Consider the following 72,089-nt stretch of genomic DNA (forward strand, 5'->3'; position numbering starts at 1 on the left):
GTAACTACTATTTATTTTAGTGCTTCTTGTTCTCAACTTTCATGAAAATACAATTAATAATAATTAAAATCAACACTAGAAAAATAATAGAAAGGAAAACACGAATCTGAGCCTTATGTTCAACAATATAATTATCATGCTCTGTATTTACAATTCACTCTATATTAAGTTCACTTGTTTAAATGAACATGTTAGTAATAAAAATAATTCTAAAGCAAACACTCATGGTAAATAACGCAATAGTGCACCAACAAAGTTGATAAAAAGAAACAACTGTTTGATAAATAAACAAATATGAAGTTACGCCTTTGAAGAAAAGAAGAGTTTTTGGCCAATATTGTCCTTTATTTTTTAGGGTATGTCTATTTTGATCCCTCAAATATATCCTTGAGTATATTTAGTCCCTTAAGTTTGTTAAAGTAGAGCACCTTTAGTCTCACAGACACAATGTGTTCAAAAACTGACGGTGTTACCCAACTCTGATTCATGAAGCAAATCTTCTGCTCTGAAGCAAAATATTTCCTCTCCTTTTATTGGATAACGCAAAATATCACTTTAATGACCAAAAAAAGCAAAAAATCGAGCCAAAAGAGAGCATCAAACACCAGCAAATTATAGCCGCAATCACCCCCAACCTCCAAAAGTAGCTGAAAAACAACCACAAACCCACCAAAAATCAGCGCAAAGTACGCTACCAAAACACCCAAAATCCAGCTGAAAACCAATTCGAAATGGCTTCATTCTCCACCTAAAATACAGCCATAAAATAGCCATCAAACTACTTTAAAAGTTGTTGATTTTACCCAATAAAACATGCACAAGGTTCCTAAAATTGGAGGAGATCGAGTGAAGGCACTGGCGAGTTTCAGTCGAGGTTCAAGGTTCGCTGGGGATTTTTTCTCTCTATTTTCATTCCTCTGTACCGAAAGAGGTTAGATTCTTCAATATAAAATGTTCAATTCTTTTCTTGAGTTTTTGACCAATATTGTTCCTTATCTTTGAAAGTAGGTCTATTTTGGACCCTCATATATAACCCTGAGCATATTTAATCCCTTAAGTATGCTAAAGTGGAGCACCTTTAGTCTCACTGACATAATATGTTCAAAAACTAACGGTGTTACCTAACTCTGATTCATGAAGCAAATCTTCTGCTCTGAAACAAAACGTTTCCTCTCCTTTTATTAGATAACGCAAATTATCACTTTAATTCCTCATTTTTAGATAATGTCTTCTAAAATTTTGACCTTGAAAATATCCCTTTATGTGCAAGTTTTCAATGAGAAAATGATACTGTATAGCCGCTGTAAAACTAATAGGCTAAAAATGTATAAAATTTGTATATTTTATTTGTATATATATACATTTAAAAATTTCGGTTGATTTTTCCAAAAAGCAAAGTTAAATAGTTTCTGGCACGGGCTAAAAGTGATAATACAATCTGATTATTCGTTTGCTTCAATAATATGCTTAGAAGTGATCCTGACAATATATATAATTTGTACAAAATAATGTGTTTTTATTATAATTTAAATTCATATTTTTAATAACTTAATTGTACAAATTATATATATATATATATATATATATATATATATATATATATATATATATATATATATATATATATATATATATTTAGATATGCTTATTTTTGCAGCGGCTATACAATGTCATTTTCTCATTGAAAACTGGCACATAAGGGGATTTTTTCAAGGTCAAAATTTTAGAAGACATTATTTAAAAATGAGGAATTAAAGTGATAATTTGCGTTATCTAATAAAAGGAGAGAAAACGTTTTGTTTCAGAGCAGAAGATTTGCTTCATGAATTATAGTTGGATAACAACTTTAGTTTTTGAACATATTGTGTCACTGAGACTAAAGGTACTCCACTTTAGTATACTTAAAGGACTAAATATGCTCAGGGTTATATTTGAGGGACTAAAATAGACCTACTCTCAAAGATAAGGGACAATATTGGTAAAAAACTCAAGAAAAGAATTGGACATTTTATATTGAAGAATCTAACCTCTTTCGGTACGGAGGAATGAAAATAGCGAGAAAAAGTCCCCAGCGAACCTTGAACCTCGACTGAAACTCGTCGGTGCCTTCACTCGATCTCCTCCAATTTTAGGAACCTTGTGTATGTTTTATTGGGTGAAATCAATAACTTTTAAAGTAGTTTGATGGGTATTTTATGGCTATATTTTAGGTGGAGAATGAAGCCATTTCGGACTGGTTTTCAGTTGGATTTTGGGTGTTTTGGTAGCGTTCTTGGCGCTGATTTTTGGTGGGTTTGTGGCTGTTTTCAGCTACTTTTGGAGCTGTTTTTGGGGGTGATTGCAGCTGTAATTTGCTGGTGTTTGATGCTCTCTTTTGGCTCGATTTTTTGCTATTTTTTGGGGTGTTCAAGCAACTCTTCTAAAAGCTTGTGTCTATTTATATAAGTAAGAGAGTGGGAGTGTGAGTTGTTAAAGAGGAAAAGTGGGAGTGTGAGTTGTTAAAGAGGAAAAGTGGGGAGGTGTGAAGTGAGGTGTGTGTTGTGAGGGAATAATTCTGTTAGTGGTAAGGTGTGTGCAGATAACATTAAAAATAAAATAAGATTCTAAAAGAGATAAGATGACAAGAAAAATACCAAAATGCATATGACCATGACAAAATTCCTACGGATAGTAATTTAAAGAATTTAAAATGTAGACCTCTTTTTGCTTTCTTTCTTTTAAAACTAAACCAGTACTAACAATGTGAATCTTTTTTTTAAGTAAAAACCTATAAAAAGGTGAAACGAAAACTAAAATATCAAAATTAAAGTTAAAAAAATAAAATAAAAATATTTACATACTAAAGATAGATTAAAAATTAATCGAATATGGTCAAAAATTAGGTGCTTACAGCATGTCCCACTTTGCTTGTAAACATGAAGAGTTTTCAGGCAAAGACAATGTGAGTCATATGACTAATGTTTGAACATTTCTTTATTCAAAGGGGAAGCAATAAGGAGAAGAGAAAAGAGTGCAACCGGATGCTGGTTTTGGACAACCTAAATATCTCGGGTTTAGGGGAATCACGTCATATGTAGTTCAAGGAGGAAGAATAGAATGGTGGAATGATGAGTTGGAGAGTCGAGTGAGGTTCCGTCGAGGCTCCGGTCTGTGGTCCTATTATTACATCAAAATCAAAAGAAACTAAACAAGCCTATCAGCTATCAGTTATAAGATTCCTATCTATAAGTCTTCTAAAACTTGATCTTGAGTCTTGCCTGGTTCTTCACATAGACTCTGATCTGAACCTTGATGCTATCTAACTGCAGGTGCTAGTTCATTCTTCTACGGCTTTTTCTGATCAAAACGGGAAATGTAAAGCTCGTAACTTCAGTCGTCTTGAGCAGTCCATATCCTTTCCATCTGCTTCTGCATTTGGATTCACTTCTCTTTTTTTTTTTGGATTGAAACTTCTATTGTTCTTCTCGAACCCTGTGCTTCTAGGTAAAACCTGCTCAGACACCAAAATAAAATAAACGAACGGAATTTTTCTGCCACAGTTTTGTAACGACCCGTCCGGTCGTTTTGAATATTATAATCCTATTTCCCCATTTACTGCTCAATTTATGCCTTGATATTGATTTATGACTTATCGGGTTAGTTGGTTCGGGTCCGGAAGGAATTCAGAGTGAAATGAGACACTTAGTCTCATAATTAAAAACAATTAAGTTAGAAAAGTGGACCGGATATGGAGCTATGTGTAAACGGCCTCATATTTGAATTCTGATAATTGCAATAGCTCCGTATGATAATTTTGGACTTGGGAGTGTGTCCGGAAAAAACTTTGGAGGTCCGTAGAGGAATTAGACTCGAAATGCCGAAAGTTGAATTTTTGGAAAGTTTGACCGAGGGGTTGACTTTTTGATATCGGGGTCGAAATACGATTCTGAAAGTTTTAATAGGTATGTTATGTCATTTATGACTTGTATGCAAAATTTGAGGTCAATCGGACGTGATTTGATAGGTTTCAGCGTTATTTGTAGAAATTAGAAATTTCAAAATTCAATAGGCTTGAATTGGGGTGTAATTCATGGTTTTAGCGTTGTTTGAGGTGATTTGAGGATTCGACTAAGTTTGTATGATATTTTAGGACTTGTTGGTATATTTGGTTGAGGTCCCGAGGGCCTTGGGTGAGTTTCGGATGGTTAACGAATCAAAATTTGAACTACAACAACTGCTGCAATTTCTTTATGTTGGAAATTTCTTCTGCCAGATTGGAGGCCATGAAATCTCTTAGAATCGAGCACGGATGTGAGCCCAGATAGAGCACAGGGTCGAGGGCCACGATCGAAGCCATGATCGAGCCCAGGGTCGAGGGCCATGATCGAGCATCAGGATCGAAGCCATGATCGAGGCCTAGGATCGAGGACCAGCATCGATGCCCAGGATTGAGGCCTAGGATCGAGGCCTAGGATTGAGGACCTCGATCGAAGGCCAAGATCGAGGCAGAACCGAGTTTATCTGGGCAGAATTATAAAAATAGGGACTTCGTCCCATTCGCCATGTTTGACAAATTGGAGCTTGAAGAGAGGTGAGTTTTGATATATTTTCAAGAAAAACTTGAGGTAAGTCCATTGTGATCATTTCTACACCATAATATTGAATTATCATCAATAATCCGACTAGATTACATGATTTTGAGATGTAAATCGGAGATTGAAACTTAGAAATTTGGAAATAAGATTTGTAGATTTGAGGGTTGTGTTGAGGTCGGATTTTGGTAAAATTGGTATGGGTAGTCTCGTTGTTGAATGGGCTTTCGAATTTTATAATTTTTGTCGGGTTCCGAGATGTGGGCCCCACAGGCGAGTTTTGAGCTAAAATTCGGATTTTATGGAAAATTAGCATTTTCTTATGGAATTAATTCCAATAAATTTTATTGACTGAAACGAATTATTTGTGACTAGATTCGAGGCATTCAGAGGCCGATTTGCGAGGCAAAGGCATAGCAGAGTAAAGAATTTCACGCTCTGAGGTAAGTAACAATTTTAAATCTGGTCTTGAGGGTATTAAATCCCGAATTTTGGTATCATGTGATTATTTTGGAGGTGACGCACATGCTAGGTGACGGGCGTGTGGGCGTGCACCGAGGGTATTATGACTTGGTCCATCCCGGGAAACTGTAAAGTTGAATAATTTGTCGTTAGCTATATGCTCTCTATGTGTTGATAAAATTTGACTGTAAATCATGTTAGAAATCATGCTTAGGCTATGTGATAGTACTATTGGGGCCCACAGAGGTCGCGTACTTGTTGAATTGCATGTTAAATGTTATATATACTTAGTCTCAGTTTTTACTTGCACATTTTATCTTAGTCTCTGTTATTATTATTGATACATCATATCATTGTTGTTTGGGCTGATTTCATGATTAATGAGAGCCCGAGAGTCTGGAGAGATTTATGACTGTGAGAGGCCGAGGGCCTGATTGTGAGATATTGATATCATAGCACGTGAGTTATCCGTGTAGTATGTGAGTTGGCCGTGCAGATCCTTATATTATACTATAGCACGTGAGTTGGCCGTGCGGATCCTTATATTATACTATAGCACGTGAGTTCGTCATGCGGATCCAGATATTTATATTATGGCACGTGACTTATCCGTGTAGATTATAGCGCTTGGGCTGTAAGAGCGCCTCCGGAGTCTGTACACCCCCAGTGAGCGCGGGTACCCATTGAGAGTGAGTGATGAGGGTTGGGAGCCTAGGGAGTGATGAGGGTTGGGAGCCCAGTGAGTGATTGTTGTCCTAAGAGATTGTACTTGATATCTATGTGTTGTTGCACTTAGTTGCCATCTGTCATTGTTATGAAATCTCTAAAATATTTTGATATACGGATTATATGAACAAGAACTGTATAAAAAAATTGATTTGACATTAAACTGCCAAATTTGATAGCTTGTCTATTCTTTGCTGGAATTACTGGAAATGAACCATAACTGTGTAGCTCGTTACTATCTTCAGTTCCTTATTTATTATTGTTACTTGCTAAGTTGGTTGTACTTATACTACACCCTGCACTTTGTGTTCAAATCCAGGTATTCCCGAACATAGCGGGTGTTGATCCTTTCGCGCGGTTGATTTTCAGGAGATTTTGAGGTAGCTGCCGTATTCCGCAGACCTTGTCTCTCCTTCTCTATCTCTTTGTTTACTGTATTTGGTCTCAGACTATTATAGACTATTTTCCAGACTTGTATTCATATTAGATGCTCATGTACTTAGTGACACCAGGTTTTGGGGAGTATTTGTATTGTATTTAAATATTATATTTTCAACCTTAAAGAGAAGTTTTGGTTTATTGATATTTTCGGCTTGCCTAGTATCGAGATAGGCGCCATCACGACAGATTGGGATTTTGGGTCGTGACAAGTTGGTATCAGAGCCTAGGTTACATAGGTCTCACGAGTCATGAGCAAGTTTAGTAGAGTCTTGCGGATCGGTACAGAGACGTCTGTACTTATCTTCGAGAGGCTTCAGAACCCTTAGGAAAATTTCACTTTCTTGTATTCTATCGTGCGAATTTGTTGATTCTGGAAACTAAATTTCTGCTATTCTATTCTCTCACAGATGGTGAGGACACGTACTACCGGATCGGACGATCAGCCACTAGTGCCACCAGTTAGGGCCGCCAGAGGCCGGGGCCATGGTAGAGGTCAAGGATGAGGTAGAGGTCGAGGTGTAGCTCGTACCACAGTTGGAATAGCACTTGTAGTACCACCAGTTGTTCCAGCTTAGGAGTAGATTCCAGATATAGTTGAGGTGACAGGATCAGCTCTGGCACCAGCTGCCGCCTTTGAGATTGCAGGCATTCATGAGACTTTGGCCCAGATATTAGCAGCCTACACTGGTCTTGCTCAGGTGGTTTCGGCTCAAGCCGCACCTGCCACTTCTCAGGCTGCGTGAGGTACTCATACCCCCGTTGTCCGTACTCCAGACCAGGTAGTACATGGACTTCAGATACCGGGGGCACTACCAGCCCAGCCGGTTGTAACTGCTCAGGCCCCGGTAGTTCCTGTTATGGCAGACGATTAGCAGAAGAGACTTGAGAGATTTGAGAGGCTTCGACCTCCACCATTTAGCGGTACTGAGTCAGAGGATGCTCAGGATCTTTGGATAGCTGTTAGAGGATACTTCGTACTGCTGGTATTTTGGAGACTTGTGGGGTCTCATTCACTTCCTTTCAATTTTTTGGGGCTTCACTCAGATGGTGGGAGGCTTACGAGAGGCGTAGGCCTGTTGGCGCAGCACCCCTTACTTGGCATCATTTCTCCGTGGTACTTTTGGAGAAGTTCGTACCTCAGTCCCGCAGAGAAGAGCTGCACAGTCAGTTTGAGCAGTTTTGCCAGGGTGATATGTCCGTGACGCGGTACGTGATGAGATTTTCTGAGTTGGCTCGTCACTCAATCTGGTTAGTTCCCACTGATAGGGAGAGGATTAGGAGATTCATTGATGGCCTCACATATCAGCTGCGGTTACTTATGACTAGGGAGAGAGTATCTGGTGCTACGTTTGATGAGGTAGTGGATATTGCTCGGCAGATAGAGATGGTTCATAGCCAGGAACGTGGAGAGGGAGAGAGAGGCTAAGAGGCCTCGTGGTCCGGGTGATTACAGCGGTGTTCCTTCAGGGGGTCAGTTTCACCGAGGTAGGGGTCATTCTTACAGACACGCTCAGACGGGTCGTCCAGCTCATCGTGGTACATCATCTAGCCATGGTTCTTACAGTACTCACTCAGGCCAGTCTTCATTTAGTGCACTACTAGAGTAGAGTTCTCATCATGCCTCGCCCGCACAGGCTTCTACATGTCATTCCTTAGGTTATTAGGAGCAACAGTTTCATCAGAGGAGGGGTTGTTTCGAGTGCAAAGAATTTGGTCATTTCAAGAGAGAGTGTCCGAGGCTGTTGAGTGGGGCTTCACAACAGAGTTTTCGACCGACGGCACCAGCACCAGCAGTTACACCACTCGCCCTGCCATCTCGAGGTGGGGGTCAGGAAGCTAGGGGTCGCCCAAGAGGGGAAGGCCGATTAGGTGGCGGGCATGCTCAATTCTATGCTTTTCCTGCCAGGCTAGATGCTGTTGCCTCAGACGCAGTGATCACAGGTATAGTTTCAGTGTGCCACATGGAGGCTTCTATATTATTTGACCCTGGTTTCACTTATTCATATGTATCATCATATTTTGCTCACTATCTGGATATGCGCTGTGAGTCCTTAGTTTTGCATGTTTGCGTATCTACACCGGTGGGCGATATTATTATTGTGGATCGTGTGTATCGGTCGTGTGTGATAACTATTGGGGAACTGGAGACTAGAGTTGATCTCTTATTACTCGGTATGGTTGATTTCGATGTAATCCTGGGTATGGATTGGTTATCTCCATGTCATGCTATTCTGGACTGTTAAGCAAAAATTGTGACGTTGACAATGCCGGGGTTGCCAAAGGTTGAATGGAGGGGTTCTCTAGATTTTTTTTTCCTAGCAGGATAATTTCTTATTTGAAGGCCCAACGTATAGTTGGAAAAGGATGCTTGTCATATTTGGCCTTTGTGAGAGATGTTGATACAGATACTCCTATTATTGATTCAGTACCGGTCGTGCGAGACTTTCTGGATATATTTCCTGCAGACCTGCTGGGTATGCCACCCGACATAGATATTAATTTCGGTATTGACTTGGTACATGGCCCTCAACCCATTAAATTGAAAGAGCAACTTCAGGAACTCCTTGAAAAAGGGTTTATTAGGCATAATGTGTCACCTTTGTGTGCACCGGTTCTGTTTATGAAAAAGAAAGATGGTACTATGCGGATGTGCATTGATTATAGGCAATTGAACAAAGTTACAATCAATAATAAATATCCATTGCCGTGTATTGATGATTTATTTGACCAGCTTCAGGGAGCGAGAGTATTCTCCAAAATTAATTTGAGGTCTGGGTATCACCAATTAAAAATTCGGGATTCAGATATTCTAAAGACGGTATTCAAGATTTGTTATGGCCAGTATGAATTTCTTGTGATGTCTTTTGGGCTAACCAATGCCTCAGCAACATTTATGCATTTGATGAATAGTGTATTTCAGCCTTATCTTGATTTATTTGTCGTGGTATTCATTGATGATATTCTGGTGTACTCACGTAGCCAGGAGGAGCATACACAACACTTGGGTATTGTATTACAGAGGGTGAGAGAGGAGAAACTTTATGCCAAATTCTCTAAGTGTGAGTTCTAGCTTAGTTCGATGGCATTCTTGGGACATATAATATCTAGTGAAGGTATTAAGGTGGATCCGAAGAAAATAGAGGCAGTTCAAAATTGGCCCAGACCATCCTCAGTTACTGAGATTCAGAGTTTTCTTTGCTTGGCCGGTTATTATCGTCGTTTCGTGGAGGGTTTGTCGTCTATTATATCGCCTATGACTAAATTGACCTAGAAAGGTGCTATGTTCAGGTGGTCGAATGAATGTGAAGAGAGCTTTCAGAAGCTCAAGATAGCTTTGACTACAACTCCAATATTGGTGCTGCCTACAAGTTCAGAGTCTTATACTGTGTATTGTGATGCTTCGCGGATTGGTCTTGGCAGTACTTATGCAAGACGGTAGGGTGATTGCCTATGCATCCAGACAGTTAAAGGTACATGAGAAGAATTATCCAGTCCACGATCTTGAGTTAGCAGCTATTGTTCATGCCTTGAAAATTTGGCGGCATTACTTGTACGGTATCCAGTATGAGGTATATACCGATCATCGGAGTCTACAACATTTGTTTAAATAGAAGGATTTTAACTTACGGCAGCGAAGGTGGTTGGAGTTGCTTAAGGATTATGATATCACCATTCTCTATCATCCCGGAAAGGCCAATGTGGTGGCCGATGCCTTCAGTCGTAAGACAGAGAGTTTGGGCAGATTAGCATACTTACCGGTAGAAGAGAGGCCTTTAGCCTTGGAGGTTCAGGCCTTGGCTAATCAGTTTGTTAGATTGGATGTTTTCGAGCCGAATCGAGTTTTGGCCTGTGTGGTTTCTCGGTCTTCTTTATATGATCGCATCAGAGAGCGCCAGTATGATGATCCACATCTGCTTGTCCTTAAGGACACGATTCAGCACGGTGATGCCAAGGAAGTCACTATTGGAGATGACAGTGTATTACGGATGTAGGGCAGACTATGTGTACCTAATGTAGATGGTTTGTATGAGCTGATTCTCCAGGAAGCTCATAGTTCGCGATACTCTATTCATCCAGGCGCCGCGAAGATGTATAAGGATTTGAGACAGTACTATTGGTGGAGGTAGATGAAGAAAGATATAGTTGGGTTTGTATCTCGGTGTTTAAATTGTCAACATGTAAAGTACAAGCATTAGAGACCGGGCGGGTTGCTACAGAGACTTGAAATTCTGGAGTGGAAGTGGGAGCATATTACCATGGACTTCGTAGTTGGACTCCCACGAACTTTGAGAAAGTTTGATGCTGTCTGGGTGATAGTAGATCGGTTGACCAAATCTGCGCATTTTACTCCAGTCGGTACTAATTATTCTTCGGAGCGGTTGGCTGGGATTTATATTCGCGAGATTGTTCGCCTACACGGTGTGCCGGTGTCCATTATTTCAGATCGGGGTACACAGTTTACCTCATAGTTTTGGAGGGCAGTGCAATGAGAATTGGGCACACAGTTTCAATTGAGTACAACATTTCACCCTCAGACGGACGGACAGTCCGAGCGCACTATTCAAATATTGGAGGATATGCTACGCGCTTGTGTCATTGATTTTTGGGGGTTCTTGGGATCAATTTCTGCCACTTGCAGAGTTTGCTTACAATAATAGCTACCAGTCAAGCATTTAGATAGCTCCGTATGAAGCTTTATATGGGAGACGGTGTCGGTCTCCGGTGGGTTGGTTTGAGCTGGGTGAGGTTAGATTATTGGGTAGTGACTTAGTTCAGGATGCTTTAGAGAAGGTCAAAGTAATTCAGGAATGGCTTCGCACGACACAGTCTAGATAGAAGAGTTATACCGACATGAAGGTTCATGATATTGTTCAAATGGTTGGGGAGAAGGTTCTGCTCAAGATTTCACCCATGAAGGGTGTGTTGAGGTTCGGGAAAAAGGGCAAGTTGAGCCCTCAGTATATTGAGCCTTTTGAGATATTTAAGAAAATTTGGGAGGTGGCTTATGAACTTGCTTTGCCACCTAGTCTATCAGGTGTTCATCCAGTGTTTCATATATCTATGCTCCAAAAGTATGTCGGGGATCCGTCTCACATTCTGGATTTCAGTACAGTACAACTGGACGATAATTTGATTTATGATGTGGAGCCAGTGGCTATTTTAGACCGGCAGGTTCAAAAGTTGAGGTCAAAGAATATAGCATCAATGAAGGTGCAGTGGAGAGGCCATCCAGTCGGAGAAGCTACTTGGGAGATGGAGCAGGGGATGCAGAACAAATATCCACACTTATTTGAGACTCCAGGTATTATTCTAAACCCGTTCGAGGACGAACGTTTGTTTAAGAGGGGGAGAATGTAATGACCCGGTCGGTCATTTTGAATATTATAACCCTATTTCCCCATTTACTACTCAATTTATGCCTTGCTATTGATTTATGACTTATCGGGTTAGTTGGTTCGGGTCCGGAAGAAATTCAGAGTGAAATGAGACACTTAGTCTCATAATTAAAAACAATTAAGTTAGAAAAGTGGACTGGATATGGAGCTATGTGTAAACGACCTCATATTCGAATTTTGATAATTCCAATAGCTCCATATACAGGTTGGACTTGAACACCATAAATGGAGCACCATAACATGCTCCCTTGGGAGCAATAAACCTGTTGGATTTTGTTAACTTGAGAGATTTGGCTTTGCCTTATAGTCAGCTCAAGAACCCCCTAACGAGATCTATTTCAGTATTATAAACACTATCGAAACAGAAAGAACTTATGCTACAGAATTAATTATTTACAATTCCATAACAAGTTATTCGTGTTAGGATATACTATTAACCATGCAGTTTAGACATAATATTGTGTTTTATTCTTTATGGAACAATTATTTATTTGATTTATTCAATTCAATAAAGTACTATTTTAAATAGATCATTTGTTACATGTGTCTCCTTTAGTTATGTAGTAGACAATTTAGTGTATGGAGTCTTAGCTCATGTACAAAAGATTAAATTATCGGTTCTCATAATTAATAAACTATGTTCACAATCAAAGATATTATTGGGCAAAATATCTTGATGATTGTAGCACAAGATTAAAGTATAAATTGTCTTGATTATGGGAGTGGTTTTACTTCGACTTCTTGTGCTAGTATACTTAGTGTATATTGAACGGACCTAGTAGAGAAAAGATGTTTTTGTACTGAATATATATAAAATATTTTCTCTAATTCATTAAATGAGCTTATACTCCTAATTTTGATATAATTATTATGGTCAATGTGATTTGTTTATTGTTTTGATTTATCAAAATGTACAACTCTATTTAGAATAAGTATATGCCTAATAGATTGGACAATAACAAATAGTATTTGTGAAATAATAATTAGTTGATAGAATCCATGACTCGGTTTTGAGTTTGATGATACCCCTTTATGTAAGCTTATAAATTTTCATGTGAAAACCCGACCGGTGAATTTTGTATCCGTCACATGAAATAGTTTAAGCGGAATTATAAAGGATTTAGTTAGTTGATTAAATTAAATTGTCAGTAATTTAATTTAATTAACTGGTATTTGTGATCTTAACATGAGAGTTAAAATAAGTGTTAGTGAATTTTCGAAATTTATATTGAGGAGTTCAATTGCAGTTTTTTAGTGGAATAAACTACAATTAGTTATAGTAGGAATTAATTCATCCAAATTTTCGAATTAATGCTATAATTGGTAGCCTTTTATTGTTTATGTGGTTCCTGCTATACCTAGTAAAAGCCTAGACTGACTTGGGTAAAAAGTGACTTGGGAAAAAAGTCATCCTTGAGAGTTAGAGTAGGATTCTACTTGCACAAGCAGAATCCTACACGTTTTTGGAGCCCTCTTTTGGATGAAAAACGGGTCTACATAAGGAAGACGTTTTTCACCCAATATTTTACTTTAAGAGTTGTATTGTTTTTGCCCACTCAAAATAATTTCATCCAAGGTCTTACTAGGAGCATAGCAGAAGACTGCGGCCCTGGATTCTTGCTTTGTGGAGGACCTGTGCAACATTTTCAAGAGGTTAGTGCTTCTAATCCCGTAATTATATCATTGTCTAGTTTACATGTATGCGATACCTGAGATGTATGCTTGCTTCCGTTGCGCATGTTCTAACAATTGGTATCAGAGCCGTCTTACATCTAACTAGATAATGTAATACAACATGAATAGGGTAATATTAAAAAGTGTTGTTAAATGATACATGTTTGGTATGATTATTCTATAAAACAGTAGATTAACATACATAATACAATGTTGTTTGGTATGGTTATTCTATGTCAAAAATGTGACTGTTTTAATTAGTATTTTAATTCTAAAATTATGGATTAATATACATATGTATATACAATGGAGTTATATTTCATGACAATCTATTTTTATCATATTTTTGTTGCATTTTACCCATGATAACAGTGTTGATTTAATAAAAACTTGACTGTTTTGAATACTATTTCAGTTCTGAAATTATGGATTAATATACATAAGTATGAACAGTGATGTTCGAACGGGTTAAAATAGTGCTTTTTCCCCATATTTGTTCGAAAATAGTTTTTATATATATAAAAATGACTCTGTAATAATTATAATAATATTATTTTGAGTTCTGAAATCATGGATTAACATACATAAGTATATTATGTGATATGAACGAATCAAAATAATCAAAACCCTAAAAACGCCAAAAAACAGAATTTGCAAATAGGTCATGAATTTGAAATTCTGAAATTCTGTCGAATTCCGATTGACCTCAAATTTGGTAGGTTCATTGGAAACGACCCAGTGAGCAATACTGATAAGACATACGTCGTTATTTGGGCATCCGAGGTTATTTAGATGGGTTTTTGGCCATTTTTTTTATTTTCTGGAAATATTTTTTAAAGAAAACAATGATGGTAGGGTTCAATTTCCATGATTTCCAATCATGTTTTACAGTAATATAATGAATTTATATGTTGACACATGTCTTCTTCCATATTGAATAAGTTCCTTATAGATCATTACTGTAGCTTTTGCCTCTAGTTATTTGATTACTTGTATTAACTCTCCAACTGAGTTACATGTTGATTCAATGAAACTAGAGTTTTTAAAAGTGATATCTACCTATCTTAAATTAACAGTTTACTCTCCATCTGAGTTGGTCCTGTTTTAATTTATGGGGTAAATAGTTTACATAACTCATATATTTTGTATGAATAGTTAAGTTTCCCTAACAAATCTAATTGTTCAATGAGTATGGTTATATGTGTAATGTGCTGTTTAGAATTTAATTATTCTAATTACATAACGAATGATATATTTAATGTGAATATCTCTCAGATTAACCATGTCTTCATTCAACCCACTTATCTCAAACTTGAACCAAAACAAGTTAGAAGGGCCGATTATGTTGACTCGAAAAGGAACCTTGATATTGTCCTAACTGCTGAAGGTTACAAATTTGTAATCACTGAGGAGTGCCCAGAAAAACCTGATGAAGATGCTACTGGTGATCAGGTTAAGGACTATGACAAATGGGTCAAGGCTGATGAGATGGCGCAATGTTACATTCTTGCCTCTATGGCGAATGTTTTGCAACATCAGCATCAGTCTATGGGGTCTGCTTATGACATGTGTCTCAAAGAGATGTTCGGTGAAGAAAATCGTACGGCTAAGAAGATAGCCATGAAATCCCTTTTGAACACTAAGATGGCTGAAGGATCACCGGTTAGGGACCATGTTCTAAAGATGATGGGCCTTCTTAATGAACTGGAGGTCCTTGGAGCTGTAATTGATAAGGAATCTCAAGTTGAGATGGTCCTGCAGACTCTGCCTGACAACTTTTAACAATTTTGCTTGAACTATAATATGAACAAAATGGATTTGTCACTGAAAAAATTGTTGAATGAGCTGCAAGTGGCAGAATCTATTATCAAACAGCAAGCTCCAGTTGTGGACTGAACGTTGAGAAAGCTTCGGTTTCTAAGTCGAAAGGCGGTAAGAAAAAGAAGAAGGCTCAAAAGGTTTTGGCTCCTGGAGGTGCGGCTGGTGTGAAAAAGCCCAAAGGAAAGTGCTATCATTGCAAACAACCTGGGCATCACAAAAAGCAATGCCCTGTCTATCTGGCAAAGTTGAACAAGCAAGGTAATTCAAATTTAAATATTGTTGAAACTATTTTAGCGGCTGTCTCTACCATGTTTTAGTGTGTAGATTCAGGAGCCACTAATCATATCTGCACTACTTTGCAGGGGTTTCAGGAAACGCATCGGCTAAGTGGGAATAAAGTTTGCGTTTTTCAAGCTAATGGAGAGCCAGCACCAGCTTTAGCATTAGGAGATATTAGAGTTTCGTTTAGTAGTGATAGAGTTTTAGTTTTGAAAGATGTTCTCTATGTACCTTCTATTAGAAGGAATTTGATTTTGGTTTCGAAAATAATGGATGCTGGTTATAATGTTTATTTTGCTAATAACTTCGTTGCTATTAAATTTAATAAACGTTTTATCTATAATGCTGCTAGAGTACATGACCTTTTTATTTTTGATATATCTCCTAATGTGCTACAACCACAAAAATAATAACAACAACAACAACCCATTAAAATTTCACTAATAGGGTCTGGGGAGAGTAGTGTATACGCAGACCTTACCCCTACCCTAAAGGAGTAGAGGGGTTATTTCCGAAAGACCCTTGGCTCAAAAAACAAAAAAGACAAAAAGACAAAAAGGAAGACAATATTAGTATCACAACAACAATCATAGGATAAATAGGAACACCATGAAATCCAGAAGAAAGATGCAAAGCAAAGGGAGACAATATTAGTAAATATTAGTATCACCACAACAGTCATAAGAAAAATAGGAATACCATGAAATCTAGAAGAAAGATGCAAAGCAAAAGCGATAGCTAGTAAATAGGACATGCACTGAAAAGCGAAATAATAAGCCACAATATTCCCACTAGCTATCTTAGACAAAAATCCTACATGGCTAGTCCCACCATGGTACGAAGTAAGGCACGACTCAACTACCTCCTAACCTACAACCCTAATACTCGACCTCCACATCTTCCTATCAAGTGTCATGTCCTCGAAAATTTGGAGCCTCGCCATATCTTGCCTGATAACCTCTCCCCAATACTTCTTAGGCCGCCCTCTACCTCTTCTCGTGCCCTCCGCAACCAGCTGCTCACACCTCCATACCGGAGCATCTGGGGTTCTCCTCTGAACATATCCGAACCATCTAAGCCTCGCTTCCCGCATCTTGTCATCAATGGGAGCCACATGCACCTTCTCCCGAATATCATCATTCCTAATCTTATCTATCCTAGTGTGCCCGCACATCCACCGCAACATCCTCATTTCTGCTACTTTCATCTTCTGGATATGTGAGTTCTTAACGGGCCAACACTCAGCCCCATACATCATGGCTGGTCTAACCACCGCTTTATAAAACTTACCTTTGAGCATCGGTGGCACTCTCTTGTCACACATGACTCCAGATGCTAACCTCCACTTCATCCATCCTACCCCAATACGGTGTGTGACATCCTCATCGATCTCCCCTCCCCCCGGATAACCGAACTAAGGTACTTGAAGCTGCCTCTACTCGGGATGACCTACGAATCAAGCCTCACATCCACGCCCTCTTCCCCTGGCTCAGCGCTGAACTTACACTCCAGGTATTCCGTCTTCGTCTTGCTCAGCTTGAAACCCTTAGACTCAAGAGCCTGTCTCCAAACCTCCAGCCTCTCGTTAACACCGGCTCGCGACTCATCAATTAGAACTATGTCATCGGTGAATAGCATGCACCATGGCACATCCCCTTGAATATGGTGTGTTAACGCATCCATCACCAGGGCGAATAAGAACGGACTGAGCGCAGAACCTTGGTATAACCCCATTACAACCGGAAAATGCTCAGAGTCACCTCCTACTGTCCTAACCCGAGTCTTAGCCCCATCATACATGTCCTTAATCGCCATAATGTAGGGAACCGATACACCTTTTGCCTCCGGGCATCTCCAGAGAATTTCTCTAGGAACCTTGTCACACGCTTTCTCTAGGTCAATAAACACCATGTGCAGATCCTTCTTCCTCTCTCTGTATAGTTCCACCAACCTTCTAAAAAGGTGTATAGCTTCTGTAGTCGAACGACCCGGCATAAACCCGAACTGATTATCGGATACAGACACTGTCATCCTCACCCTCGCTTTAACCACTCTCTCCCACACTTTCATGGTATGACTCAGTAATTTGATACCCCTATAATTTTTACAACTCTGGATATCACCTTTGTTCTTATACAATGGAACCATCGTACTCCACCTCCACTCATCTGACATCTTTTTCCCCTTAAAAATAATATTAAACAACCTAGTCAACCAATCCAAACCTACTCTCCCCACATACTTCCAAAATTCCACCGGAATCTCATCTAGCCCGTTCGCTCTGCCCCTACTCATCTTACGCATAGCTCCCACGACCTCCTCAACCTCGATACGCCTGTAGTACCCAAAGTCACGGTGACTCTCGGAATGCTCCAATTTGCCTAGCACAATATCCCGATCCCCTTCTTCATTCAGAAGTTTATGAAAGTAAGTCTTCCATCTCCTCCTAATCTGGGCATCTTCCATCAATACTCTACCATCTTCGTCCTTGATGCATCTCACTTGGTCCAAATCCCGAGCCTTCCTCTCTCTCAACTTGGCCAGCCGGAATAACTTCTTCTCTCCACATTTCCCCCCAATTCCTCGTACATACGACCATAAGCCGCAGTCTTAGCCTCTATGACCGCCAGCTTAGATACCTTCCTAGCTGCCTTATACCTCTCCATGCACACTCGCCTCTCCTACTCACCTATGCTCCCCACTAACTTCAGGTACGCCGCCTTCTTTGCTTCCACTTTACCTTGGACCACTTCATTCTTCCACCAGTCTCCTTTGTGCCCACCAAAGACGCCCGTCGAGACCCCTAACACCTCTCTCGCAGCCTCCCTAATACAGTCTGCTATCGCTGACTACATAGTGCTCACGTCACCACTTCTCCTCCAAGCTCCCATAGCCGACAACCGCCCTTCCAACGCTTGGGCTTTTTCCTTAGTTAAGGCTCCCCACCTGATTCTCGGTCTTCCTCGAGGAGACCTTTTCCTCCTCTTTAACATAATACCAACGTCCATCACCAAGAGCCTATGCTGCATCGCGAGTATCTCACCCGGAATTACCTTGCAATCCTTGAACAACCCTCTGTCATACCTCCTGAGGAGGAGATAGTCAATCTGGGTCTTCGCCACCGTATTTTGAAAAGTAACCAAATGCCCCTCCCTCTTCCGAAAGCTAGAGTTCGCAATCACCAACCCAAAAGCTTTAGCGAAGGCCAACAATGATGTACCTCCTCCGTTCCTCTCCCCAAAACCGAAGCCTCCATGCACCTTGCCATAACCACCTGCGGTCGACCCAATATGCCCATTGAAATCCCCTCCTATGAATAGCTTCTTAGCAGGCGTAACCTGGCGCACAATTTTATCTAACCCTTCCCAGAAGCGCCGTTTAACCTCCTCATCTAGGCCCACATGCGGCGCATAGGCGCTAACGATGTTTAGGGTGCACTCTCCAACCACCAACTTAATAGTCATCAATCTATCATTCACTCGTCTAACCTCAACCACAGACTATCTAAGTTCCCTATCCACCAAGATGCCCACTCCATTCTTACCTTTCTGGACTCCTGAGTACCAAAGTTTATACCCGTCCACATCCCTCGCCCTCGACCCTACCCACATTGTCTCCTGCACACATGCTATATTAACCCTCCTCTTCTGGAGGATCTTCACCAACTCTATAGATTTACCCGTCAATGTACCTACGTTTCATGACCCAATTCTCAACCTACAGATACCCTTGTTCCCTTTACCTCCCTTGCCTCTCGCCCCACCCCCTAAACCCTGCCCTACCTCCCGCCCCACCCCCCGTTCCCCCCAAGGACATGACCTCACTCGACCATCCCAGACCACAGCCACTCTACCTACGGTAGAGTAAGGGGAATCACTATCACACAAGGCAACAGACCAAACCAGAAGAATACACGTTGCAACAATAGGCACACTAATACGGTAAATAAACTAGTACGTGGTAAGATGTTAGCAATTTAACTCACACAACAAAGGAAAACTGGAAAATGGGAGGTACCAACTCCCGCGAGCAGAAAAAATACAATAAAAATACCGATACCACGAGTACCAGATATAGAACGAAAGAACCTGGAGAAAGTTTTCCTGAAGCGTGTCGGATCTGCTCAAGAGTACTGGCAAGTCCTGCTGTGTCCCGCCGGAAAGCTGTTCGGAAGTAGCCAGAATTTACGAAACTTGCCGGCAATCTAAACACACCGGGAAATAGTCCGTCCTCGCCGGGAAGATGCTGCACCTACTGAAGGTCAAACGAACAACAAAATGCCGAATAAAGGTGAAGCACAATAGATGGAGCTCGGCACGCAGATTCAGCAATGAGCAGCAGAATTCCAACAAAAATTGGAGTTTAAATCGACCTCTTAAACCCAGAGAATGCCGAATGATTAACAACAATCGAAATTGCTTTAGAAATCCTCTTCAAATCCTAACTTTCTTCTGATTTTGTAACTTTTTGTTTTGGCTTTCCAGATCTTTTTTTTGAAGCTCTTTCGAATTTTTTAAAGTTGCTTCAGTTTTTCCGTGTGTGTTGATGAATGAGAGATCATAATATATGCATGGGGGGGGGGGGAATTCTCTATGAATTCTGATGAACCTTTATAGCCGTCTCTTTATCTCTCTTAGTTAACCTCTCATGTGCTACAACCAAAAGAATTAAATAACGTTAATCTGCCACATAAAAGAAAACGTATTTCTGAATTAACCCAAACTTATTTGTGGCACTTACGTTTAGGTCATATAAATCTAAATAAAATTTCGAGATTGGTTTCTGATGGACCTTTGAGTTCATTGAAAGTGCAAGCACTGCCAACATGCGAATCCTGTTTAGAAGGTAAAATGACCAAGAGACATTTTCCCTCAAAAGGAAATAGAGCCAGCGATAAGTTAGAATTAATTCACTCCGATTTGTGTGGCCCTATGAATATACAAGCAAGAGGTAGTTTTGAGTATTTTGTGACTTTCACAAATAATTACTCAAAATATGGATACATTTATCTGTTGCGCCGTAAGTCCGAATGCTTTGAGAAATTCAAAGAATTTAAGACGAAAACGAAAAAATAACATGATAAATATAGCAAAACATTATGATCTGATGATGAATACCTTTCTTCGGAATTCATTAAATACTTATCAGATTGTGGAATTACATCTCAGTTATCTTCCTCAAGAATACCACAACAAAATGGTGTGGCAGAAAGAAGAAATAGAACCCTTTTGGAAATGGTTAGATCAATGTTAAGTTATTCCGATTTGCTTTCTTCCTTTTGGGGATATGCTTTAGAAACAACAAATTACAATCTAAATTTGGGTCCTTCAAAGTTAGTACCTTCAACTCCAGCAGAATTGTGGACTGGGCGCAAGCCAAGTTTACGGCACATTCGGGTTTGGGGTTGTCCAGCACATGTGCTGAAAGGGAAAGCGGATAAATTGGAATCGAGGATAAAAGTATGCATTTTTATTGGATATTCAAAAGTAACTATAGGAGGTTTATTTTATTGTCCCAAAGAAAAGAAGGTAATTGTTACGACAAATGCCAGATTTTTAGAAGAGGACTATCTAATGAACCATATTCCTAGAAGTAAACTAGTTTTTCAGGGATTAAGTAATGGAATAACTAATGACTCATCCCTGGAACGTATCCCGGAAGCCAGTATTGACATACCACTGCATTTATCATAGTGGGAGAAATGTCAATAGGCAGCAGAACACACAAGAGCAATTATGTCACGACCCAAACTAACCCTGCCGTGATGGCGCCTATCGTGGAACTAGGCAACCCGACTCATTTCCAAAACAAACCGATATTTTCATTTCAAAGATAATTTCAAGGCTATCTAACATAATAACCTTCGTAAAAGAGTTCAAATCAATACAAAAGTGCGGAAAGAAAAGCCCGACATCGGGGTGTCACTAGTCATGAGCATCTATTACAATTTATCTGACAATATCGAGACTAACATAGTCTGGAAAATAGCTAAATACAACTAAAGGAAGATAAGAGGGAGAAGAGCGAGGCTGCGATCGCCAGGTAGCTACCTCGCTATCCCCGAGAAAATCTGCAACCGGAATAGTCAACAACCGCTACTGTGTCCAGCTACACCTGGATCTGCACACAAGGTGCAAGGAGTAACGTGAGTACTCCAACTCAGTAAGTAACAACAATAAATAAAGACTGAGAAGTAGTGACGAGCAATAAGCATATAAAGTTCATATCATGAAATCTCAGTAAAATACCATATACTTTTAAAATCAGGGTTTGAATCAAAACATCTCGTTTAAACCCAGTTCCAGTAAAATCATTTAAAGATATTTTTCAACAGTTTTCAAACAAAGGCTCAATGCAAGGTAAGCAAAAAAAATGATGAAATCATAAACAGCCCCTCGGGCATACCTCACAATCACTCGTAAATAGCCCCTCGGGCATACCTCACCATCACTCATGCCTCCCAGTCACTCAGCACTCGCAACTCTCACTCGGCACTCGCACTCAGTAGGTACCTACGCTCACTGGGGGTGTGTACAGACTACGGAAGGGGCTATTCAGCCCAAGCGCTATATCAAGCCAAATTATGGCATAAATCAATCAGGCCCTCGGCCTATATCAAACATGCTGCGGCGTGCAACCTGATCCCATAAATATCCTCACAAATCAGGCCCTCGGCCTCACTCAATCATAAACCTCTCAAGCCACTCGGGCTCTCAGTAAAACATGGTATTCAGCCCAAAACAACATTTATATGCATCAAAATAGAGTAATAAAAATTGAGTTATATAGTAAACAGGTATAACCATGACTGAGTATAAATTTTTCAATCGAAAACAGTGAGGGGATAGTAAGAAAAGGCCCCTAAGGGTCCAAATAGCACTGGCACAAGGCCCAAACATGGCATTCAGTCAATTTACAGAAACGCTTTCTAAAACACATAATTATCATATAGTTTCAACAAAATATGCAACTTTACAGTTGCTACGTGACGGACCAAGTCACAATCCCCAATAGTGCACGCCCACACGTCTGTTACCTAGCATGTGCGTCACCTCAAAATAATAAAATGATACGAAATCCGGGGTTTCATACCCTCAAGACTAGATTTACAATCGTTACTTACCTCAAACCGGTCAAATCTCTACCCCGCGATGCTCTTGCCTCTCGACTTGGCCTCCAAATTCTCCGAATCTATTCACAATTAGTACAATACCATCAATATACGATAATGGAATGAATTCCACAAGAAAAACTACCAATTTAGACCAAAAACCCAAAATTGGCTCAAACCCGGCCCCCAGGCCCTACTCGGAATCGGGTAAAAGTTACAAATTACGAACGCCCATTCATTCACGAGTCCAACCATACTAATTTCACTCAAATCCGACTTTGAATCGACATTCAAATCCCAAAAATTTATTTTATGAAGTTTCTACAATTTCCCCCAAATTTCCACCTCAAAGTACTAATTAGATGATGAAATCATTGATATATTCATGTATATTAACTAAATTCTAATTAGAATCACTTACCCCGATGAATTTCTTGAAACACCCACGAAAACTTGCCACAAACCGAGCTCCCTTGGTCCAAAATGTGAAATAATTCCCTAAACCCCGTTTATACAGTGCACCCTCTGAACTCCCACTATGCGGCCCGCGAAATTCCAAGTGCGGCCGCGCCTCCCAGGTCCTGCGGTCGCGAAGAACTGGTGCGGCCGTACTTTTTGGTGGCTGCACTGCCAGGCTTTAGTATTTTGGCCATAACTTTCTCTACAGATGTCTAAATGATGACTTCTTTACCTTTCTGGAAACTAGACACGAAGGCTACAATTTTCATTTTTGAATCATCTCAAAATTCCTTGCGGATATGCAGAACTTTTCCTAAGAGTGCGGCCGCGGCAGAATTATGCGGTCCTCGAAATTCTGCCGAGGTCCGCAAAATTCAAAGCACCAGAACCATACCTGAGTTCCGAAAATGCCCGGATTCGCTCAAAACTCACCCCGAAACACACCCGAGGCCTACGGAACCTCAACCAAAGGTACCATCATGTCCTAAAATACCATACAAACTTAATCGAGCTCTCGAATCACATCAAACAATAACAAAATCATGAATCGCACACCAATTCAAGCTAAATGGACTTGAAACCTCAAACTTCCACAACCGATGCCGAAACTTATCAAACCTCGTCCGAATAACCTCAAATTTTGCACACACGTCACAAATGACACTACGAATCTAATCACACTCCCGGAATTCCATTTTGACTCCGATGTCAAATTTTCCACTGCCGACCGGAAATCACCAAATTTCCAATTTCGCCAATTCAAGCATAATTCTACCACGGACCTCCAAATTACAATCCTGATACGCTCCTAAGTCCAAAATCACCTAACAGAGCTATCCGAACCAAAAAAAATCCCAATCTGAGATTGTTTACTCATAAGTCAACATCCGGTTGACTTTTCCAACTTAACCTTCTAAATGAGAGACTGAGTATCTCATTCCACTCCGAAACTACTCCGGACCCGAACCTACCAACCCGATACAACACAACACAGCTGAGTAACATATAAAGAAGCATAAATGGGGGAAATGGGGCTATAACTCTCAGAACGACCGGCCTGGTCGTTACATCCTCCCCCTCTTAAACAAACGTTCGTCCTCGAACGAGTCTAGAAACATACCTGGAGTCTCAAATAGGTGTGGATATCTGCTTTTCATCTCCCGCTCGGTCTCCTAGGTGGCCTCCTCTACGGGCTGGCCTCTCCACTGCACTTTCACTGAAGCTATGTCCTTTGACCTCAACTTTCGGACCTGCCGATCCAAAATAGCCACCGGCTCCACATCATAAGTCATATCACCCTCCAACTGAACCGTGCTGAAATCCAAAACATGGGACGGATCTCCAATATACTTTCGGAGTATGGAAACATGAAATACTGGGTGCACACTCGACAAGCTGGGTGGCAAGGCAAGCTTATAAGCCACCTCCCCTATCCTCTGAAGCACCTCAAAAGGCCCAATGAACCGGGGGCTCAACTTGCCCCTCTTCCCAAACCTCATAACACCCTTCATGGGTGATACCTTCAGCAAAACCTTCTTCCCAACCATGAAAGATACATCACGGATCTTCCTATCCGCATAGCTCTTCTGCCTAGACTGCGCCATTCGAAGCCGCTCTTGAATCAATTTTACCTTATCTAATGCATCCGGGACCAAGTCTGTACCCAAGAGCCTAGCCTCACCCGGCTCAAACTATCCAACCGGAGATCTACACCTCCTCCCTTATAAAGCCTCATACGTAGCCATCTGAATACTCGACTGATAACTGTTGTTATATGCAAACTCCACGAGTGGCAGAAACTGGTCCCATGAACCCCCAAAGTCAATGACACAAGTGCTCAACATGTCCTCTAATATCTGAATAGTGCGCTCGGACTGCCCATCCGTCTGAGGGTGAAAAGTTGTGCTCAAATCAAACTGAGTACCCAACTCTCGCTGCACGACCCTCTAAAACTGCGATGTAAACTGAGTACCTCTATCTGAAATGATGGAAACTGGGACACCATGCAGGCGAGCAATCTCTCGGATGTAAATCTCAGCCAACCACTCTGAAGAGTAAGTTGTGCCAACTGGAATGAAGTATGCGGACTTGGTCAGCCGATCTACAATAACCCAAATAGCATTGAACTTCCTCAAAGTCCATGGGGGCCCAACTACAAAGTCCATGGTGATCCGCTCCCACTTCCACTCTGGGATCTCTAATCTCTGAAGCAAGCCACCGGTCTCTGATGTTCACACTTAACCTGCTGACAGTTAAGACACCGAGCCACAAACCCAACTATATCCTTCTTCATCCGCTTCCACCAATAGTGTTGTCTCAAATCCTGGTGCATCTTCGCGGCACCCGGATGGATGGAATTCCACGAGCTGGGCCTCCTCAAGAATCAACTCCCGAAGCCCATCTACATTAGGCACACATATCCGGCCCTGCATCCTCAACACGCCATCATCACCAATAGTCACATCCCTAGCATCACCTCTCCAAACCCTGTCCTGAAGAACGAGTAAGTGGGGGTCATCATACTGACGCTCCCTGATACGGTCATAAAGAGAAGACCTGGAGACCACGCAAGCCATTACCCGACTAGGCTCCGAAATGTCCAATCTCACAAGCTGGCCCACTAAGGCCTGAACATCCAATGCCAAAGGTCTCTCTGCTACTGGGAGATATGCTAAACTCCCCAAACTCTCTGCCCGATGACTCAAAGCATCAGCCACCACATTGGCCTTCCCCGGATAGTACAAAATAGTGATATCATAGTCTTTAAGAAGTTCCAACCATCTCCGCTGATGTAAATTAAGATCCTTCTGCTTAAATAGATGCTGTAGACTCCGGTGATTAGTATAAATCTCACAATGAACCCCATACGAAGAATGACGCCAAATCTTTAAGGCGTGAACAATGGCTGCTAACTCAAGATCATGCACCAGATAATTCTTCTCATGGGTCTTCAACTGACGCGAGGCATAAGCAATCACCCTACCCTCCTGCATTAACACACAACCAATGCCTACCCTCGAGGCATCACAATACACGGTATAAGAACCTGAAGCTGATGGCAGAACTAACACTGGAGCTGTGGTCAAAGCAGTCTTGAGCTTCTGAAAGATCTCCTCACACTCATCCGACCACCTGAATGGAGCACCCTTCTGGGTCAATTTGGTCAAGATCGAAGCAATAGATGAGAATCCCTCCATAAAGCGACGGTAATAAACCGCCAAACCAAGAAAGCTCCTAATCTCCGTGGCTGAGGACGGTCTAGGCCAACTTTGCACCGCCTTTATCTTCTTCGGATCCACCTGAATACCCTCAGTGGACACCACGTGTCCCAAGAATGCTACTGAACTGAGCCAAACCTCACACTTGGAGAACTTTGCAAAAAGCTTCTCCTCCCTCAATCTTTGTAATACAATCCTCAAATGCTGAGCATGCTCCTCCTGGCTACGAGAGTACACCAGGATGTCATCAATGAACACAATGATGAAGAAGTCCAAATATGGTTGGAGCACACTATTCATCAAATGCATGAACGTTGCTGGGGCATTGGTCAGCCCAAAAGACATCACCAAGAACTCATAATGGCCGTAACGGGTCCTGAAAGCTGTCTTAAGAATATGCGAGTCCTGAATTTTTAGCTGGCGATACCCGGACCTCAAATCAATCTTAGAGAACACCCTCGCTCCCTGAAGCTGGTCAAATAAATCATCAATACGAGGCAAGGGATACTTGTTTTTAACTGTGACCTTGTTCAACTGCCTGTAATCAATACACATTCTCATGGAACCATCTTTCTTCTTCACAAATAGAACCGGTGCACCCCAAGGTGACACACTAGGCCAAATAAACCCATTATTAAGGAGTTCCTAAAGCTTTTCTTTCAATTCCTTCAACTCCGCCGGTGCCATACGATACAGTGGAATAGAAATGGGCTGAGTGCCCAGTACCAAATCAATACCAAAGTCAATATCCCTGTCAGGAGGCATGCCCAGCAGGTTTGTAGGAAACATATCCGGAAAATCACGTACCACCGGAACATAATCAATGGTAGGAGTTTCTGCACTAACATCCCTCACAAAAGCCAAATAAGATAGACAACCCTACTCAACGATACGTTGAGCTTTCAAATATGAAATCACCCTACTTGGTACATAATCTACAGAACCGCTCCACTCAACCCTCGGAAATTCCGGCATTGCCAACGTCACGGTCTTAGCGTGACAATCTAGAACAGCATGACATGGAGATAACCAATCCATACCCAATATCACATCAAAGTCAACCATACTGAGCAACAAAAGGTCCACTTGGGTCTCCAGACCCCCAATAGTCACCACACATGACCCGATATACTCGGTCCACAATAATAGTATTGCCCACAGGAGTAGATACATGAATAGATGAAACTAAAGACTCACGGGGCATATCCAGAAAATGAGCGAAATATGATGATACATATGAATAAGTGGAACCAGGGTCAAATAAAACAGAGACATCTCTGTGGCAAACTGAGACAATACCTGTAATCACAGCATCTGAAGCAATAGCATCTGGTCTGGCAGGGAGGGCATAGAAACGAGCCTGGCCACCCCCTGATCTGCCTCCCTTTCTAGGGCGACCCCTAGCTGACTGACCTCTACCTCGAGCTGATTGGGCGGGTGGTGAAGTAACTGGTGCTAAAGTCGAAGGCTGACTCCTCTACTGAGATAGACCTCCATGACGAAGAGGACACTGCCTCCACATATTCCCAAACTCCCCATACTCAAAACAACTTCCTGGTGCTGGTGGTGGAAACTGAAGGGAGCCCTGAGCACCAAGATGACTAGCAGAAGGACTCGGTATAGACGAACTCTAACCCGATGGAGCACGTGAAGAACTCTGCACTGGAAGAGCACCAAGAGATGAATGGCCCTGCTGATAACTGTGAGAACCATGGCCAGATGATGCACCACGGTGAAATGGCCGAGCTGACTGAGCCTGTCTGAAATGACGACCTCTACCATGCTGGAACTGACCCCCAAAAGAAGCACCGCTGAATCCACCCTAACCACGAGGCCTCTTGGCCTCCCTCTCAACCCTCTCCTGACCACAAACCATCTCAATCTGCCGAGCAATGTCGACAACCTCATTAAAGGTAGCACCAGACACTCTCTATCTGGTCATAAACAACTCTAGCTGAAAAGTGAGACCATCAATAAACCTCATGATCCTCTCCCTGTCCATGGGAACCAACCAGATAGCATACCGGGCCAACTCCGATAATCGCATCTCATACTGCATCACAAACATATCACCCTGGTAAAGTCGCTCAAACTGTCTGCACAACTCCTCTCTGCAGGATCGAGGCACGAACTTTTCCAAAAAGACAACGGAGAACTACTGCCAAGTAAGGGGTGCTGCACCAACAGGCCTACGCCTCTGGTAAGTCTCCCACCATCTGAGTGCAGCCCCGAAAAATTGAAAAGTAGTGAATGAGACCCCACAAGTCTCTAGAATACCATCTGTACGGAGTATCCTCTGACACCTGTCCAAGAAGTCCAGAGCATCCTCTCTCTCCGTGCCATTGAAAGGTGGTGGCTGGAGTCTCCCAAACCTTTCCAACCTACGCTGATCATCCTAAGGCATAGCAGGAACCACATAATCCTGTGCAGCTGCAACCATCTGGGCTGGTGGTGCCCCCGGTGTCTGGAGTCCCTGAACAACCTGCTCGAGTGTGCGAGCGACGAGAGTCTGAGTGCCTGTGCCTCCCCCGGCCTGAGAAGTGGCTGCGGCCATCGAGATAGAGACCGCCTGTGCAAGGCCGGTACACGTTGTCAGAATCTGAGCTAGGGCCTCCTGTAGGCCTGGAATCACAATAGGCACAGGTGGTGCCTGAGCGGGTGCATCAACAACTGGAATATGATCCCGATCTGGGACAACTGCTGGATCTGCAGGAACTGCCCCAGCTGTGGTGCGGGCTGTACCTCTGCCCCTACCACGGCCTTTACCGCGGCCTCGGCCTCTCGCGGCCCTGGCTGGTGGTACTGGTGGCTGGCCCTCCTGACTGGTAGCACGAGTCTTCACCATCTGTGAGAGAATGAAACAACAGATGTTTAGTTACTAGAATCAACAGATTCGCACGACAAGAATTCAAGAATGTGGAGTTTCCTAAAGGTTCTACAGCCTCTCGAAGATAAGTACAGACGTCTCCATACCGATCCGGACTCTACTAAACCCGCTCATGACTCGTGAGACCTATGTAACCTAGGCTCTGATACCAACTTGTCACGACCCAAACTAACCCTGTCGTGATGGCGCCTATCGTGGAACTAGGCAAGCCGACTCATTTCTAAAACAAACCGATATTTTCATTTCAAAGATAATTTCAAGGCTATCTAACATAAAAAACTTCGTAAAGGAGTTCAAATCAAAATAAAAGTGTGGAAAGAAAAACCCGACATCGGGGCGTCGTGTCACTACTCATGAGCATCTACTACAATTTATCTGACAATATCAAGACTAACATAGTCTAGAAAATAGCTAAATATAACTAAAGGAAGATAAGAGGGAGAAGAGCGGGGTTGCGATCGCCAGGCAGCTACCTCGCTATCCCCGAGAAAATCTGCAGCCGGAATAGTCAACAACAGCTACCGTGTCCAGCTACACCTAGATCTGCACACAAGGTGCAGGGAGTAACGTGAGTACGCCAACTCAGTAAGTAACAATAATAAATAAAGACTGAGCAATAGTGACGGCCAATAAGCATATAAAGTTCATATCATGAAATCTCAGTAAAATACCATATACTTTTAAAATCAGGGTTTGAATCAAAACATCTCGTTTAAACCCAGTTCCAGTAAAATCATTTAAAGATATTTTTCAACAGTTTTCAAACAAAGGCTCAATGCAAGGTAAGCAAAAAAAATGATAAAATCATAAACAGCCCCTCGGGCATACCTCACAATCACTCGTAAACAGCCCCTCGGGCATACCTCACCATCACTCATGCCTCCCAGTCACTCAGCACTCGCCACTCTCACTCGGCACTCGCACTCAGTAGGTACCTGCGCTCACTGGGGGTGTGTACAGACTACGGAGGGGCTCCTTTAGCCCAAGTGCTATATCAAGCCAAATCATGGCATAAATCAATCAGGACCTCGGCCTATATCAAACATGCTGCGGCGTGCAAACCGATCCTATAAATATCCTCACAAATCAGTCCCTCGGCCTCACTCAGTCATAAACCTCTCAAGCCATTTGTGCTCTCAGTAAAACAGAGTATTCAGCCCAAAACAACATTTATATGCATCAAAATAGAGTAATAAAAACTGAGTTATACAGTAAACAGGTATAACCATGACTGAGTATAAATTTTTCAATCGAAAACAGTGAGGAGATAGTAAGAAAAGGCCCCTAAGGGTCCAAATAGCACTGGCACAAGGCCCAAACATAGCATTCAACCCAATTTACAGAAACTCTTTCTAAAACACATAAGTATCATATAGTTTCAACAAAAAATGCAACTTTACAGTTGCTACGGGACGGACCAAGTCACAATCCCCAACCACACCCACACACCCGTCACCTAGCATGTACGTCACCTCAAAATAGTAAAATGGTACAAAATCTGGGGTTTCATACCCTCAGGACTAGATTTACATTTGTTACTTACCTCAAACCGGTCAAATATCTATCCCGCGATGCTCTTGCCTCTTGACTCGGCCTCCAAATTCTCCGATTCTATTCACAATTAGTACAATACCATCAATATACGATAATGGAATGAATTCCACAAGAAAAACTACCAATTTAGACCAAAACCCGAAATTGGCTCAAACCCGGCTCCCGGGCCCACGACTCGGAATCAGGTAAAAGTCACAAATTACGAACGCCCATTCACTCACGAGTCCAACCATACTAGTTTCACTCAAATCCGATTTCGAATCGACATTCAAATCCCAAAAATTCATTTTATGAAGTTTCTACAATTTCCCCCAAATTTCCACCTCAAAGTACTAATTAGATGATGAAATCATTGATATATTCATGTATATTAACTAAATTCTAATTAGAATCACTTACCCCGATGAATTTCTTGAAACACCCACGAAAACTTGCCACAAACCGAGCTCCCTAGGTCCAAAATGTGAAATAATTCCCTAAACCCCATTTATATAGTACACCCTCTGAACTCCCACTAATGCGGTCCGCGAAATTCCAAGCGCGGCTGCGCCTCCCAGGTCCTGCGGTCGCAAAAAACTGGTGCGGCCACGCGTTTTGGTGGCTGCACTGCCAGGATTTAGTATTTTGGCCATAACTTTCTCTACAGATGTCCAAATAATGACTTCTTTACCTTTCTGGAAACTAGGCATGAAGGCTACAACTTTTGTTTTTTAATCATCTCAAAATTCCTTGTAGATCAAAAGATATAGGCTTCCGAAGTTGGACCAGCGGATCTGCAAAACTTTTCCCCGGAGTGCGGCCGCGGCAGAATTATGCGGTCCGCGAAATTCTACTGAGGTCCGCAAAATTCAAAGCACCAGAACCATACCTGAGTTCCAGAAATGCCCGAACTCGCTCAAAACTCACCCCAAAACATACCCAAGGCCTCCGGAACCTCAACCAAAGGTACCATCAAGTCCTAAAATACCATACAAACTCAATCGAGCTCTTGAATCACATCAAACAATAACAAAAACATGAATCGCATACCAATTCAAGCTAAATGGACTTGAAACCTCAAACTTCCACAATCGATACCGAAATCTATCAAACCTCATCCGAATAACCTCATATTTTTCACACACGTCACAAATGACACTACGAATCTAATCCAACTCCCGGAATTCCATTCCGACTCTGATGTCATATTTTCCACTGCCGACCAGAAATCACCAAATTTCCAATTTCGCCAATTCAAGCCTAATTCTACCACGGACCTTCAAATTACATTTCGGATACGTTTCTAAGTCCAAAATCACCTAACGGAGCTATCCGAACCAAAAAAATCCCAAGCCGAGATCGTTTACTTATAAGTCAACATCCGATTGACTTTTTCAACTTAACTTTCTTAGTGAGAGACTGAGTGTCTCATTCTACTCCAAAACTACTCCTGACCCGAACCTACTAACCCGATACAACACAACACAGCTGAACAACATATAAAGAAGCAGAAATGGGAGAAACAGGGCTATAACTCTCGGAACGACCGGCCGGGTCTTTACAAATTGCCTAATATCTCACTGTCCCAAAGTAGTGGGAGTAATATTGAGCAATCTCAGATTGTTGAGCAACCTGAAATTATTGTGCAACCTACACTTTAGGAAGAATTTAATGATATCCCAATACCGCAAGGTGTGGAGGATAACATTGAGGCTTCAGTTCCAGAAAATGATGCTGTGATTCAACAACAAAATCCAACTGCACCTGTAGTGACTAGTCGTAGTGAGCGAATTATTAAAAAACCTCCCCGGTTTGAGCTCTTGGGAGAATCTTATGATAGAATCCCTAAAGAGACTAATACAGAACCTCTTAATTATGATGAAGCACTACAGGATACAGACACTGATAAATGGATTTTTGCTATGAAATCTGAAATGGAGTCCATGTACTCCAATCATGTCTAGGATCTTATAAAAATCACTTACTGGAGTCAAACCCATTAGTTGTAGATGGATCTATAAGAAAAAGAGAGGAGTGGATGAAAAAGTGCAAACTTTTAAAGCTAGGCTTGTTGCAAAAGGATTTACTTAAAAGAAGGGATCGATTGTGAGGAAACTTTTTCGCCAGTAGCCATGCTTAAATCCATTGAGATTCTCTTATCCATTGCTTCTCATTACGATTATGAGATTTGGAAAATGGATATCAAGACGGCTTTTCTTAATGTAAGTCTTGATGAGTGCATCTATATGGCACAACTAGTTGGTTTCATAAAGAGTGGCAATGAGCACATGTTGTGTAAATTAAAGAAATCCATTTATGGATTGAAACAAGCTTCTAGAGCGTGGAATATTTGTTTTGACACATCGATTAAAACCTTCGGTTTTGATCAATGTGAAAACGAGTCTTGTGTCTATAAGAAGTGGGATGGAGATAAAGTTACATTTTTTGGTTTTGTACGTAGATGATATTTTGCTCATAGAAAATAATGTGAGTATGTTGAATTCAGTAAAGGAATGGCTGTCCTCGAGTTTTGATATGAAAGACTTGGAACAAGCGACACATATCCTTGGGATCAATCTTATGCGAGATCGCAAGCAAATGATATTAGGCTTATCCCAAGCACTTTATATTGATACAATTCTCACCAGGTTTAACATGCAAGATTCCAAGAAAGGTTTTCTCTCTTTTAGGCATGAAATCTCTCTGTCAAAAGATCAGTCCCCAAAAATGACTGATGAGATAGAAAAGATGAAGGAAGTCCCTTATGCTTCTGCTGTAAGGAGTCTCATGTATGCTATGCTATGTACTAGACATGATATCTACTTTGTTGTTGGCATGGTTAGTAAATTTCAGTCTAATGCTGGACGAGAACACTAGATTACCGTTAAACATATAATCAAGTACCTGAAAAGGACTAGGGATTATATGTTGGTTTATCACACATATGATCTTGTACCCATTAGCTATACTGATTCAGATTTTCAGTTAGATAGAGATTCTAAAAAATCTACCCCAAGATATGTTTTTACCTTAGGAGGTGGAGCCATAAGTTAGAGGAGTATCAAGCAATCATGTGTTGCTGATTCCACCATGGAAGCCGAATATGTGGCTGCATCTGAGCAACTAAAGAGGCTGTTTGGCTCGGGAACTTTCTAAAAGAGTTTAATATAGTTCCTTCGGCTCAAGCACCAATTGTACTTTATTGTGACAATAGTGGTGCAGTTACAAACTCGAAGGAATCAAGAAGCCATAAAAAAGTAAGCATATTGAGCGTAAATATCATTTAATTCAGGACATAATTTAGAGGGGTGATGCAAGAGTGTTGAAGATTGCGTCAGAGGACAATTTGGCAAGCCCGTTTACCAAGAGCTTGCCATAGAAGATTTTTGACAAGCATGTAAAAGGAATGGGTATTAGAGTTGTAAATGCATGGTTATGAGTCTAAGTGAGAGATTGTTAGGATATACTATTAACCATACGGTTTAGACATAGTATTGTGTTTTATTCTTTATGGAACAATTGTTTATTTGATTTATTCAATTCAATAAAATACTATTTTAAATAGATCATCTGTTACATGTATATCCTTTAGTTATATAGTAGACAATTTAGTGTATGGAGTCTTAGCTCATGCACATAAGATTAAATTGTCGGTTCTCATAATTAATAAACTATGTTCACAATCGAAGATATTATTGGGCAAAATATCTTGATGATTATAGCGCAAGATTAAAGTATAATTTTCTTGATTATGGGAGTGGTTTTACTCCGACTTCTTGTGCTAGTATACTTAGTGTATATTGAACGGACCAAGTAGAGAAAAGATGTTTTTGTACTGAATATATATAAAATATTTTCTCTAATTCATTAAATGAGCTTATACTCCTAATCTTGATATTATTATGATTAATGTGATTTATTTATTATTTTAATTTATCAAAAGGTACAACTCTATTTAGAGTTAGTGTATGCCTAATAGATTGGACAATAACGAATAACATTTGTGAAATAATAATTATTTGATAGAATCCATGACTCGGTTTTGAGTTTGATGATACCCCTTTATGTAAGCTTGTAAGTTTTTATGTGAAAACCTGGTCAGTGAATTTTGTATCCGTCACATGAAATAGTTTAAGCGGAATTATAAAGGATTTAATTAGTTGAATAAATTAAATTGTCAGTGATTTAATTTAATTAACTGATATTTGTGATCTTAACATGGGGAGTTAAAATAAGTGTTAGTGAATTTTTGAAATTCATATTGAGGAATTCAATTGCAGTTTTTAGTGGAATAAACTTCAATTAATTATAGTAAGAATTAATTCTTCCAAAATTTCAAATTAATGCTATAATTGGTAGTCTCTTATTGTTTATGTGGTCCTTGCTATACCTAGTGAAAACTTGGACTCACTTGGATAAAAAGTGACTTGGGAGAAAAGTAATCCTTGAGAGTTAGAGTAGGATTCTACTTGCACAAGCAGAATCCTGCATGTGTTTGAAGCCCTCTTTTGGCTGAAAAACGGGTCTACATAAGGAAGACGTTTTTCACCCAATATTTTACTTTAAGAGTTGTATTGTTTTTGCCCACTCAAAACAATTTCTTCCAAGGTCTTACTAGGAGCATAGCAGAAGACTGCAACGTTGGATTCTTACTCTGTGGAGGACCTGTGCAACGTTTTCAAGAGTTTAGTACTTCTAATCCCGTAATTATATCATTGTCTAGTTTACATGTATGTGATGCATGCCTGAGATGTATGCTTGCTTCCACTGCACATGTTATAACAATTCGGAACAGAAATGAATAAATAAAGGAAAATTAAGTAAATGGTGGAGTAGCTAGTAGACAAAAAAAGTTGGTTAGCAGTAAACAGGTAGCAGCTCTATATATAATTAGTGAAGGGGTTTTTCTTTGGTCATGCATGCAATAAACTCGTGTGTTCCGTTTCAGTTTTTCAGCTGACTTTTCTTACTTCTCTTTCTATAAACTCACACCATTTATTCTATATCTCTGATTATTCTCTGTTGTTCTTCCAAAAGCTAACACTTTTGGTTATGGAGAGATCAGTAATACAATTAATTTTCTTTGCCTCTCTTTTGGTAATGAGTAGTACTTCTTTGGCTGTGGGATTCAATGTTCCTGCAATTTTCATATTTGGAGATTCCATATTTGATGCCGGTAACAATCACTACAACAACAACTGCTCAGCGCAAGCTGATTTTCCACCTTATGGTTCCAATTTCTTTCACCATCCAACTGGTAGATTTACTAATGGCCGCACTGTTGCCGACTTCATTTGTAAGTTCCTACTCTTCTTAACACCCGTGCTTGAAAAAAGAAAAGAAAGCAGTTTGCTGTACTAAATTCTTGCTACACGCGGGTTCGCAAATGACCTAGTCACATGAGCCTATTGTATGCGGTCTTACCTCATATTTATGCGAAAGACTGCTTTCACAGCTTGAACTCACCTTCTTATTGTCACTCGATTTGTGCCAAAATTAAAAAAAAAAAAAAAAAAACTCCATTTCTCCTATTTTATGTGTTATATATGGTTACTATTTGGCCAGTTAAATTATCTTTTCTCAACTACTATGCTTTCTAACATTTCCTCAATATTAATTACTATTCCTTTCGTCCCAACGTTGTTTGATTAGGCACGGAGAAAAATAAAGATTTTTAAAACTTGTGGTTTAAAATAAGTCATAGAAATTTGTGTAGCCATAAATCATCTCATTAAGGGTAAAGTGAAAAATTTAAAGTTAAATTGTTTCTAAATAAGTAAGTTTGACATTTTTTTGAGACAAACTTAAAGGAAAGTATGATGCATAAATTGAAACAGAGGGAGTACTAGTTATAGAAAATTGTGGTTGTAGTACTTTAAGCTGTTTCCAAATATGTCAAAAGAATTGAAAAATCAATGTCTAAATTCACAACAAAATTAGATGTTTTAGTCCTCGTATCTGTCGTTCGAATATAATTTTCTCCAAGATTTTTATTTTTATAATTGTTTTAATTGGTGGAAAATATGTAGCTGAATTTATTGGGATACCTCTTCAAAAGCCATTCCTGGAAGCACAACTTGAGTTAGTAAATGGAAGTAGAAAAGAGTATCCATCAAATGGCATGAACTTTGCTAGTGCTGGTAGTGGAGTTTTACGAGCAACAAATCAAGATTTGGTAAGAAATTATAGGACTTGTTCTTGATCTCGTGACATAATTATCATACTTCTTGCTATTACCAGTAATTTTTTGTTCTTTTTTTGTTTTTGCTATTGGGAGGGGGAGGGTGGTAAACATGATAATCTTGTCAATGTCGCCAAAATTTTACATATTGTCTCATAGGTAAATCAAACTTACATGTAAGACATCTTAAAAGTAAATGTATCTTGTTATAAGATGAATAAATATCTCTTTTACACCAAAATCTTACTAAATTCATCTCAACTAAATGTATTTTGACGTTATCTGTTATTCTGTACGTACTTGAAATTAAAGTGGTCAAATGCTTCACTAAAAACAAATGATGCTTGTAAATCTATCCAAGTCATTATTCAAACTTTCCACGGTAGAAAACAAATCCAGATCGGTGTAAAATGTCTTAGGCATACAAGAAAAGAGGGAAAATGTAGGGAAGAAAGAAAGTAAATGCAGTAATGCCCGTCAATACTTTTTTAGTTATTTACTTGAGAGCTTAAATTTATATTAGAAGATCAATATAGTTTAACCTATTACAACATGTTTTATTCCATTTTTATTATGTTATCAATTAATACTTATCATAGAGATTTATTTATAATTACACTATCAGTATAATAATTGTGTAAATAGTTTTTACATTGCTACTGCGTGTTTTCAAATGCTTTTCATCTCAACCTTGGCTCTGCTTCTTTTTGCCCCTGAATAATTTTCTTAACTTTTGAAACATAATATAGGGAGTGACCCCAATTCAAGATCAACTTCAACAATTCAAAACCTTAGTCCAGCAAAACCGTATCAACAAGGAACTAATCCAAGAATCGCTCTTCTTCTTCGAGTCAGGCTCTAACGACATTTTCAGCTACTTCTATCCATTTGGTGGTCCAACTCTAACCCCAGATGCATACGTTCAGTCCATGTTATCTGAAGTTACAGCTTTTATTGATCAAATTTCCAAGCTCGGTGCTCGTCGAATCGGCTTGTTTTCGTTAGGCCCCGTTGGTTGTGTCCCCGCTAGGACCCTCTTGCCTGGTGCACCAGTTAACAAATGTTATGGAAAGATGAACAGAATGGTCAAGAATTATAATATGGGATTAGAGAATTTGGGAAGGAGTATACCAATCAATTATCCTGGTTCTTTTGCTGTTTATGGAGCCGTGTACAAGACTGTTCAGATTTTCAGAGCTAATCCTAAACGTTATGGTAGTTTCTTACACTTCTTTACTCCTCTATATATTAGCATTATTATAATAGAATTAATGAATCTTTCGGTAGTACTAAAAGAAAATTTTACACTATCATGTTAAATAGGAAACATCTTATTTAATGAGTATGAGCATGTTATACATCTCATATTAGATCTTCAGAAAAAGAAAAGATCCCCTAAAGGTCATATTCGACCATGCGGCCACTCATGGCCTAGCTCAGCATTCAGCGACCGAAGTCATAGCATTCAATAAGAGTGTTAAAATTTTGACACCCTTTGCTAGTGGGTTATGCAAGGGTATTCAAAGTCTATTTTTTTTTTATCAATAATAAGTATGAATATGGTAATATTATACCATATACACAATATAACTTTTCAACGAAGGGTGTTCAGTTTGACCATCCTTGACACACATAACCCCCTCAGCATTCATTCATAAATCATGTAGTGAAATTGAGATTGCTCAACCTCGAAAGCTCATTCACAATTTGTTGTCACACAGGGTTTTCTGATGTGACAAATGCATGTTGTGGCGATGGAACACTTGGAGGATTGCTGCAATGTGGTAAAGAAGGTTACAAGTTATGTGTTAAGCCCAATGAATACTTATTTTGGGATTACTTTCATCCATCAGAGCATACTTATAAACTCATCTCCAAGGCATTGTGGAGTGGAAGTCATTCTCGAATTCGACCTGTCAATCTCAAAACACTGGCCAACATGACCCTTATTCAGCACTAAGGAATTAAACTTATGTTTTGGAACCTCAAAATAGAGAGAGTTACAGTCCTTGTCTTTCATTTTGTAGCTAATCTTATATGTTACTATCTTTGTTTTTTCCTCATGTTATTTTCATGTTTACATCAAATAATCAAAAGAGGTTCAACTCCATTTCATATAGTAGTACTACGATCTCTCCGTTTCAGAAAGATTGTCTTAGTTTGATTTGGCACAAACTTTAATAGAGAAGAGAAAACTTTTAAGATATGTGATTTTAAATAAGTCATAACATTTGTTTAGCTTTAAAACTTTTGAAACTTTTGGTCTGAAAATCTATCATAACATTTATATGGCTATAAATGCTTCTTATTAAGGAAATATTGAAATATGACAATCTTTTTGAAACCGACTAATAAGGAGAAAATACCAATCTTCTTGATACAGAAGGAATATAACTTATCATAATTTTATTGCGCAAGTTAGACTGGTCATCTTTTTGGGCTTAAACTAGAGTCTCTTGATGACTCGAACCCGTAATCTCAATCTTGTCAAATATGAAGGTGCCTTACTTCATAGTTCACGATATACATCGAAAATAAAACCATAATTCTTACAAAATTTATTAGACAAAAATGTTCAGATGGATTTCAGAACAGTTAAATCCTCGAAATTTGCAAAAGCTTCAAAATATTTCTTAGGTCCATAAAAAATTCAAATAAAATGTTTCAAGATCATGTATATTAACAAATTGTGTTAAAAATTGTATGGATGGTTTTTATGCAATTTATAGAATCTATTGCTCAATTTACACTATATTTTATAACTGTATGGAACACGTTGGATATTTCATAAATCTAGAGACTTCTGAATTATGAATTTGAAGAATTTTCCAAGTAAGTCAAAATATTAAATCAATGGACCACATAAGAGTTGTAACAAGTTTAGTGATAATGTCGACATTTGTAAATTCCATGGAAAGTTTACACTTTGTCCTAACTCCTAATAAGGTCAATTTCAAGGCAGAAAAACGTACACGTATTTAAAAGTAGTGAAAAGTCCTATCACTATATTGTATTGCTTAGTAAAAAGTACTCATTGCCTACTTTTAAACTCCACCATTGATGAGATCTATGTGAATTGATTGGCTTTTATTTCTGTAATTTGGCTAGAGGTTAAGTCTTAATCTTGTTCTCGTTAAATTAAGTAATTAACTATGAAGCAATCTGTTAGTGCTTCTTTTTAGAGTCATTTTCTAACGTCTTTTCTTGTTTTTATCTTGTTATCTTAAATGTAATAGACTCGTGAATTAAAAAACAGCACCAAGGAAAAGGGAAAAAGTTTTAGTAAGGTTAGAATACCCAAGTAAACAAGAGAGATCAGTAGTTTGCAATTCGTTTTGCAAATTTTTTCTCCCTCTCTAAACCATTTAAATATTTATTAACATGTTAAAGCGCATGATCATCTCATCTTAAAGATTAAGTTGTTAGAGAGCACATTTTATTTATCTAATTATCTCTTCAACCCGCCTCCTCACGTGTAGGCTTTATTCATTTTTTTATGGGCCAAGCATGTAAAATTTATTTTCTGTAATGCCATGACGGTGAAACTCGAACTCAAGATCTCAATCTGATTATAATATCATGTTGAAGTGTGTGACTATATATCTCATCTAAACACTTACAAATATTTATTTATGTAAGAAAGACGACAGAGAAAAAGAAGTTTCCACCCATTCTTAATTCAACATGAAAAATACTGTCTGACTTTCAAATTGTATCAAAATGGGATGAATAAAACAATTTTGAACAACTAAAAAGAGTAAACAACTGAATTATTGTTGACGGAGCCTGTACTCTTTCAATAAATCGAAACCCTTTGGTCAAGGTTTCTTTTATTATCATATATCAACGCGTGAACTAACATCCGAGAAATCATATTATCGTAGTTTATCCACTTAAATGTCGCAAAATGTCACGTGATTAATATTTTCTAGAATATTTTAATGGTAAGAATTTCGATTCTGATTTTCTGCTAAAGTGTAGCATTTCACATGATCTTAGATGTTGTTAGTTTTACTCTTTATGTAATTGAAAGTAAGTGTTACTTATTCTCACACGCTGAGTACTATAATAGAAAGTAATGATTTAAATGCTGATCATAATGTATCTTGAAAACTTAGGGTGTGTTTGGTACGAAGGAAAATATTTTTCGAAAAATATTTTTAATTTTTCATGTTTGGTTGGCTTAAATGTTTTGGAAAATATTTTTCTCATAAACTCATTTTCTTCTAATTGGAGGAAAATATTTTCACTACCAAGAAACGGGAAAACATTTTCCAAAACTCCTTTTAGTTTTAAAGATTTTTTTTTCATTTCAACAAATGAGTATTTTTTTTGTCATGATATAATTTTTTTTTTATTTTAACAAAAATAGTACTTTCTTTTCATGACGTAGAAAAAGTATTTTCTTTCATTTCAACAAAAAAAATATTTTCTTTTCATGATGTAGAAAAAGTATTTTTTTTTATTTTAATAAAATGAGTACTTTATTTTCATGTTGTAGAAATAGTACTTTCTTTTTCAACCAAAAAAGGTATTTTCTTTTTAGTTATGAATCACAATTTTTAACGTTATTTTTTGCGTAAAAAAGTAAAGCAACACATTAGTTCCTTTGGTTTTATGTGTATTTTTAGAGGAATAATTAAATTCTTGAAGAAAATAGAATCCTGAAAACGTCGGGTATTTAGAGGGGGGGAGCACAGGAAACATGGGGACTTGGGGGAAAGGGGGGAAGGGGGTGAGGAGAGTAGTATAAAAAAATATTTTCTATTCTCTAACCAAATACTATAAAATATTTTCCGAAATTTTTTTTTCACTCACCAACCAAACAAGGGAAAATAAGTGATAAAACCACTTATTTTTCATGAAAGAAAAATATTTTCTTTCGTACCAAACACACCCTTAAAATTAAACTATTTTGGTGTATTTGTGCATGTATGATTTATAGGATCAGACAACTATGCAATTCACATGATTTAATATGTATGATTATCCACACATGACATTCAAACTCAAGTAGCAAAGAGTTTAAATGCACTTTAAATTAGACGTATTCAAATTAAAATCCTCTTTCTCTGACTTTTAATCAGAATTTGTCATATTACGTCTCTTTTGTATGTATCATTAATTAATAGGCTTAAACTTCTAGATATATTTTAAGTACTGTTTTCATCTTAAATTTGGATGTAAATTTTTTGACTGGTCATCTTTAATTGGAGCTTCGACGAAATATTACCTTTTGTCTAAAGTACATGTACCAATTGTAATACTCAACTTCTACATCCTTTTCTGTTGGCAGTTGAAGTCAAGTCTTTCATCACTTAAACAACTTTCCTTGTAATGTATGTATGATTACTCAATTATTTTACGAGCTCACACCTTATTTATATGATATTGGATATAGTGATAATATTACAAAAATAACCAAAGTAAGCCACACATTAAAATAAACAATAAAATGTCGATGAGGCGCACATATTATGAAAACTTTTAAATTTTATTTATTGATGATATAAAATAATTTAGACACTCAATATATTTTGATATATTGATTAGTTGAATATACATACAATATAAAAGAAATATTACACTATAACCCCACTCTAAAAGATAATTACTGTCTGTAATAAGTGCGATAAGGCTGTTACCTTACTATAACACGAATTAAAACATATTAATATTGTAAAAAAGTTGTACTCTGTTAATGTATATATAGTTAAATCCTATTTTAATATTGATATTATAGTTAAACCAAATCACATGATAAATAGACACGAAGAACACTTCAACCGAAGGGTTCTCTCCAACCCCACAAAGAAAAGGACAGAATGCATTAGAAAAAAGAAAGAATAAAAATAACAAGAAGCTTTCCACTACTTTAAAACTATAAATTTCATCCAGAATTTAGCCAACACAATCCCACGGGGTTCCTCTACTGCAGCCCCACACGCATTTATACCGAACGGATTTAAATTATTTATATTATACTTGTAAATTTTCTAAAAAATCAATAAATTTTATTTTGTGATAGCATATTATTTACTGCTAATTTTGTCATATTACCAATTAACATTAACCCGTAATAACCTAATAAGTTCTCTTATAAATATTACTCTCTTCGTCTGAAACAGAATAAACTTTTTACTATTTGGGAAGTTAAACAAGTTTTTTTTTAATTATGTTTACTTCAAATAGTTTTTAAATATATTGAATTGCTAACTATTCTAACTTATACTAGTACTTTTTTATCTTATTTCTAAATATTTAAATTTTATTTCAAGAAACTTAAAAAATCTACGTCCGAATTCAATTTTCAGGTTGACCCTCATACTGCCAAAATGTTCAAACAAATTGAAATGAGGGAGTAATATAATAAACTTTAAGAGTTTAATCCGTCAGTCCCCAGACCCCACTTGTGATAATATAATGGGTTTGTTGTTGTAATCCATAAGTCTAAACAATTTTTACACAATTAAGTCACATTCACCTGTTGCAGTAAGTAATCTTTTTTATTTTCTAAATTACAAATTTCATATTTTAATTAAGGAGACATACCAGTAAGTATCCTTTAAGTGACCTGAACTTAATTTCAAAATTTAAACTCATACCAAAATCCCTCGTAAATTATACCTTAATTAGCTTCTCCTCATTCCTCCCCTTTTCCCTTTTCAACGGCGTGTATATCGTCAAACCCTTTGACTCAACAGTCTCAAACGTGCGAATTCTATGTTATAAAAATCTTATACTGTATACTTTTCTTCTCTTGTCCGTGTGCCTTTTCTCTCACATATATAAACACCCATTCACACACACACATTCTCAAGAAACCCAATATCATAAATATTTTTACTTACCCAAAACAAGATTTTATTGATTCAAATTATTTTTTATCACAATTTCCTATGGGAAACTTTACTTCATGTACTGTTTTACCAACGATAAGGAATTCAAAAGCAGCCAGAGTTGTTCTACCAGGAGGAGAAATCAGACAATTTCGTGAACCAATAAAAGCAGCAGAACTCATGTTAGAGAATCCAAATAATTTCTTAGTGAATTCAAGTTCGTTAAATATTGGTCGTAGATTTTCAGCTTTGTCTGCCGATGAAGATTTGGAGTATGGGAATGTTTATATTATGTTTCCAATGAAGAGAGTGAATTCAGTTGTGACAGCTTCTGATATGACTGTGCTTTTATTGGCTGCTAATTCTGCTGCTAAGAGAATTTCTGGTGGAAATGTTAAGATTTCGCCGGAGGTTTCAGCACCGGTGCCGGAGTCAACACCGGAAAATAATGCCGCCGGTGGCCGGAGTTTGGATGGGGTTGAAGGGTTTCCGGTGGAACAAGAGTTGAAGTATAGGTTGTCTTGTAGATCAAGGAAACCTTCGTTGGCGACTATTTTGGAAGAACCAGTTTGTTCTAGATGAGAATTGTAAGGTGAACATTTTTGTTTAGTTAGAGATTTAGTGTGAAAAGAAAGAGATTTTATATTATATGCACTAAATATTGTGGCAAGTTAATAGATATTCCAAGACGTGTAATATGGACAACAATTTTAATGTCGGGATCTTTACATAAATAATCGTTCATATTTATTGTTTACTTTTTCTAATTATACACATAGATTATATATTGACTATATACAATTATACACATATAATATATAAATTATGCATGTATTATATATACCTCCACCGGCTATTTTTAGTTTAAGTAATTGGGTGAGCGGCTATTTGGATTAAATCTTCTTTAATAATTGTCTATATTCGACCATAATGTATGATATTCATATGTGCATGAATATTTACCAATGTGTCGTAGGTTTCAAAATCTTATGTTTATGTATGTGTTTATTGTGTAAGCTGGCATAATGCTTATGCTAAGTACAAACTTTTAGAAGAAAATGATACAACTAGAGGCCATAACGGCTACAAAATAAACTTGGAGGGCCATACTTTAAGCAATTAAAAGTACACCCGAGCCGGTTAATTTTTTTTTTTTTCTTCTAAATCCTACTTTAATTAATTGAAAGTTTGGCCCTTTACTTTATGAGCTCCAAAACTCGGTCTAAATTAGGCAACTGAGACTTTTTTTTTTTTATAGTTACGTAAGGATTCAGGGAAGAGAAAAAGAGAATTCGTAAAAACTGAATCTAGACCTACTTTGAGAAGTAATACCTATCTTTTAATTTAGATGTCAACACTTTCCTTAATAGTCCGCTCAAAAAAGAATGATATTTTTTTTTAATTCAACTTTAAAATTTTTCATTTTACTCATTTTAGATGACACACTTTCCTTAATAGTCCGCTCAAAAAAGAATGATATCTTTTTTAATTCAACTTTAAACCTTTTATTTTATCCTTAATGAGAAGTTTTTATAACCAAACAAATATCACGGTCCCACAAAGCTTTTACCCCTTAAACTTCTTTTTTTTCTTAAACTCTATGTCGAGTCAGACTATCTCATCTAAATTGAAACGGGGGAGTATTATTTTCCCAGAACCAGTAGACTATTCAATATGGGTTCGCCAGGTCTGTACGTATTAGGAGAATACTTCCTGAGCTTAAGATTCCGAATACTTTTTGGTAGTCCCTTTTTGCAGTTTCACCATTTTTCTTCAAATAGACTGCAACGAAAAATCTGATTTGTTCATGAGATAGTTTGTTCAGTCAATGAATTATTATTTTATTATGGATATTATAGAACTAAGTACTATACTTTTCTTCCTATAACTGTGTAAATTGAAGAGGATAAAACCTATTAGAGATTTAATTTAAACATTGCACAAAAACTTGTACGTTAAATTATAATTGCGACCATTAAGCAACATTTAAGCCTTAGTTCCCTTATTGATAAACACTGATGAATCTTTTTGTTGATTAGAATATGACAAAACCAAAGTTTGTTAATTGCGTGATATATAAAAAATGTCATGTATTATTGTACACTATTTGCCTCACCTTTTTAAACTTTAGATGAAGATAGGATGTTACATTCTATTTTTGGACCTTTTGGCTTTGGCATAAAGTATAACAGACTAACCTAAGAAAACATAAAAGAAGAATTGGGGGAAAGCATGTAACGATGTTATAGTTTGTTAGAGAAGTGTGTTGTATCATCCAGCCCCCTTTCTCGCCTTTTCTAATTATCGCTTGTTCTGGTTTTTCTTCATGTAGAAAATGTATAAAAAGAAAAAAGAAAAAAAAGAAAGAAAGAAAGAAGAAGAAGAAACACATTCTTCCTGTCTACAAAAAGTACTACGAGTTCATTTTCTATGCTAGTGATGTTATTCATCGGTGTACCATGGAGTTCAATTCTTGCAAAAGATAAAAGTGATATTTCAAGAAAAAGATAAACTTTACACGAAAAGTAAATCAAAAGTGTAGGGAACCTTAGTAGTTCAGTTGGATGGCTAGCTACCTGAACTTTTATCGTGGGCAGAAGTGGATCCAAAATTCCAAGAATTACAAAGAAGTGAATCTAGAATTTATATTTAACGGGTTTAATTTTTAGGTTCTTACCATGAATCCATTACCATTTAGATATTATAGGTTAAAATTAAACTTTTTCTTACAATTTAGTAATTTTTAACATATATACTTATACTCCATATCAAAAATGCTGAGATCAATGAAACATGCTATATCATCTATTGTTATTAGTTTTAATTATATAAAAATTTGCGATGACAAAGGAAAATCAATTATTTCAATGAGTTAGATTTAGGGATTATGAATGAATAAATCAAATAAAAAATAAAAATACTTAATTAAAACACAAGGCGACACTAAACATGCCTATAAACTAAGAATTGAACCTCTAACTTCATTTGTAAAGGTGCACCCAATAATCATTGAACCATATGACTCTTTGAGCTTGGGTACACACATGTATATTTAAGCAATTTTTTAAAAATATAACATTATTATACATGATATAGAGAGAGGAGCATGGATTCACTCTGTACATTTTGTCAAAATAAAAATGAAATGTACCCTAATTACGCTAACATAATTAGGGGTGAGCATAGTTTGGGCAAACCCAAAATCCGAATTGTTTGGATATTTGGTTTGGATTTTCAGATTATGGATTGGATTTTAGATTTAATTTATTAATTTTTTGGATTTTGGATTGGATATTGTATTTGGTACTTCAGATTTTTGGATATCCGAAAAATCAAAATTTTTATATTTATATTTAGTCTATTATCCTTATGCCAATAGTAACAGGTCCAATATCCTAACCATTAGAGATAATCTCATATATTCAATACTAATTACTAAGTTACTATCAGAATACTTTCTATTGAGATATGATTTACTATTGCTACTTCTTGTCGGCCTTACTAATATCTTTGTTATATTTTCTTGATGATAATTTCATTACTTGAATACTTTATTTGGATGATTGCAGCGACAATGAGGAACTTTTTAGGCAATTTAACATGAATACTTAGCTTCATTTGGATGTTCATTATCATAGAAAGAAGAAACATCTCAACTTATAAGTTCAAAACTGAAAATCCCAAATATCCAAACCGATTAATCTGAATCCAAAGTCAAAAAATCTGATCCAATCCGAATTTATTTGGATTGTCATTTCTTCAATCCGAAAATCAAAAGTTCAAATCGAAGTTTTCATATCTAATCCGAATTGCCCAAACACCCACCATTAAACAAAACATCTAATATAAAAGCCCTAGAACATCTTATGACATCATATATAAGGAACCAAAATTATTAGGTTATTTTTTGCTGATGGTTATTAGGGTAGTATCAGATTCAGCCCAATTGGATACGAAGCCCAACTTGAGCGGAAGCTGCACTTAACCGGGAATCTTCCAAAAGTAACCATAGGGATAAAAAGTTAACATCCTCTTAGCCAAGTTGTTCGATTTCACCACCTAACCAGGATTGTATATCATCAAAAAATTACAGAAATATAACATTCTTGGGGCAGTCTTTAACTTTTGATTCCCTTGTCCTATGAACAGAATTTTAAAGTCAAATGTTAAAAATATTACTTGGAGTAAGCGAGAGGCACCACTTGTTAAACTTGAAGTTCAAATCATAGAGAAAGGGGGAAAAATTAAGACCATCCCCCTTAAGGCCTATTTGAGCACTTCAAGCAACACAGGAAAAGAGAAAAAATACATGAGAGAAAATTGGTGAAGTACACAAATAGCTCTCATATTAGTGGATTTTTGGATTTTTGTCCTCGCTGCCCCATGGACAGAACTTCAAGTTTAACAACTGTTACCTCTTGCTTGTCCTATGGGTAACTCTTATAAGATTTTGCCCACAGGGCAAGCAGGGGCCAAAATTTGAATCCATTTGCTCCCTGCGACAACAACATTGTTATTGTATCTCCACTGTCATGCTTCCTTACTGCCATCAAGAAAAGAGCCGCATCACATCTAATTTCATCACCATCTGAGACCACCATAAAGACCTATTTTCTCTAGAAATCTCAGAATACATCAAAATCGACGAATACAAAATATATTTATTGTATATAATTTTTTTTGTTATTTAATCATGACTGAGTAATTTTTAAAATTTATGACTAAGTTTATTACAAGATTTCATGTGAACATTCTATGGGATATGTATGGGAAAAAAAGACAGAAAAAACAGAACGTGCCAAAATCCCTAAACAAATACTTATTTGTCACGTCAAAACGATAAAAAGAAATCATTGTTATAAAATAAAGGCCATAAAGTAAATAAATCAAAGACAAGTATAGAGAAAAACTAATATATTATTCAACTTCAAACTAATATATATAATAAACTGAATTTATCCTTTATAATTATAAGTAAGTAAGTTGTTGTGTAAGTTGCCACTGCAAGCTGCTGTGTAAGTTGCTTGTAAGCTGCTACTGCAAGTTGCTGTTTAAGTTGCTTGTAAGCTGCTACGGTACTAGCTATAGATAATCTTCTACAAGGGAAATATTTATTTACAATGGAGTGTCGAAATGATAAGTTTCTTTAGAAGGCTTATTTCCATTGGAGTACTAAATAGATAAACATATTTACGGTAGAGTTCAGTATGGATAAGCTCTGATCCACTCCCAATCCACATTCAACATTGAGAGAAAGAGGTTGTTGGAAGAATAGTACCCAACTATGAGTCGGGGTCGATTTTCTCAGGGAGCTAACAATGGGCGTTAGAGTGTATACTTGATATGTAAAGACGAAACAACTTAAATACACTTCCAATCAAGTTAGTTTTGCAAATTATTTCTATAAACTACACTATCAATGATCAACTAGAGAATAAAACTAGAAATTGACTAATTGTTTTTGGCTGTTTTCAAATAGGTAAAAGCCTAGGGATGTAACCTTCGCCTAGGTGTTCGCCTAATAGGTTAATTACGTTAACACTTATTTTATTGATTGGGGTGTATTATAGATCTCAACTCTAAGTTACCCACTCAATACCTCTCGGTCATAGAGTAAGGTACTCTATAATAGTATTGGGATAAGGGTAGGCCATGTTGGTCTACTGAGCTACCAATGAAATATTGGCCGACATCACGACACCCATATTAATTGGGTACCCGACCATGATAGAAGCCACAAAAATAGCACGTGGAAGAGGAAAATGAGTCTCGTTCTAGGACAGATCAAGTCTGCTGCATACAAAAGTCTGTTATCCCTTTGCCTCGAAACTCAATGTGCTCCGGTGGATGGGAACCCCAATAGTGATCCATAGTGGTGGTAGCCCTGGTAGTGCTAAGATATCTGCTAGCCAAGGGCTGACTTCTTCTTTCATAGCACATTTCTCCATATACTCCTTCGACTCTAAGTCCTCAAACCCCAAGTACGCATTTAGTGTGTGTTGATCAAACCTCACCTTGAGGTTGCATACTTTGGTCACCTTCGTCCCTTTTTGATGTGAGAAACATTGGCGTAGAACTTTCGGACGAGGTACTCCTTGGAATCTTCAACTCTCTTAATAAGCCACATCCATCCCTTTCTTGCTCTGAACTGCCTCAACACCGCCGTGTTGTATCTATCCAAATCCTTTAAGAGAAACTGCGCTCAAGTGTCAAGGATCTTATCGGCCACCACATACGGAAGTCAGCCAAGCTAACAAACCTATCCTCCCATATCTCCTTTTTCTTCAATCTCTCCACACCCGTGGATGTATCATCTCCCCGTGTACCATCATCGGGGATGTCCTGTATAGTCTGTGCATCTGTGTCTGGGGCAGCTACCGGCTTAGAGGTCTGGCTAGCTGTCACCATCCAAATTTCACCTGTTGTGATGTCACCTATCGCAATAATAGGCAAGCCGACAATCACAATAAATCACGCAATTCATTAAGTTTGAAAATATAATAAAATAAGTTTAAGAGTACAATCTCATAAATACTGATACGAAATACTACGACTCAACACAATATCCTCCCAAAATCCAGGTGTCACTGAGTACATGAGCATCTAAATAACAACATAGTCTGACTGCTAAATACACTATCTAGGAAGGTAAAGCAATATAAACAAAACTAAAAGACACAGTAGGAGAGTCCAGGTCTGTGGATGCCAAGGCAGCTACCTCGAAAGTCTCCGAACTGATAAACCTCCAAAAATCAGCAACCATCGTGCCCGAAAATATCTGGATCTGCACACGAAGTGTAGGGTGTAGTATGAGTACAACCAACTCAATAAGTAACAAGCCTAACCTTGGGTTGAAGGTAGTGACGGGCTCAACATGTATAGTACAAATATAGAACTAACAGTACATAAATGTAGACATGCTTTCAAGTTCAGCAGTTTAAGCTCAAAACAGATAAAATATGCCAAGTGTACTAGAATGAGGAATGATATATCTCTATATCTACTTGTCAATTATGCATGCTAACTGTAATGCAAAACAATGATGAAATTATATGCATACTCTCAGAGTATCAAATCACCCATGCCTCCCATTCGCTCAATCCTCACAGTCACTCATTCCTCACATTCACTCATTCCTCACTATCACTCATTCATCACAGTCACTCATTCCTCCCAATCGCTCAGCACTCGCTCTCAGCACTCGCACTCGGCACTCACACTCAGCACTCACACTCGGCACTCACACTTGGCACTCACATTCGCACTCAGTAGGTACCTGCACTCACTACTGGTGAGTTAGACTCCGGAGGGGCGGATCCTGCCCAAGAGCTAATATAAGCCAATCATGACATGAATCAATAAAGCTTGTTGCGGCGTGTAACCCGATCCCATAAATATCCTCACAATTAGGCCCTTGGCCTCACTCAATCATCAATCTCTCTCTCTTGGGCTCACAATGTCATGAAAATAGCCCAAAAATAATGATATGATGTATCAATAAATAACAACAGAGACTGAGATATGATATGCAAATGCTAGATGTGACTGAGTACATAACTGCAAATTAAACAAGTAATTCAGCCGCAACACGACCTCTGTGGGTCCCAATAATACCAGCATATGGCCTATGTATGATTTCTTACATGAGTCACAACTCTATTTCTTTAACGCATGAAAAATACATGGATAATGACAAGATTATTTGACTACACAGCTCCACGGAATCGATTGAGTCACAATTTCTATAATGCACGCCCACACGCCCCTCACCTAGCATGTGCGTCTCCTCCACACCAATCATATAACACATAATTCAGGAATTTTTTTACCCTCAGAATCAAGTTTAGAAATGTTACTTATCTCGAGCCGTGCAAATCCCTACTCCAATAAGCCCTTGCCTCGCGAATTGGCCTCCGAACGCCTCGAATTTAGCCACAAACAATTTGATACAATCAAAACAAGCTATAAGAATCAATTCCATACGAAAAATTCTAAGTTCTTAATCATAGTCAAAAAGTCAAATTTCGGTTAAACTTCTCAACTTTCTAAACTTCTAATTTTCCAACTTTCAACATTTCAAGCCAAAATCATCTACGGACCTCTAAATCAATATCAAGACACACTCCTAAGTCCAGAATTATCATACGGAGCTATCGAAACCATCAAAACTCTATTCCGGGGCCATGTACACATAAATCAACATCCTGTCAACTCTTTCAACTTAAGCTTCCAACCTTGGGAATAAGTGTCCCGATTCATTTTGAAACATCCCCGGAACCAAACCAACTACCCCGACAAGTCACATAAAAATAATTGAGCATAGAAAAAATAGTAAATGGGGGAACGGGGCTATAATACTCAAAACAACCGGCCGGGTCGTTACACTAGCACTTTTCAACTCCTCAGAAGTGCTGTGAGAAGAAGAGGCCTCATTTATAAGCTGAATGTGGCCTAGACTGTGTGGCTAAATGCTCCTTCTAAATAGAGGTTGAGTTTCCCTCTGAAGCTTCCCTAGACGGGACATAGGAACTAGACTCGGAAAGGTCTGCACCTCTCCTTCTTCCAGATGTGGACTTATTCTGGATAGTTTTGGGTTAGCCAAGGGGCAAGGTACCTCTACCTCGACCCCTAGAAGATTCACCTCTTCCTTTTGTCGTTTTGTCGAGGCCGTGTGATCAAAAAATGGTCTGTATCAAAGCAAAGAAGATTGTTAGTTGCAATTCATCTTTTAACACAGTCAAGACTTATGTAGGTAAGGGAGAACATTGTGGACACAGTGAGGTTACGACAAAACATCAGGCTGCTGGAATTGGGTTTTGCGATCAGAGCATTTTTTTATGTGCGGCCGCAGAATGGAAGTGCGGACCGCACAATTGCAAGTGTGGCCGCACTTCAGACAATCAAATTTTAGAGGCGCAGAAGCCTCTCTCTGAATACAATCAAATTAGAAGACAATCAAATTTGTAGGTGCGGTTCGCATATAGGTGTCTCAACAAGGGTAGACCTCTGATGTCTATGTGCGGCCACTATCAGAATTCTGCGGTCCGCACATTTTAAGTGCGGTTGCAGAAGCACTAGCGTTCAACAATTTGTTCAAAACACCAAACTGTGGACCGTGCAATTTCAAGTACGACCGCAGATTTCAAACATTACGTACATGCAATAGTTTTCTACTTAGATTTTGCAGTTACTTGTACAATTCAGTATGGCAACATGGTATAAACATGGAATGCTTTCCTGCCGTGGCACACAGAAATGTGTGGTTCGCATAAATAAAGTGCGGTTCGCAGATCCTTAAACACTTAGCCATTTTTTAGTTCACCATTTCTTGCAAGTCACACTCAACCTTGTAGCACACTTCAAATCAAGTTAGAACACAAATAACACCTAAGTATAAAAGAAAAAAGAAAAGAGCACGGGTTGCCACCCAAGAAGCGTCTGATTTAACGTCGTGGCACGACACAAAATACCCTCAAGTGAAGTGAATGACCGCCACCACGTGGCTATCTCCAACCTTGCCCAAGTAGTGCTTCACCTGGTGAACATTATCTCGGAATACTTCATAGTTCTTGTTCTTCAAGTCTAATGCACAAAAATGTGTCACACCAATAATTTCAAATGGACCACTCCACTTGGATTTTTGCTTCCCGGGAAACATTCTTAACCTAGAGTTAAACAACAATACAAGATCTCCCACCTTGAGCTCATTGTTCCAAATATATTTGTCATGAAGATATTTTATATTTTATTTTTACAAGGACAAACTCGCATATGCATGGTACCAGAACTCATCCAATTCATTCAAATGTGCAACCTGTAAGTTAGCGACTACATCTCAATCAAGATTTAACTTCTTTAGCGACGAAATTGATTTGTGCTCTAGTTCCATCGGAAGATGACAACCTTTTCCGAACACCAATCGATATGGAGACTTTCCGATAGCATTTTGTAAGCCGTCCGAGAAGCCCATAACGCATCATCAAGCTTCTTGGACCAATCCATCCGATTAGCATTCACTGTTTTAGACAAGATACTATTTATCTCTCAGTTGGAGACTTCCACTTGCCCACTAGCTTGTGGGTGATAGAGAGTCATGATCTTGTGAGTAACACTATACTTTCTAAATAAAGTATCAAAAGCTGTGTTGCAAAAGTATGACCCCCATCACTTATGATTGCACGTGGAGTACAAAATCTTGTGAAAATATTCTTCTTCAAGAAAGCCACTACACTTCTCGCCTCATTGTTGGGTAAAGCGACAGACTCAACACATTTGGACACATAATCCATCATGACCAAGATGTAGGTATTTCTACAAGAGCTCACAAAAGGGCCCATAAAGTCAATGCCCCAAATATAAAAACTATCAATCTCCAAGATGGTCGTGAGAGGCATTTCTATTTTTTTGAGGTTCCATCGGCCCGTTGACATTCGTCATATTTCTTCACCAAATCACTAGCATCCTTGTAAAGAGTAGGCCAATAGAAACCACCATTTGGAGAAGAATGACAAGCCCTAAGAATATCACCTTGCTCTTCTTCCAGTACACACATCCTAATCACCCTATCCGTATAAATCCAGAAAAGATATGGTTTATCCCAATAATAATTTAGACAATCTCTTTTGAGCTTCTTCCTTTATCTTGAAGAGAACTCATCCGGAATGATTCCACACATAAGAAAATTTGCCAAGTCCGCAAACCAAGGCACCTCTTTCATTGAAATTGCCAAAAGTTGCTCATCACGAAAGGAGTCATTGATTTCAAGACCGTCATGCGGCCTCCCCTCCTCCTCCAAACGAGACAAGTGGTCCGCCACTTGGTTCTCACTACCTTTCCTATCTTGGGTGTCAGTGCCAAATTCTTGCAACAAGAGCACCCATCTCATAAACCGAGCTTTAGAATCCTTTTTGCTCATAAGATAACAAAGCGCCACATGGTCTGTGTGGACAATAACTTTGGCACCCATCAAGTACGGGCGGAACTTCTCAATTGCAAATACAATAGCAAGGAGATCTTTCTCCGTAACAGTATAATTGACTTGGACACTATTCATGATCTTACTAGCATAGTAGACGGGATGAAAAATTTTGTTAATACGTTATACCAAAACAGACCCAACCGCTACATTAGTTGCATCGCACAAGAGTTTAAAAGGCACACTCCAATTTGGAGTGGTAATGATAGGAGCAGTTGTCAACTCGAGCTTCAACAATTCAAACATGCAATCATCATTGAAATTAAACTTAACATCCTTCTCAAGGAGCTTGCATAATAGGTTCATCACTTTAGAGAGATCTTTGATAAAGCGCCGGTAAAAACCCGCATGACTTAGAAAACTCTACACACCCTTTGTGAGCACCTAATTTTTTACCATATTTAAAATTTTATCACCTTCTACTATGTAAATAGTTTTAGGGGTTTAATCTACAGGTTTTAGCTTTGTTACACCTTTTTTATAGTGTAAAATTAAAAATAATTTAAAAGGTAAATTATTACTATTAATATTATTTTTTAATTTTTATCTTTATTTTAAATTAATAAAAACAAAAAATTAATTATTTTTTTTTAAAATTTCGGGTGGAATAAAAAAAGGGGGAAAAGGGGAAGTAGGGAATTAAAAAATAAAAGTATAGGAAAGTGGGAATTTAAAAAAGAATAACAACAACAACCCAGTATAATCCCACTAGTGGGGTTTGGGGAGGGTAGGTGTACGCAGACCTTACCCCTACCCTGGGGTAGAGAGGCTGTTTCCGATAGACCCTCGACTCCCTCCCTCCAAGAACTCCCCACCTTGCTCTTAGGGTGACTCGAACTCACAACCTCTTGGTTGGAAGTGGAGGGTGCTTACCACTAGAGCGAGCAACCCATTTTTGTCAATTTAAAATTGAAAGTGAAAATTTAAAAAAGAAAAGTAAAAGAAAGTGGGAATTTAAAAAAATAAAAGTAAAGGAATGCGAGAATTAAAAAAATAAAAAGTAAAAGAAAGTGAAAAATAAGAAAAGAAAAGTAAAGGTAGGTGGTAATTAAAAAAAAGTAAAAGAAAGTAGATTTTTTTTTAAAAAAAAAGTAAAAAAAAAGTGGAAATTTAAAAAAAGGAAAATTAAAGAAAGTGGGAAATAAAAGAAAATAAAATAAAAGGAAGGTGGGGAAAAATTTTTAAAAAATAAAATCTGAAAATTTTCGATTTTTTTTCTATAAATAGAAGAGAAAAATGGGAGAAGAAGGGAGAGAAAAAAAGAGAGGAGGGAATTGAGAGAAATTGTTTTCTTCTTCTACGCTAAGGAAATTTCTACTCGTGTCTTTCTTTCGAAAAATCCAACAATTCATCACCCAAAACCTAACAAAAATACTTCAAAATATCCCTTGTTACACGCCAAACAGTGAAGTCAATAGTCGAGGTCGAAGATTCCGTTGGAGCTCCGTTCACTAGTTTTGATGTTCTTCTTCCCTTATGCTTGTTCGGCGTTCGTCTAAATTATTGTACCGGTTCTTGGAGACTCATTTAATTTGAAAATTTTCATTAAAGGTTCATTCTTTCCTTTTATCTTTTTATCTTATTTTTATTTGATTTTATTTATTTTTCTTTAAACTTGATAAATAATAATGTATATTAGTCCTTAAATGCTATATACTTAATCATGTTTTTGGAAATATGGTATTCAAACTTGCTTTAAAGTTGGGAAGATTTGGACCCTAATAAGTCTGGGCTTCAATTGTTGGGTTGTAGTGTTACGACCTGATATATCGTTTTGCTTTTTAGAACCCTGTTCCCCTAAATAAGATTCCCTGTACGTGCTTTTACTCTTTTATGATTTGCGGGGATCGTTAGTTCGGGATTTGAAAGGGTTCGGGCTGAAATAGGAACACTTGGTTCCTTAAGTTGGCCTTAAAAGGCTAAGTTTGACTTCGGTCAATATTTTTGAGTAAACGACCTCAGAATCAACACTTGGTTCCATTAGGTTCGTATGATGATTTCGGACTTGGGCGTATGCTCGGGTCGGGTTTTGGATGACCCGAGAGCGTTTCGACGCCTAATAGTGAAAGTTGGCATTTTGGGTGAATTTTATAAGTTTGGGTTGAAGTGGATCTTTACAATATATACGTCCATTTGGGATTCCGATCCTGGGAATAGTTCCGTATGGTGATTCTAGACTTAGGGGCGCATCCGGAAGTGGATTTGGAGGTCCGTAGCTCATTTCGGGGTCATTTTGGCGAAAAATAAAAATCTGAAGTTTATGGAAAGTTTGACCGAGGGTGGACTTTTTGATATTGGGTTTGGATTCCGATTCCGGAAGTTGGAGTAGGTCCGTAATGTCATTTAAGACTTGCACTTAAAATTTGGCTACATTCCGAGTTGATTTGATAGGAATCAGACGCGCGGAAGTATTTTTAGAAATTTTTGAGTTCATGAGTTAATCCATGCGTTTTTGCGTCTGATTCGTGGTTTTTGATGTTATTTCAGTGTTTCGATCGCTTGAGCGAGTTTGTATGATGTTGTTAGACTTGTGTGGGTGTTTGGCGTGGAGCCCCAAAGGCTTGGGAGAGTTTCAGACGTTCGGGAGGATGAGAAAAACTTTAGTTTTTCTGATGTTTCTTGGCAGTTGTTGCAGGTCTCGCAACTGCGAGAATTTGTTCGCATTCGCGAGGAAGGCTTCACAATTGCGAAGAAGCCTGAGCTGGGCAGTGTTCGCATTTGCGACACTTTGGTCGCATTTGCGACCTTGGCAGTGAGAGCCCATGTTCACATTTGCGATGAGTTTGTCGCATTTGCGACCTTCGCATTTGCGAACCAGGTGTCGCAAATGCAACATCTGCGACCTGTATACAACCTTATTAAATGTGGGACTTAGGCCATTTAGCTCATTTCCTTTCATCTCTTGGATGATATTTGGAGCTCTTGAAAGGGGGTTTTCACCTAGCATTTTGAGGTAAGTAATCTCTACATAACATGAGTTAAATACATAGCTTATGGGTAGATTATAACATGTAAATTAGTGAAAATCATGGATTTAGGTGAAAACCTAGTTTTTTTTTTTTTTTTTTTATATATATATAAAAATTAGATTTTACCACGAAATTTGTTATGGAGTTTAGTAAAAATTATATATTTGAGTTCGTGAGGTTATGGATAACAATTTTCTTCAAAAATTTTCGAAATCGGGGCACGTGGGCCCGGGAGTGTGTTACACCCCATGTTTTCGTACATGGAAGTACACCATAAGTAAATTGATATAAGCTCGGAAATGAGATGTTACATTCTGCATTTTCGTACATTAAGGTTTCGTCGTAATTTAATCGACGTAAGTTCGGGAATAGGATTATTTTGAGATAATTATTAATTATGTGGTAATTAGTTAATTATTGGGTAATGGGATATTACCTAATTAATTGGGAATATATTGGATAAGTATTAAAGGGCATGAGGTGGCAGCCCCCCATTTCACATCAAGTGACTCATAGCTTAGAATGAAAGGTGGCTATTTAAAAGGTCATAGACATGACACTTACGTAAAAGATATTAGAAGTTTGGCATTTTCAGGATCATTGTTTGGCCTTAAAATAATCAAAGGTAATCTTATAACTTTTGTTCCTAATTCCAACATTTCAAAAACGAACATTTATCTCAATCCAACAAGAACAATTCCAACGATTATTTTGGCTTCAACGAGATTTCTTACAAAATCTTCAACCAATTCCTACAAAAGAAATCCAACGAGATTTCTTAGCACATTAGCAACGTGAAAATTTGCGATTCTAAGGGAGTACGGTGCAACCTTTTCCAAGAATATCATACGGATTTTTCCCTACTCCATGTATGTTAAGGCCATCCCTTCTTTCTCTTTGGCATGATCTATACGATATAAACGAAATGAGTAAATGCACAACTTTCATAAATTACTCTATTCGTAGAAATGCTAGAGATGTGTATATTCTTGTTTTTCCATAAGTCTTATTATACTATTGTCTGTTTATGGGTCTCAGAAAATACGTAAGTTGATAAAGTTTGTTTCATGATATTAATCAGAGGCATAATGGTCTTATGACACTCCAAAAGATTTTATTGACGTATTTCTCATGCATTGCATTCATTTATACATGCATATTAACCCATGACCAGATGGCGTTATATACGCGTATATAAATATATTATATGTATATGGGATATGGGAAAAGGTTAAGGCGTTATATACGCACCACCACCTGATTAGCTGGTATACGTTGATGATTTGCCCACAGTGGCCGAAATGATATGATGGGATGCCCTCAGAGGCTTGATGATGTTATGAACGCATATACCTATGCATGGTATGACATTTATATGCATATGCATGACATTATAAAAATGAAATGATTCACAGAGCTATGCAGGCATACATGTCGAGTCTTTTACTCCATGTTTCTCTCATGTCTATTATTTACTGATTTTTATTCCTTACATACTCGGTACATTATTTGTACTGATGTCCCTTTTGCCCGGGGACGCTGCGTTTCATACCCGCAGGTCTCGATAGACAGGTCGAGAGTCCTCCAAGTAGGCGATCAGCTCATCAGAAGATGTTGGTGCGCTCCATTTGCTTCGAAGTTGCTTGTTTGGTTAGTATGATTTAGACGTGTATTGTTTGGTATGGCGGGACTCTGTCCCGACCTTTATGAAAATTATGTATCCTTAGAGGCTTGTAGACAGATGTCATGTACGTAAAAGATTGTATGGCCTTGTCAGCCTATGTTCAGTGTTCGAGTGGTTATTTTGGTCTTATAGGCCCGTATATCTTATGTATAAGTTGGTATTACATGTTGTATTCTACTTATCTCACGACAGCCTTCCGGCTCAGTTATCTATGATAGTATGATATGAAAAGATATGTTATGTTGGTACTCGGTTGAGTAAGTTACTGGGTGCCCATCGCGGTCCATCGGTTTGGGTCATGACAAAAGTGGTATCAGAGCAGTTCTGTCCTAGGGAGTCTACAAGCCGTGTCTAGTAGAGTCTTTCTTATGGGTGTGTCGTGCACCACACTTATAAGCAGGAGGCTACAGGGCATTTAGGAATGTTACTCTTTCTTCTTACTATAGATCGTGTGGTAGAGCTCAGTTATAAGAATTCAAATTCCTAACTTCTATTTTATTCGTAATAAGATGGTACCTACATCCATAAAGACAGTTGGTAAGAGATTGAATGTGACAGTGGAAGAGTTGAGTTAGAGGTACTCGATTTTTCATGATGCTTATGTTAAGTAAATATAAGGTCTTCAGTAGATCATGTGTGTACTAAGATGTGTAAGCCTCTTGATAAAGAGCCTTGGGGCAAGAATACCTATCCACATTTATGGTGAAAGACAATGGGAGATTCAAAAGATAAATACAAGTTTCAACAAGCAAAAGAAGCAAGATGAAGAAGGTTACGAGGCGCCTAGTTAACGAAGGTTAACAATATTTACAATTCAGGTAGAGGAATATAAGCTTTTTGAGTTACATTCAACAGTAATAGAGGTATGTACAATTGGCTACATCGATCTTAGTTATGCCCTATGGGAGCTAACAGATATGGTTCAAGAGAAGGACAGGATATCAGGATCCGGCTGGGGTTAGAGTGACCCTAAATAGCGTATGAACTATTTGCATTAGTTTACCTTTCTGAAGGATATTGCGAATGTGCTAATAGATCTCCTTGTGAGACACCCAGATGGTGCACTCTAAAATAGTACAGCTAGATATGAGTAACACAAAGATGGGAACTGGAAGCCTGGAAGGCATGAATATTATCTTAGTATGGCTCCCGTCCTTGGTATAAAGATAATGCTAGACAACCCCAAGAGCCAGTGGATGGAGCAAAAGGGAGCTAAAAGCAAAAGAATATCTTGTTGAAGTTTTTAGATAAAGTGATAGACAAAAATGTTAGCAGGAAATAAGAAGAGAGCTAATGAAGCATTAAGAGTAAGATGTGATACATGGATGACAATGATAGGTCAAAAGAAGGAAAATACAAGAAGTGACGGGCCTTGAGACAACAAAAGAGTATAGGCTATAAAGTCATATCCTCACTTCGAGAAATAAGTTCGTGACTCCAACGCAACTACCGAAAGGAAAAGTTAGACCTAGAATAATATAAGTCAGTACGGGCTGGTGAACAAGAAAAACTAAACGTGAATTAGGGACTGAGTGATTGGATAATAGTCGGCATCATGAGAGTTTCAGATTTTGTTCAGGCGATAATATAATGGACAACAGAAGAAGATTCATGAGAAATTCAGAGAATGGTTATTCAGGAAGACGCTTCCCTAAAGCAAGCAATGTAAGAAAAGTTAAGCTTAAGGGACTATGTGTGCCAGTTACACTTAGTTCCACCCGCGCGAGTAAGGAATTTCCTTATCCTTGTTACAGAAGGATTACCGCAAGGCGAGTAAGGATCATCGATAGTGTGAGAAGACGCTAATGATGAAGAGGTAAAGCATCTATAGGTAGATCATCATAGCGCTAAATATTAGTACTTCCCTGGGGGGGGGGGGGGGGGATATGGAGTGATGTGGCATTAAGTCGGAATTAAGTGGTTCTAGTAATTATGGAATGGTAAAGAAAAAATGCGATAAAATGAAAAACGGATGAGATTGCACTTATTCAAATCCTACAGATATGCTACGATACCAGAGCATTATGCAAACACGACGTCAAGGAGAGGAAGTAAGGGTTCCTGCCCGAGATGTTATTGATTAATAAGGAGCCAGTGCGAGAGGTAAGTTAAGACAAAGAAAATGACCCAAGAAAGATTACGCAGAATATTGATATGAGAACGGGCCAACGAGTAGTTAGTATTTGATTCAGGAAGTGCATAGTTATGTCTAGATAAGAGGATACAGACAAATCAATAGATCGTGCAAGAAAAACAGAGTAAACCCAATATGGGGAATTCAGTCTCGCTAATATGACATTGTGACCCTTGAGAAATATTCAGATAGGAGCTGGGGTAGTTAAAGGTATCGTATGAATGTTATGGAAATAAAAGAGAGTGCCACTGGGGAGACAGTCAAAATATCAGTTCATAAGCAACACTACAAGCACAAGGTCGTGGAGGTAAGAACTACGGATAATTATAGGTGAGTACGAACATCAAAAATTCCATCGGATATGCAATATAATAAGCTCGCAGCTTTACAGGAGTCAGAAGGTCTTCCCTAAGTACTACAATGAAAGACTAGCTGAGGAAATAAGGAAGAAGGCTTTAACCAAAGCATAGTGACCTAAGGAGGAAATGGTTTTGTAACAATAGTCCCACTACAAAATTGTATGCACTACAAAAGAAAGTAGCACCTACCATGGCTAATGAGTGGGGAGTAAAACCAAAAGTAATATTCTAGACCATATGAGTTGCACAAAAATTTTGACATGCGTGAGAACTCAGATAAGCAAAGTATGCACGCAACAAGGGGGATCAAAAAGACCAGGAAAAGCAATTGCTTATGTTTGAAGAAAGCTGAAATTGAACGAAAGGAATTATTCGATTAATGATCAGTCGTAGAAGACTCCGGTATAAGTAAAAAGAAGGAATTTGGTCCAGGTCATAGGCAAATGATGGAATCATTAGAAGATTGTATCATGGTTTTCCATAGCATTCATGCAAGGCTAAAATAATAACTAAATGCCATGAGCCACAGATCGAAAGATAGCTTAAGCCTACATAAAGGCAAATCAGAAGGAAGAGGAAACTAAAGAGTTACATCAACTAAGTAAATTAGGAGTCTGCTTATTGGACCCAGAAAGTTATAGACATCATGATTGAGAATATTGCAGAATCACTCTTAATATCAGAGGTACAAGAGAGATAGTGCAGTAGCCATATTCTATAACGGCTCTACGATAAAGCTAGTTAGACGTGTCCCAACCTCATAAGAAGTTAGTATGAATCTCTCGTGAGATTGTATAAAGAGGTGCATGCATTATAATAGAAGTTCAAGTCATGGATGTGAATTATACCTATGTGGATGGGAGGTCATGAAAGAGATGGAAGATGTGATGTGAGGCTTTAAGGTAAGTAAGGTAAAGGTGAACAACATACGAGATACTCAAAAGCAGAAGGTTGAGAATAGTCCATACTTCGGATAGAAGGCTTGACGCGTGGGGATTCAATATCCAGGAATGATAGCGGCGTCGTCAGTGGCATATCTTCCAGCCTATGGTTTCTAGGTACCGAGAGATCTAGACAAGAGAGTAAAGAAAAGTTAGAGATGATGTGATGTCTCGCTTGATGTTCTAGAATAACATAAGGGAATCTATGGTGCAAAGAAGTTGAAGGAAGGTTGTGAATAGTATAAATAGATACGTAGAGGTCTCAAGCTAAAATATAGTAAAGCGACGAGGTTTTGTGATAGGAGTAAGGATGAGAAAGGACGAGTAAGAAGGTAACGAGAATGGATAAGTCCTCGAGATTAAGCCCATGAAAACAAGAGAGCTAATGGTTTCTCTAAGTTATAGAAAGTTCAGCAGTCTGAATGAACTCAAAGGAATCTAAAGACTAAGAGCATCTAGAGTGGAATGAGGGTGTGATTGTGGTAGATAAAGGATGACGTTTGGCCTTCAATTGAGTAATGACTTGAAGAGGATTTCATGAATTATACAGGATTAAAATACCCCTGTAAGGTGAGTCATATTGGGATGCTATAAAATACGGTTATGGAAGTATAGTATCGCCCCTAGTTGGATCAATCTAATTACTCCAGATGTCCCTGATGAGACGTGAGCCCTAGCTGCAGTGTTACATAAGAGATCAAGTCATCAGTGGTAGATGATAGATCAATATTAAGGTGAATCAACAGTGGATGGACAAAAGTCACAAGGTATGGGGTGAGATTAGGTCGTCATTCTTAAGATGAACAAGTAATGAGGAGGTAGTAAAGGACTTAGATTTATACATATGGGATAAGTAATGAAAGTAACCTAGAGTTCGGTAGCAGACCTCAGTAGCGATATAACGAAGTAAGAGTTATGGTATAATAAGACCTACCTAGATTCAGTAAATTCATACGAATAGATAAGCGGATCTATGAAATAAGGTATAACAATATTCGTATGTTCGACAAAGTACCGAGCGAAGAACTTCAGTATACCTACAGATGCCCAGAGGAATATTTTATCAAGTTCTGTATATATATTTGTAAAGTGAGGCCTAAAGATTGGCTAAAAGCAGGAGGAAAGAGGAGAGAAGAGTCACATTGGCGCACATACAAGGAAAAAGTCATACAGGCTGCGTGACAGAAGATAGCAAGAGTTACGAGATTGGAAGAATTCTGACCACAGACCATGGTGCGAGAAAGAGGCCTAAAGGGGGGAATGCTCTGGCCTTTGGATTTATTCAAAGAACAGTTGCCTAAATGGCAAGAAGAGTATTAAGGTATTCGCAAGAGCTATGAGTTATGAGAATAATAAGTGCATCAGTCAACATTCGAGGACGAATGTTCCAAGGGGGGAATGATGTTACACCCCATGTTTTCGTACATGGAAGTACGCCATAAGTAAATTGATATAAGCTCGGAAATGAGATGTTACTTCTGTATTTTCGTACATTAAGGTTTCGTCCTAGGTTAATCGACGTAAGTTTGGGAATGGGATTATTTTGAAATAATTCATAATTATGTGGGTAATTGATTAATTATTAGGTAATGGGATATTACCTAATTAATTAGAGATATATTGGATAAGTATTAAAGGGCATGAGATGGTAGCCCCCCCTTTCACATCAAGTGACTCATAGCTTAGAATGAAAGGTGGCTATTTAAACGTTCATACACATGACACTTACGTAAAAGATATTAGAAGTTTGGCATTTTCAGCATCATCTTTTGGCCTTAAAATAATCAAAGTTAATCTTATAACATTTGTTCCTAATTCCAACATTTCAAAAACAGACATTTATCTCAATCCAACAAGAACAATTCCAACAATTATTTTGGCTTCAACGAGATTTCTTACAAAATCATCAACCACTTCCTACAAAATAAATCCAATGAGATTTCTTAGCACATTAGCAATGTGAAATTTTGCGATTCTAAGGGAGTACGGTGCAACCTTTTCCAAGAATATCATACGGATATTTTCCTATTCCAGGTATGTTAAGGCTATCCCTTCTTTCTCTTTGGCATGATCTATACAACACAAACGAAATGAGCAAATGCACAACTTCCATAAATTACTCTATTCGTAAAAATGCTAGAGATGTGTATATTCTTGTTTTCCCATAAGTCTTATTATACTATCATCTGTTTATGGGTCTCAGAAAATACGTAAGTTGATAAAGTTTGTTTCATGATATTAATCAGAGGCATAATGGTCTTATGACACTCCAAAAGATTTTATTGACGTATTTCTCATGCATTGCATTCATTTATACATGCATATTAACCCATGACCAGATGGCGTTATATACGCGTATATATGTAGGTATATGTATATGGGATATGGGAAATGGTTACGGCGTTATATACACACCACCACCTGATTAGCTGGTATACGTCGATGATTTGCCCACAGTGGCCGAAACGATATGATGGGATGCCCTCAGAGGCTTGATGATGTTATGAACGCATATACCTATGCATGGTATGACATTTATTTGCATATGCATGACATTATAAAAATAAAATGATTCACAAAGCCATGCAAACGTACATGTCGAGTCTTTTATTCCATGTTTCTCTCATGTCTATTATTTACTGATTTTCATTCCTTACATACTCGGTACATTATATGTACTAACATCCTTTTTTCCCTGGGATGCTGCGTTTCATGCCCGCAGGTCCCGATAGATAGGTCGAGAGCCCTCCAAGTAGGATATCAGCTCAACGGAAGATGTTGGTACGCTCCATTTGCTTCGGAGTTGCTTGTTTGGTTAGTATGATTTAGACGTGTATTGTTTGGTATGGCGGGACTCTGTCCCAACCTTTATGGAATTTATGTATCCTTAGAGGCTTGTAGATAGATGTCATGTACGTAAACGATTGTATGGCCTTGTCGGCCTATGTTCAGTGTACGAGTGGTTATTTTGGTCTTATAGGCCCGTATGTCTTATGTATAAGTTGGTATTACATGTTGTATTCTACTTATCTCACGACAGTCTTCCGGCTCAGTTGGCTATGATAGTATGATATAAAAAGATATGTTATGTTAGTATCGGTTGAGTAAGTTACCGGGTGCCCGTCGCAGCCCATCGGTTTTGGTCGTGACAGGGGGAATTTTAGGAATCTTATATTTAGGGTTGGGTAATCACTTTAATTGTTGGAATATGAACTTTTGAACATGTATTGATTAGTTTATATACCATTTGATTAGTTTTGGATTGTTCGGCACCAAATTGAGGGTTTGAGCATAATCTTGGACCAGAAAGTAGGCTTTGAGGTGAGGTAAGTCTATTTTCTAACATTGTAAGAGGAAATTAACCACATAGGCGAATTGAATTAAAATGTGCTTCTATTTGTGGGGGCGACATACGTACGAGGTGATGAGAGTCCGTACGTAGATACTAATTATACTACTGTTCGGGTAGTCCAGGACCCATATAATGCTATACTTACAATGTTTGTACTCTACTTGTTAACTTAATTGCTTAAGTCTTTTGAAACCTAATAAAAGAATTAAATTTCACTTACTTGAAGTTGTGAATGGAACACTTGACTGTTATTGAGAATTTGTGTTTTCCTTAAAATATTTTCTATTTGTGAAGCGGGCCGAATGCCTCGGTAGAAGATAGATGCATCTATAGTTTGTGTCATTCGACCCTCGGCAGTGCACAGTTTAAATATTATGTTGGATCGGTCCGTACGAACTCGGCATAATTAGCGAATAATAAATCTTTGGAACCAATTATAGTCGATATTGCGTCTTTAGCTTGAGATATAAATTGTTAAATGATGAAAAATAAATTTGGGACTTAATATCGGTGAAGGGATTATTTACTGTTTCTTGTTATTGGGTTTTCAGTATTCTTCATGTAATTCATGCTTAATTAAAATTTTGACATATTATTGTTAGCCTATGTAAGTGTCAAAGTCGACCCCTCGTCACTACTTCTTCGAGATTAGACTGGATACTTATTGAGTATATGTTGTTTATGTACTCACGCTACACTTCTGCACTTAAATGTGCAGGATCTGAGGCAGGTGCATCTGGATATCGATTCGGCGCACACACTTGATTACCACTTCGAGGCTTCATGGTGAGATGCCTTCTGAGCCCGTTCTGCAGCAGCCAGAGTCTTTCTTTTGATTGTATTTTTCTGTCTATTTCACTTCGAATAGTAGACTAGTATTTATTTGTATATTCTTCTAGATGCTCATACACTTGTGACACCAGGTCTTGGCATACACTAGTAGACTTGCGGTTTTGGTTTTGTTCTATGATTATGATTGCACATAGTTGCTTTCATGTTATTTATTTTAGATATGTTATTTCTCAAATTCTTTTTAATTTAAGGAAAGTTTAATTACTTGGAAAAGAACTTGTTAAAGAGAGGAAATCACGTGACCAGTTCACAGTTGGCCATCACGGCCTATTATGAAATTGGGTCGCCACAACATGGTACCAGAGCACTAGGTTCACGTAGGTATTACAAGTTATGGGCAAGCTTAATAGAGTCCTGTGGATCGATGCGGAGATGTCCGTACTTATCTTCGAAGGGCTATTGTGTGTTAGGAAACTACTCTTCATTTATCTCCTATTGTGCAGTTGATGGTGTACTAAGTTTCTGCTCTTATTCTCTCATAGATGGTGAGAACGCGCACGACGGACGTTCCAAACCCGGTAGGGGCTGCTCCCCTATTGCTAGAGGCCAAGGCAGAGGTCGGGGAATGGCACCTACCTAAGGTAGGGGACGAGGATGTCCCAGAGTTGCCCAGTTGCACCACCAACGGATCCAGTGGAGGATCCCATTATTGATGAGCAGGGCGAGGTGCCCGCGACAGAGCAAGCTTCGATCGATTTCATGTCAGCACTAGGCTTTTAGGAGGTCATGGGCCGTATGCTGCGACTCATGGATTCTATAACCCAGGCTGCTTTATTTCCAGTAGACCCAGCCACATCTCAGGTAGGAGGGGGAGCACAGACCCCTACTGCTCATGCTCCAACATATGCGGCTGCCGTTTATCAGACACCGGGAGCACTACCCGTGGGCGGTGCTCAGCTAGTTGCAGCAGCGACACCTGAGCCTAGACCAACTGCGGTCGGCGAGCCGCAAAAGCTATTGGATAGATGGTCTAGGCTACACCCCCCTATCTTCGGAGGTGAGCGACATGAGGATCCCCAGGACTTCATTGATCAGTGCAAGGACAGACTGCACAACATGAAGATATTGGAGTCCCACAGGGTGGATTTCACTACTTTCCAGCTGGAGGGCAGGGCCTGTAGGTGGTGGCAGTCTTATATTCTTGGCAGGCTTGCAGGTTCTTCTCCCATGACTTGGGACCAGTTTACACGCCTATTCTTGGACTGGTATATTCCACCCTCTCAGAGGGAAGAGCTGCGGTTTCAGTTTGAGCAGCTCCAGCAGGGTCAGATGTCAGTGACCGATTATGAGGCGAGATTCTCTAAGTTATCTCGCCATGCACTTATGATACTTTCTACTGAGGCAGAGCATGTACAAAGGTTTTTTGTGGGGTTTCACTCAGGTATTCAGGCTACTATGGCCCGGGAGGTTGAGATGAGGACTTCTTATCAGCTAGTAGTGGAGATAGCTCGGAGGATTGAGGGTTACCATCAGAGAGGTAGAGAGCTGATGTAGAGGGATAAGAGGGTCCGTTATTCTGGGGAGTTTAGAGGTGCCCCGGCAGGGGACCGAGGCTAGTTTGGGAGGGGTCAGCCTAGCAGGCCCACATATCCAGCACCACTACCTCCTCGGGGTGCTCTGGCGAGACCCTATTTCAGTGCCATGCTGGAGAGTTCTTACCGCCCACCAGCTATTCAGGGTTCTTCCAGTGGGTACTCAGGCCATAGGGTTCTTCTAGCACCTACTTTAGCGCTATACCAGAGAGTTCATACCACCAACCGGCCATCCAGGGTTCTTCTCGTGGGTATTCAGGCCATCAAGGTTAGACTTCAGGGCCTCAGATCACCATATCGAGAGGTTGTTTTGAGTGCCGGGATTTCAGTTATGTGCGTAGATTCTGCCCCAGGCTTCAGGGTAAGGTAGTGTAGCAGGGCCAGCAGCCGATGATTACAGCACCAACTGTCCGGCCGCTAATAGGCGGAGGAAAGGCGTGTAGGGGCCATCCTAGAGGTGGAGGCCAGGCAGGTGGAGGACAGCCAGCTGCAGCCCAGATAGGTGGGGGCCATCCAGTCAGCGCCCTAGCTAGATTCTATGCTTTTCCAGCCAGACCAAATATAGTAGCCTCAGATACCTTGATCAAAGGTATTATTTCTGTCTGTGGTATGTATGCTTCGGTATTACTTTATCCAGGGTCTACCTATTCATATGTTTCATCTCTGTTTACTCATTTCCTGGATATTTCTCGTGAGTCCTTGGGCACTCCTATTTATGTGTCTACTCTTGTGGGCAATTCTATTGTTGTGGATCAGATCTATTAGTCCTGTGTGGTCATATTCTGTGGATACGAGACTAGAGAAGATCTTCTGTTGCCTAATATGACCGACTTTGAGGTCATCCTGGGCATGGACTGGCTATCCCCATATCACGCCATCCTTGATTGCCATGCCAATACTGTTACCTTGGCGATTCTAGAGTTGCCTAGATTGGAGTGGAAGGGTTCGTCTGTCAGTGCATCCAGTCGGGTTATCTCTTTTCTGAAGGCTCGACATATGGTCGAGAAGGGTTGTTTGGCTTATCTTGCTTATGTTCGAGATACTACCGCAGAGACCCCGACGATTGATTTGGTGCAAGTAGTCCGGGAGTTCTCTGATGTGTTTCCTTCTGATCTTCCAAGCATGCCACCAGGTCGTGATATCGATTTCTGTATTGACTTGGCTCCAGGTACCCAGCCTATATCTATCCCACCGTACCGTATGACTTCGAACGAGTTGAAGGAGTTGAAGGAACAACTTGAGCAGTTGCTAGCAAAAGGGTTTGTCAGACCAAGTATATCTCCTTGGGGTGCACCAGTTTTATTTGTGAAGAAATATGGGACTATGCGGATGTGCATTGATTACCGTCAGTTGAACAAGGTCACCATCAAGAACAAGTACCTGTTGCCATGTATTGATGATTTGTTTGACCAGTTGCAGGGTGCTTGGTTGTTCTCTAAGATCCACTTGAGATCAGGGTACCATTAGTTGAAGATTCTGGACTCGGATGTTCCGAAGACTGCTTTTCGTACTAGATATGGCCATTATGAGAATCTAGTGATGTCCTTCGGCTTGAATAATGCCTCAATGGCATTTATGGATTTGATGAATCAGGTGTTCAAGCCATATATTGATTCATTTGTCATTGCCTTCATTGATGACATTTTGATCTACCCGCGTAGCATGGAGGAGCACGGGCAACATTTGAGAGTGGTGCTTCAGACCTTGCGAGAACATAAGCTATATGCTAAGTTCTCCAAGTGTGAGTTTTGGCTAGATTCTATAGCATTCTTGGGGCATGTTGTATCAGGTGAGGCTATTAAGGTAGATCCCAAGAAGATTGAGGCAGTTTAGAGTTGGCCTCATCCTACTACGCGACTGAGATCAGGAGCTTCTTGGGGTTAGCAGGTTATTATCGCCGATTTGTGGAGGGCTTCTCATCTATTGCAGCACCTTTGACTAGATTGATCCACAAGGGTGCTCTATTCCGTTGGTCCGATGACTGTGAGGCAAGCTTCCAGAAGCTCAAGACAGCTTTGATTACAACACCAGTTCTAGTGTTACCTTCCGGCTCGGGGATGTATACTGTGTATTATGACGCTTCACGCATTAGTTTGGGTTGTGTATTGATGTAGGATGGGCTAGTTATTGCATATGCTTCACATCAGCTGAAGTCCCATGAGAAGAATTATCTTGGGCACGATTTGGAGTTGGCAGCAATTGTTCATGCTCTTAAGATATAGAGGCATTATATTTATGGGGTGTCCTGTGAGGTTTACACTGATCATTGTAGCTTGCAGCATTTGTTCAAACAAAGGGATCTCAATTTGAGGTAGCGTAGATGGCTTGAGTTACAGAAGTATTATGACATCACCATTCTTTATCATCCGGGCAAGGCGAATGTAGTTGCAGATGCCTTGAGCAGAAAGGCAGAGAGTATGGGTAGCTTGGCCTTCATTTCAGCAGAGGAGCGGCCACTAGATTTGAACATTCAGTCCTTGGCTAATAGTCTTGTGAGGTTGGATATTTCAGAGCCCAGCCGAGTTCTTGCATGCGTCATTGCCCAGTCTTCACTATTGGAGCAGATTAAGGCTCGACAACTTGATGATCCGCACTTGTTGGTCCTCAGAGAGATGGTACTACAGGGTGGTGCCAAAGAGGTTACTATCGGCGATGATGGTGATCTGCGGCTCCAGGGTCGTCTATGTGTTCCTAATGTCGATGGCTTGAGGGAGAGGATTTTAGAGGAGGCACAGAGTTCTTGATATTCCATTCACCTAGGTGCTAAGAATATGTATCGTGACCTGAAGCAGCATTATTGGTAGCGGCGGATGAAGAAAGACATAGTCAAGTATGTAGCTAGGTGCCTAAATTACCAGCAGGTTAAGTATGAGCACCAGAGGCCAGTGGCCTATCTAGCAGATGACTATACCTGAGTGGAAGTGGGAGTGCATTACTATGGATTTCGTAGTTGGGTTGCAGTGGAACTTGTGGAAGTTCGATGCAGTTTGGGTCATTGTTGATAGATTGACCAAGTCAACACACTTCATTCCGGTTGTGACTACGTATACTTCAGAGAGGTTGGCCCAGATTTATATTTAGGAGATAGTTCGGTTGCACGGTGTGCCAATTTTCATCATATCAGATAGATGACCTCAATTTACTTCACATTTCTGGAGAGCAGTACAGAGTGAATTGGGGACCCATGTATAGCTCAGCACAACTTTTCATCCGTAGATCGATGGGCAATCAGAGAGGACAGTTCAGATTTTGGAGGATATGCTCAGGGCATGTGTGATTGACTTTGGAGGTCAGTGGGATCGTTTCTTGCCTTTGGCCGAGTTTGCTTATAACAATAGTTACCAATCCAACATCGAGATGGCTCCATTTGAGGCTTTGTGTGGTCGGCGATGTCATTCGCCCATCAGATGATTTGAGCCCAGTGAGGCTAAGTTATATGGTACTGATTTGGTGAAGGATGCCTTAGAAAAGGTAAAGTTAATTCAGGAGCGACTTCGTACAACACCATCCTGGTTGAAGAGTTACGCGGATCAGAAAACGCATGATTTATCATTTATGGTGGGTGAGAAAGTTCTCTTGAAGGTTTCGCCGATGAAGGGAATCATGAGATTAGGGAAGAAGGGCAAGTTGAGGCCAAGGTTTATAGGCCCATTTGAGGTGTTGAGACGAGTTAGGGAGGTTGCTTACGAGCTT

General features: G+C 39.0%; 2 protein-coding genes across 2 annotated transcripts; both read left to right on the forward strand.

Moving 5' to 3' along the window:
- Window positions 1-35,505: 35,505 nt before the first annotated feature.
- LOC107766261 (GDSL esterase/lipase 6-like) lies at window positions 35,506-38,869 on the forward strand. The gene is made up of 4 exons (XM_016585014.2): window positions 35,506-35,874; window positions 36,608-36,753; window positions 37,509-37,974; window positions 38,481-38,869. Exons 1-4 carry the CDS (start codon window positions 35,631-35,633, stop codon window positions 38,717-38,719), a joined length of 1,095 nt encoding a protein of 364 aa, XP_016440500.1. The 5' UTR covers window positions 35,506-35,630; the 3' UTR covers window positions 38,720-38,869.
- Window positions 38,870-43,658: 4,789 nt separating this feature from the next.
- Window positions 43,659-44,180, forward strand: LOC107766259 (uncharacterized). Its single transcript, XM_016585013.1, has one exon. It carries the CDS (start codon window positions 43,659-43,661, stop codon window positions 44,178-44,180), a length of 522 nt encoding a protein of 173 aa, XP_016440499.1.
- Window positions 44,181-72,089: the final 27,909 nt, after the last annotated feature.

This window comes from Nicotiana tabacum, chromosome 12 (genome assembly GCF_000715075.1).
Source record: "Nicotiana tabacum cultivar K326 chromosome 12, ASM71507v2, whole genome shotgun sequence".
Lineage (NCBI taxonomy): Eukaryota > Viridiplantae > Streptophyta > Magnoliopsida > Solanales > Solanaceae > Nicotiana > Nicotiana tabacum.

Excerpts from the sequence above, each read along its gene's own strand:
- LOC107766261 (XM_016585014.2), top strand. The coding sequence starts at position 35,631 with ATGGAGAGATCAGTAATACAATTAATTTTCTTTGCCTCTCTTTTGGTA. Across the intron at positions 35,875-36,607 it reads CACTGTTGCCGACTTCATTT|CTGAATTTATTGGGATACCT; the intron begins GTAAGTTCCTAC and ends GAAAATATGTAG. Across the intron at positions 37,975-38,480 it reads AGCTAATCCTAAACGTTATG|GGTTTTCTGATGTGACAAAT; the intron begins GTAGTTTCTTAC and ends GTTGTCACACAG.
- LOC107766259 (XM_016585013.1), top strand. The coding sequence starts at position 43,659 with ATGGGAAACTTTACTTCATGTACTGTTTTACCAACGATAAGGAATTCA.